General features: G+C 31.6%; 6 protein-coding genes, 1 long non-coding RNA gene and 2 other non-coding genes across 19 annotated transcripts in view; 4 read left to right on the top strand and 5 right to left on the bottom strand.

The window, feature by feature from the left end:
• The first annotated feature begins 6,069 nt into the window (after positions 1-6,069).
• LOC107921287 (soluble inorganic pyrophosphatase 6, chloroplastic) lies at positions 6,070-8,222 on the top strand. Its single transcript, XM_016851161.2, has 6 exons — positions 6,070-6,443; positions 6,533-6,693; positions 7,206-7,306; positions 7,418-7,599; positions 7,845-7,943; positions 8,035-8,222. The coding sequence occupies exons 1-6, from the start codon at positions 6,219-6,221 to the stop codon at positions 8,125-8,127; spliced, it is 861 nt and encodes a 286-aa protein (XP_016706650.2). The 5' UTR covers positions 6,070-6,218; the 3' UTR covers positions 8,128-8,222.
• Positions 8,223-9,050: 828 nt separating this feature from the next.
• Positions 9,051-16,557, bottom strand: LOC107922506 (probable sphingolipid transporter spinster homolog 2). Of its 5 annotated transcripts, XM_041087492.1 has the most exons (17): positions 16,295-16,492; positions 15,720-15,790; positions 15,459-15,590; positions 13,607-13,708; positions 13,108-13,212; positions 12,921-12,996; positions 12,120-12,194; positions 11,857-11,959; positions 11,710-11,775; positions 11,180-11,243; positions 10,891-10,988; positions 10,691-10,767; positions 10,392-10,505; positions 10,162-10,281; positions 9,736-9,864; positions 9,442-9,520; positions 9,051-9,346 (listed from the first exon to the last, which is right to left on the bottom strand). In XM_041087492.1, the coding sequence occupies exons 3-17, from the start codon at positions 15,560-15,562 to the stop codon at positions 9,222-9,224; spliced, it is 1,437 nt and encodes a 478-aa protein (XP_040943426.1). In that variant the 5' UTR covers positions 15,563-15,590; positions 15,720-15,790; positions 16,295-16,492; the 3' UTR covers positions 9,051-9,221. The 5 variants fall into 5 exon arrangements, with proteins under 5 accessions (XP_040943426.1, XP_040943425.1, XP_016708068.2 ...); XM_041087491.1 differs by lacking the exons at positions 10,691-10,767; positions 15,720-15,790 and adding an exon at positions 10,768-10,778 and having other exon boundaries at positions 16,295-16,557; XM_016852579.2 differs by lacking the exon at positions 15,720-15,790 and having other exon boundaries at positions 16,295-16,557.
• A 68-nt stretch (positions 16,558-16,625) lies between these two features.
• TRNAI-UAU (transfer RNA isoleucine (anticodon UAU)) lies at positions 16,626-16,699 on the top strand. The gene has a single exon. It is a non-coding gene; the product is annotated as a tRNA-Ile (tRNA).
• A 625-nt stretch (positions 16,700-17,324) lies between these two features.
• On the bottom strand, positions 17,325-20,233 carry LOC107922655 (protein trichome birefringence-like 12). Of its 2 annotated transcripts, XR_001691397.2 has the most exons (5): positions 19,581-20,233; positions 18,643-18,780; positions 18,264-18,513; positions 17,637-18,036; positions 17,325-17,519 (listed from the first exon to the last, which is right to left on the bottom strand). XR_001691397.2 is itself a non-coding variant. In XM_016852782.2 (4 exons), exons 1-4 carry the CDS (start codon positions 20,123-20,125, stop codon positions 17,755-17,757), a joined length of 1,215 nt encoding a protein of 404 aa, XP_016708271.1. In that variant the 5' UTR covers positions 20,126-20,233; the 3' UTR covers positions 17,325-17,754. The 2 variants fall into 2 exon arrangements, 1 of the variants encoding a protein (XP_016708271.1); XM_016852782.2 differs by having other exon boundaries at positions 17,325-18,036.
• Positions 20,234-24,706: 4,473 nt separating this feature from the next.
• On the top strand, positions 24,707-25,422 carry LOC107921384 (organ-specific protein P4). The gene is made up of 2 exons (XM_016851244.2): positions 24,707-24,868; positions 25,026-25,422. Exons 1-2 carry the CDS (start codon positions 24,824-24,826, stop codon positions 25,305-25,307), a joined length of 327 nt encoding a protein of 108 aa, XP_016706733.1. The 5' UTR covers positions 24,707-24,823; the 3' UTR covers positions 25,308-25,422.
• A 10,982-nt stretch (positions 25,423-36,404) lies between these two features.
• LOC121214291 (small nucleolar RNA R71) lies at positions 36,405-36,510 on the bottom strand. Its single transcript, XR_005909875.1, has one exon. It is a non-coding gene; the product is annotated as a small nucleolar RNA R71 (small nucleolar RNA).
• An 8,941-nt stretch (positions 36,511-45,451) lies between these two features.
• On the bottom strand, positions 45,452-47,753 carry LOC107921199 (F-box protein At1g10780). Its single transcript, XM_016851081.2, has 4 exons — positions 47,513-47,753; positions 46,295-47,039; positions 45,911-46,191; positions 45,452-45,806 (listed from the first exon to the last, which is right to left on the bottom strand). The coding sequence occupies exons 2-4, from the start codon at positions 47,034-47,036 to the stop codon at positions 45,570-45,572; spliced, it is 1,260 nt and encodes a 419-aa protein (XP_016706570.2). The 5' UTR covers positions 47,037-47,039; positions 47,513-47,753; the 3' UTR covers positions 45,452-45,569.
• An 11,055-nt stretch (positions 47,754-58,808) lies between these two features.
• On the top strand, positions 58,809-60,535 carry LOC107921851 (YDG domain-containing protein At5g47160). The gene is made up of 2 exons (XM_016851686.2): positions 58,809-58,978; positions 59,338-60,535. The coding sequence occupies exon 2, from the start codon at positions 59,347-59,349 to the stop codon at positions 60,217-60,219; it is 873 nt and encodes a 290-aa protein (XP_016707175.1). The 5' UTR covers positions 58,809-58,978; positions 59,338-59,346; the 3' UTR covers positions 60,220-60,535.
• A 2,476-nt stretch (positions 60,536-63,011) lies between these two features.
• LOC107920966 (uncharacterized) overlaps positions 63,012-63,676 on the bottom strand; it is a 3,826-nt gene continuing 3,161 nt past the window's right edge. For all 6 annotated transcript variants that reach the window (XR_005909556.1, XR_005909551.1, XR_005909552.1 and 3 more), the window contains one exon: positions 63,012-63,676. This exon is cut by the window's right edge and continues 10 nt beyond it. This is a non-coding gene — a long non-coding RNA (uncharacterized lncRNA).

Here is a 63,676-nt window from a genome sequence, read left to right as displayed (position 1 = left end):
CTGTAGCAAAAGCGCGTTCACGTGGGCGCGATTTCACAAATTCTTCTCATAAAGCATCCTGCTTGAAGCGTTTTTTTAAACTATTTGCTCAGAAACATCAACTCGAAATTATTTCTTTCAGGACCAACTCTAGCAAAAGCGCGTCCACGAGGGCGCGATTTCACAAATTCTTTTCATAAAGCATCCTGCTTGAAGTGTTTTTTAAACTATTTGTTCAGAAACGTCAACTCGAAATTATTTTTCCAGGACCTACTGTAGCAAAAGCGCGTACATGTGGGCGAGACTTTAAAAAATTCTTCTTATAAATCATCCTGCTTTGCTTTTATCTTAAAAACCCATAAACACGAAACGTAATCCAATTTTGAATAAATTTTAATTAATTTAATTACGAAACCCTAAACCTTAATCCCTTATTTATTTACTTTTTTCTCCAAAAACCCTAAAAATTCTAAAAACCTTAAAAATCCTAACCTGGGAAACACGGTGAAATCGCGTCCCTAGTGGCGCGCTACGTGACAGCAAATCGCGTCCACGTTAGCGCGCTTTGCTGACGTGGACACAAACCGCGCTTACGTGGACGAGATTTGCTGCCATGTCAGCAAACCACGCTGACGTGGACGCGATTTATTGACACGTCCTCGAACATCGCGCTGACGTGGATGCAATTTAGGGGAAAAGGGCCCATTCCGGTAAATAATAAAATACCGGGTCCATTTCGGTAAATTTAAAAAAAATTAGCTTTTTTTGATATTTTGCCCATAGATTGATGCAAATTTTCAATTCATATTTATTGTCATCAAGAATCAACAATCAAGATTTTAATGCATATGAATTGAAATTTTGCATCAATCTATATCATTATCATTCATTAATATGAAACATAAACAGGAATTATCATGTCTTTTAACCATATATAATATAACTGCATTATTATTTTTAAATGGTATGGTTTAAAATTTTCTAAATACAATTTTTTTTTTGAATTTAAAAATCTTATAATTAAATTTTTTTAAGAGGAAAAAATTATATATAAAGATTAAAAATTAATTAATGCACTTTAAAAAAAGCGATAATGGAGAGGGGGGAATTTGTTTTAGGCCGCCCGGCCCGACGGCCAGCCCGGAATATGGGAGGGTTCGGGTAAAAATATTGGCCCGAAATATGGGCTTGGGCAAAAAAATGAGGCCCGTTTAAAAACGGGCCGAGCCTCGAGCACCACTTTTTTGGCCCGGGCCCGGCCCGGCCCGGCCCGAATATAATAAATATATATTTTTATTTTTATTTTTTAATTTTTAATTTTAAAATACTTTTAAAATATTTTTATTTTTATTTTTAAAATAATTTTTTAATGTTTATTCGGGCTTATAATATTTTTCCGGGCCGGGCCTGAGCAAAATTTCAGGCCCATATTTCGGGCCGGGCCCGGGCCAAAATTTTTTTTCAAGGCCCGGCCCATGGACAAGTCTAATTTGTTTCCATATACAACTCTTTTTCCTATTGGAACTATAAAATTGCATTAAACTTTTTCTTCCCTTAAAACCATAAAAAAACCATTAACTAAATTTATTAATGCAATTCCATATACAATTTTTTTCTCTATTGAAACCATAAATGTCCAACTCGCCATTTTTTTTCTTCTTCTCTTGTTTCCTTCATTGTTGAATTTTTTTTCATCATCTTTTTTTTTCTTTATCTACTAAGTACTGTAATAAGGAAACTAAATTCAAAAGTATTTTACCTGATATGGGTGCCGGTCACCACAGTGCCAGCACTAAAAAATATTGAATTTTTTTTTGCAGTGCCGACTATATGGATGCCAACACCTAATAAAAAAATTATTCTTTTTTGGATCAGGGAATATCTGTATATTACAAAATGCACATGAAAAAATACATACAGGTGCCCACCATTGCCGTGTCAGCACCAAAATTTTTTTTAAACCCTCATACAATCAGTAGCTAATGATTGGGGGGTGATTGAGTTGGGTGTCGACACCGCCTGACACTGTTCATTTCAAGTCATTCCCATAATTGCTTTTGAAGTTAAGTCATTCTTATAAATATTTAAATATTTATTTTTCATGGTGTGACCCTACCAAATTAATAACGAGTGTTGAGGCGAATTATAAGCATCAGGAGAGTTGATTCAACTTGTTAATGACGACGTTAGCAAAATAGTATTTAGCATTTAACATTCAATCTATTAATTAAAAAACTTAAAGAAAATTTTGAAAGGTAAATTCATTCATTTATCCAATTAACGGAACCATACAATTCAGAGAAAAAAATAGCAAATACTTGTCGTAAATGATAAAGGACAAGCTCTGTAACACCCGTATTCGACATTGGAACAGGGTAAGAGGCATTACTAGAACACATACACTTGTAAATGTATTTAACCAAGTTATAAAACTTCATCTAAATTAAAACTTTCAAATTATTAACATGCTTTTATAATTCTTCATAATATATCCTCAAAATATTATATTCATAATAAATAAAACCTACGAGACCCGATACATATTCATGTAATTCACAAGTCTTAATAATTCAATGTTTCATAAATTTCAATAGAAATTGATTTGTAGGACCTAATTGTAAAAAAGTTAGGAATCAAAGTCTAGTGCTAAAATTATGATTTCCAAAGGTTATAAAGTAGTTTAAATTGATGGAATAAAGTGTTAATTGAGAAAAATCAGCTCAATTGAGAGGTTAATTGAGCAGTGATGAAATTATCATTTATTGAAAGCTTAGGGGAAAAATGGTAATTAACATTATGCACTAAAACAGTTTTGGACAGTAGCAGTAGTCTAACTTTGAAAAATCACCATAAATCGTGGAAATTTAATTAGAGGATGAAAAAAATATGGAATTAAAGCTTATTGAATCTAGTTTCTCATAGAAGAAACGGTGTAAGTAATGGAATTGTAAATCATGAGATATAATAAATTTTATTAGATAAGGTCAAAATGAATTCGGGTTCCCCTATTCTGACTTTGGAAAATCATCAAAAATTAGAGAAAAATAAATTTATATGTTTAAAATTCTTAATGAGTCTATTTTAAAAGGAAATAAATGAGAACATCATCCGAATTCTGTACAATGAGATAATTAATTTTTAGTGAAGAGGGGTCGAAATCGTCGAACAGTGAAACAGTGGAAACTTTAAAGAATAAACTGTACTTATTGGCTGACCTAAAAATTCTAAAAATTTTATGGTAAGAAGATATGTGAGTCTAGTTTTGGGGAAAATTAGCGGATCTTAATTTGGAGTTCCGTAGCTCAAGATATAAATAATTTAGTGACTATGACTCAATGAGACAGCTTTGAATGCACTATAAATAATAATGGAATTATAGAGAATGTTACATATGAACATGAAATGTATTAGATTAATGATTAAATTTATTTATTTAGATCCAGAAAATTCAAATATGAAGCTAGATCGAGGAAAAGAAAAAGTTCGGGATTAATAGATTTTTGTTTACGAACAAGTATCGAGGTAAGTTCGTGTAACTTGAATTATATTCTTAAATGCATGAAATGTTTGCTATTGATGTGAAAATGATTTGAATGTTCATTGTATGAAAATTGATGAAACATTGATATATTTGATAAAAAAGGGGAAGAAATCCCGGTTGAATGGAAGGAAAATTGGGAAATATATGAATGATTTGTGTATAATTGGTCATATGCTTGATTATAATTGATAAACAATGAAATAGAAATGATGCTTATATTTGTGCATTATTGGTCATGGTCTAAGCTCATGTGTAAAAATAAAGTTTCATAGTATAAGTGTATGGTATATTCGGTATATGATTTGGCATGAAGTAATGTCACGAATGGTTTATGAATTAACACATGTTGGTAAGTGTGATACATGAATAAATGTTGTGCTCATCCATGCTTATAATGTTTATGCTATATGTGTATTTGGCTAACATATTTGGCATACATGCTTAGGCTTTGGCCAAGTAGTGGTTGGATTATGCCACATTAAATTTGTAAGTTATGCATTGAAATGATAAGTGCCTAATTGAAAATATGCTTGTGATCATGAAAAGGGTGGTAAGGTTTAAATTATGTAATCTCTAGTGAAATGGTTTATCATGTGGTTAGTTTCAAAAAGAATTATGTTTAAATACACTAGCTTGCGACTATGGTTGAATGATATGTTTATATCTTGTGTAATGTGCATAGGAAACGAGTGTGGAAAGGTAATGAAATAGTAAGTTCATATGGCTGAAATTTAATGATTAAATGTTAATTTCATGAATTATATAATGTATGATGAGATATATTTGTTGATGATTTGAGAATAAAATAACAATGCGAAAACTGAATAAATGATCAAATTGAGCGGAACGTCGGATTTGAGAACTTCTGATCAGTGACAAGTGATAAGTGGTAGCTTTAGCTACACTTATCTGATCAATGACAAGTGATGAGTGGTAGCTTTAGCTACACTTATCTGATCAGTGACAAGTGACAAGTAATGAGAGGTAGCTTTAGCTTCACTTATCTGATCAGGGACAAGTGACAAGTGATAAATGTGATCCGTGTAAGACCATGACAGGGCTATGGCTTCGGAAAGTGCTAAGTGATCATACGCAAGACCATAGTTATACTATGGCAAAGTGGAAGTGAAGTACTCAATTTTCCATAACCGTTCCCTAATTTGATTAAGGATGGTAAGTGACAAATGGGCCCAAAAGAATTATAGTAAATGGATAAGTGGTAGTGAATTTATATCAGGATGATGAGTTGAGTTGATGTTGTTATTTAAGCTAAAGTGATATTTTCATTGCAAATTTGAGAATTTCATAAATGTGTTAATGAATGGTATAATCGATAAACATTGAGTTAAATGGTAAATACGTATTAGTATTGAGCTTAATGATTTGAATTGTGAACATGAGAAATTTGTGAATTGAATTAAATGGAAATGAAACATTGAATTATTAAGACTTGTGAATTACATGAATATGTATCGGGTCTCGTAGGTCCTATTTATTATGAATATAATATTTTGAGGATATATTATGAAGAATTATAAAAGCATGCTAATAATTTGAAAGTTTTAATTTAGATGAAGTTTTATAACTTGGTTAAATACGTTTACAAGTGTATGTGTTCTAGTAATGCCTCGTACCCTATTTCGGCGATGAATACGGGTAGAGGGTATTACAAGCTCCATCAACACAACAAAGGCTTTAGCCTTAGCATCATTAGAACATTATGATACGTTGATAATTGACTTTGTCACAACTCAAGCACGACATATTTGGACTGATTACAAGCACTTAATACCATAAGAAAATCAACTCTGGATGGTCCAAAACGACGAGTAAAAATTGACAAAAGAATCGAGCATTCACCAAACTAGAGAGGACAACAACAAAATCATCCCTAAAATCACTTGTAAAACTAAAATTACATGCATAAACAAGACTAAAAAATATACTACAAGAGCAAACAAAAACTTCTAAAACTAAAGACTTATTAGAAAATGGAAAAACAAATAAAAAATATAAAACTTAAGACAACACAGATCCAAATCGACACGTGAAATTATTTATTATTCTAAAATACTCTCGAAGCAGATTAAGAAGTTGACGAAGAGCCACCCACTTTCTAAGAAAAATTAATGATGGCCGGTGGAGTTTTAGTGAATGACAGACACCGTCATCTATCCATCACAACTTGTGAAGACAATAAATATATCCACAAAATAGATTTACAAACTAAAAAGAGAAAAAACATGTGTAGTGAATAAAAAAAAAGAAAAAAATGATTCATAAGAGACGAAAAATATGAGCGATAACCAACCTAGAGACTAACACGGCTGCATAGTAAAACAAAACTTTAGATGGACTTCATTAATCTTTTATAATACTTCAACCCAAAAAGAAATATTACAAATGAATACGAAATAGATTAGCAAAATAGAATAAATTAATTAATAATTCAAAACAGTTTTCCCATTTCAATAATGTTTTACATTATCTTTTAATAAATACAATTATTACATTTATATTTTTTAAACTGACACTATCCAATATTATCTAAACTATAGCTGACTAATTACTATTTATAGATTAAGATCAAATTTCTATGGCATCAACTCAGACTGGTAATCATCCATGTACGAAAACTACCAACTCCCAAACATTCCGGTTCACTGATTGAGCGTCCACCACAATACATAAATCAAACATGGCACCGACAACCATAGCCGCCCCTTCTTCTTGCATGCTCCTCAAAACACCCTTCTCTTTGAAACGCGGCAGCAAGACTCTTAGCTTGAACAATGGCAGACGATTGTCCAAAAGATTATTTTCTTGCAATGCCATTTATAACCCCCAGGTGCGGATCAAGCGAGAAGGCCAACCCGAAACTCTTAACTACAGAGTCTTCTTCGAAGATGCTTCGGGCAAGAAGGTAATTTTTTAACATCGTTTTTTTTTTTTTGGTTCCAAAATCTAGTAATATATGTTTTTAACGGTAATTGAGATTGGGTGGTGGCTTAGATTTCTCCTTGGCATGATGTTCCATTGCATTTGGGAAATGGTGTTTTTAACTTCATTGTTGAGATACCCAAAGAATCAAGTGCAAAAATGGAGGTTGCTACTGTTGAGTTATACACACCCATTAAGCAGGACACAAAGAAGGGCAAGCTTCGATATTACCCGTAAGATTATTTTCAGCACTGATTTTTTCTTGGATGCTTAAACTTTTCCAACAATGATGCAATTAGATTTTGCATTTGACCGTGATTTTTGAAAAAAAAAAAATTGGGCAATGCCATATTATAGCCATTGAATTTGAAACTTGTCTTGATTTAGATGACCCAAGTTCTTAGCTCACCGTAAGTTACTGAAAATAACTTTGTTACTTGTCTACTAAACATCAGAGTGGTTAGTTGAGTTAGCTTCTAGTAGCAGCAAGTGAATTTAGGATATGTAAGATCACAGTTGTATTAAAGCACATTTCAAAATCTTCGGGTGATACTCGATTCCTATGCCATGGGAGAGAACCATCTACTTAGTAAATATGAAGTTTCAAAGAGTAAGCACATTTATGTAGGATTTTTGTTATTAGAATCTACTTGGTTTCAGCTTCTTGCTATAGATTGTAAGTTTTCATTGTCTATTGTGTTTCTTAGATACTTCATTTTTTAGTAATTCCATTAATTGTCCTCAGCTATAATATAAACTGGAATTATGGATTGCTTCCACAAACATGGGAAGACCCATCTTTTGCAAACTCTGAAGTTGAAGGAGCATTTGGTGATAATGACCCTGGTAATTCTAATCCACGTTTCAATATTTGAAACTTTTAACAGCATTTTCTTCTGTTTTGTTGTGAAAAGTTGCTTGTGAAATCTTGATGTTTTTGTTTCATTGAATCCGTAGTTGATGTTGTTGAGATTGGTGATAGTCGGGGGAAGATTGGTGAAATTCTGAAGGTTAAGCCTTTGGCTGCTTTAGCCATGATTGATGAAGGGGAACTTGACTGGAAAATAGTTGCCATCTCATTAGATGATCCAAGGGCTTCTCTTGTGAATGATGTCAATGATGTTGAGAAGCATTTCCCGGTATTGTTCTCCATAATTTGTTGGGTTTTGTTATAATTTTAAACTCTTAAGTTCATAATGGATCATGCCAACAACAAGAATAGTGAAGCCAGGATCTGATTTTGCTAGCTTATTTTACAATGGCTACCAGCGTTGAAGATGTCAGTGTAACTTGTTATGAAATCGCATTATTTAAACTAGTCTAAGCAGTCATCTTTCTTACATTTCCCAAATAATTTTGGGCATCCATATGATGATCTTTTCAGGGGACACTGACCGCAATCAGGAATTGGTTTAGAGATTACAAGATCCCTGATGGAAAACCAGCTAACAAGTTTGGTCTTGGCAACAAGGCAGCAAGCAAGGTGTGTATTCGTTTTGTTTCAATTTCCCTACTCGAGTGCCTCTCACCTCCTTCCGGTTTCTGCTCCCTTACATTATGATGTATAATGGCAGGAATATGCTCTTAAGGTCATTAAAGAGACTAACGAGTCTTGGGCTAAACTTGTCAAAAGATCGATTCCCGCCGGAGACCTTTCACTTGTATAACTACTACTAGTTCTTTCAATTTCAAACAATGAACTGAACTTTCTTCCCCTTTTTCAAGCAGGTCTTGCTAATCATATAATACCGTTACCGATGCATTTCTTTCTGCTTATTATTTGAATAAGTTAGACTACCTTTTTTAACCAGGACAGCATTTTACATTCATATGGTTGTTCTGTTAAAGCACTAGGCTTCGACCTGATGGTTAGAGGTTAGAACTAGAGGTGCTCATGGGTCGGGTCAGGTCGGGTTCAACTAAAAATTCAAGCTCATTTACTAGGCCCGGCCAGTCCAAAAAATGGGCCTAAAATTTTGCACAAGTTTGGCCCGGATAAAAATGATAAAATCCGAACCCGACTCGGCCTGCCCATATTAATTTTTATATTATTTTTATATAATTTTTAAATATATATAATACATTAAAAATACTAAAAATATCAAAATAAATATTTTTCAACAAATTGAAAATAAATTTTAAAAAATATGTAGACTTAAATAACACTAAAACAAATACAATTTAACAAGTAAATGCCTCTAAAATAATAACAAAAACAAATGCCTTTAAAATAATAACAAAATTAACAATAAAATAACTTTTATACAATATCCAAACAATAACAAAAAAATAGTAGCAACATAATAAAATTGTAGTAAAATAGTGAAAAAACAACAAGAAAATAACATTAAAAAAAAGAGTAAATTTTTTTTTGTCCTTTAGTGAATTCGGGTCGGGTCGGACCGGGCTGAGCCTAGGCCAAAAATGCCTTACCCAAAGCCCGACCCATTTTTTAAACGAGCCTTATTTGTTTGTCCAAGCCTATTTTTCGGGCCTATATTTTTCTTCAAACCCTCCCACATTTTGAGCAGGCCTTCGGGCCGGGTGGCTCGAGCCATGATCAGATCTAGTTAGAACCAACAAATCCAAATGAAAAAGCGGTTTTCGTAACCTACATAAGCAACATTCAGTTCCATGTTGTCTAGAACAATGATTGGACAATGTAGAGGTTTTGAAGGAATAAAATGTAGTTCTTACAAATTGCATTTATAAAAATGCTATTGTCTCTTGTAAACCTATACAACTCATGGATGATGATCAACTAGCAGAAGAGACTTGTTTCTGCAACTCTGGGTTCAAGCAAAGGTGTTGCATTTGATCTATCAACTTCAGTAACTTGTCCTTCACTATCTTCATTGAATCTATCCACACTATGCAGAAATATTCCTGCCATTGCAACATATGTTGTAATTATTCAACCATGGAATTTTCTTACCCTATGAATTAATGCTTTAAATGACCGACATGACATGTCAGAATACCTGTAAACCATATCCCAGCTGCTGGAAACAAAATTGATGTTAGAATAAGAGAAGTTTCTCTCCAATTGTTGATAGCGTCCTGCAAAAACCATGTCAGAACAATGTTATCTGTATATAAAATAGAGAAACCAAGTTTTTTGTCAACAGTGATTAAATATGCCAGATCTTTCGATTTTAACTTTTTCACTTTCAAACAATTTAGAAACAAATGTTAATCTATGTCAATTGGACTCTTCATTTTTGCTCAAGTATCCGTATCTAACATTGTACCCAAGAAATTGTTGAAAGACAAACCTGGAGGACCCCCACAAGCGGCGAAGAAGGCACATCACCAAATATGTGAATCGAAACAGTAGAGATAGCCATAGATAATGGCCTCAAACTCGGGTTAACACAGTGGAGACATATGTAATTTACAGGACCCTGAAAAAGGAGGAGTTTAGGAACTTCGTATCAAGTAAGTCTTCAGTTCTAGCTTCATAACATGTCATTTTTATAGTAATGACATAACTAAACAAGTGGCAAAACATTTCAACATCACTGCAAACAAGATTTCTAAGTTTAGTTTACAAATGGAACTCGCCATTTAATTCCCATATATCTCAAAACCTTGGTTAACTAGTACTAAAGACGGCAAAACTAAAACAGACAGTTAAGTATATGATCTAAGCTCTGCCACCCTATGATCTAACCTCAATTTTGCATTGGGAAGGAGGTTACCTGAATGGCGAAGACCAGTAGTTCACCAACTGAGAAAAAAGCTAAGAAAGCATACATGTTCTGAAAACAAAAGGCAGTGAAACAAAAGATTGCCCCAAAAAATGTTGTTACAGAGAGAAGCTGCAAAAAAAGAAGAAAAAAGTACAGGGATTTGGTGATGCAGAGCAATCAAGTGAACGGCAACAAGGTGAAAGTGTATAATTTACTAATGTATATGCATAAGTACCTACTTTGAAAGCATTGGGGATTGTGGATTTCATCAAATCCAGAACATAGCCTCCTGCTAGTGTGCCCAATATTCCACAGACAATGGTTATTCCTCCAAATATCAGGTCTGCATCACTCTGCAAGAAGACCCTAACTTGAATTTTATCATATCACCAGGTTATTTTGTTCATTTACTTTTGTATGATTCTTGGTCCCATTCAGAATTTATAGATTTGTCCGAGATGACAAATTTTAAACAATAATGGATATCTTAGACGTTAATTTGTGAAGAGAGACTGTCACATAAGCTCTAAAAGCTTACTATATTATAAATTTTGTAACCAGCCTTAGGTCCCCAATAAGAATAAGCACCTAAAACAAAGTTGTATGCACAATAACCTGAAAAATGGCTGCTTTCAAGTTAGCTTATATCCCAAAAAATGAAGTTCTTTGAAGAGTACGTAACTCTGCATGATATTTTTCAGGGATACAATAGCAGAACTTAAAGTGATCTGGACATACCTAAAACATTGACAACATAAACCTTGTCAACCAAGAGTGCTTTCATGTCTTTGATGAATCTTGAAAACTGATTCAAATCAATGCATGTGCATTTCATCCTGTCCAGATAAAGGTTTTGAAGATGTAGTAGTAGTAGTAGTAGTAGTAGTAGTAGTAGTAATGCGTGCAGTAAAAGATACAATGAAGCATAGATAATAACCCGACCGAAGCTCGTATGTTTGTCGAGTTACTATTATGTAATAAGAAGTTTCTGCGATAGAACAAGTAGCATAAAGAAAATGCCTCTCACTTGGAAAACATATGGCTGAATTTTTCCTTCGTGGGCTTTGCACTATCATTTAAAGCGTCTGTATCTTCACCAGGAATAATAAAAATGTTAAGTACATACAATAAGAGATCTTACACATAAGAAACCCAGTTTGGGGGGCAGATCATGAAATGAGGTTCATTTAATGATTAACTTCTGCTGAAACCTGGAATGCACACTTGACAAGAAATTGTGACTAAAAGTAGAAATGGCAAGTAACTCATCGAATCATATTGATCATAGCATGCAAACACATGAGGGTTAACCGAGCATCAATGCTTCAAACAGATTTTATATACTTCAAGGGTCAAAGCTGGTGGAAGGGGAAACATTACCTCCTAAGCAGATCTTGACAAAAGCACCAAATTTAATAGGTGGTTGGTTCATATTAGATTTTGAAAGTAAGACATTTTAAGGTGATTTATTTATTATAAATCATGATATGTTCTTATATGGTCAATAAAATACAGTTTCAAGAGGGAAGTGCAACAGGAATGTAAATTATGCAGCACCTTGGACTTCCTGTACATCCGTTTCTTCGGAGATCAGTGCTTGTTTAGATTCAGCAGGAGCAAAACCTGTATCACAGAAACATTAGAACCTATCTGGAAAAGGGTCTGCAGGAAGAATCCTAGTCGGTAGGGATCCGAAGTGCACACCTTTCAAATTCAAAGGTTTCATAACAAAACCCAGAACAGCAAATGGAAGCATCAAAATGGCTTCCACCCAGAATGCAAAACGCCAATTCAAATAAGTGCCAACCTGTTTCAAAAGGAAGTTTGGTTTTCGTTCATCATCTCAAATATAACTTAAGGGAAGAGTATAGTTCTCCTAGTTCTAAACTAGGCAGGAGGTAAGGAGATTGCTTCAAATAAGAGAAAAGAAGGCAATAACTATAAAAGAGCTAGTAAAGTAAACTTACTAAGCCACCATAAACATAGCCAAGTGCATATCCAGTAGGTATACACATGTAAAATATTGCCAGCCATGCTGTTTTCTGAAACAAAGGAAGGAGAAGGATAAGATTCAAGGGGATGTTATCAACAAGAAATTTTCTGGTAAAAGATGAAATATAAAGTATAGACACAAATTGCATTTGCATAAAATCCCCAAACTTGATGAATAGCAAGATGAATGTGAAGGACATGCATAATTAAACAATAAGATTGAGCTCTTTAAGGCTACTAAAATTTCATAATGGATCATACCAAAACAATTAACTTGTCTTTTTTCAACATCAAAAGCTGAAAATCCTTCTTGCACCCTTCCCGATCATGACAATTTTCGGAAAGGCCTGAATTCCTCAACATTTGGGATAAACTAAATGTCCCTTTTGGCCACATGATCTTAATTCAAATCAATAAGTAATTCTACCTTAACATACATGCATCAACTTTAGGTTTCACTTAATAAGGGTCCTGTCATAGATCAGTAATCATTAATCAACATTGCAAGTGCAGTAGTCCAAAAGAGAAGAACATATTAAACAACTGCAAGAGGTATTAAACTTACTTTAATATGAAACCTCACAAGAAGTTTAGATGAAACTAAAATAGACAAAACAAATGCAAATACCCATATCAATACCGGTAGAGAGCGGGCAGGTATGTCCCCTATTTGTCTCTATATTTCATACCAGAAACCATAGTAGATCAGGCATTAAATTAAGTACACACAGACCTAACATCCCCACAGTTATTAGAGAGTATAGAAATAAAGAAACCTGAGCAATAGGGGCATTGTCATCAATGAAAGGAGCTGCAAGACTGATAAATGAAGCTTCACCAACACCAACTAGCCTAGAAAGAACTAAGATTAGCACAACGATCCAATTACCTATTATCTCAGTGCTAACGTAATCAAAGAGTAAACAATAAATGAAGAAAAGGAGAAGTAAGAAATCCACTTACATGCGGCAGATTGTGATGGACCAGAAATTGAATGAAAAGCCACAACCAGCTGTAGCCAAAGTCCATACAGACAAGCCAACTCCAATAAGTCTAAATGGATTGACACTGCAAAATTTTTAAAAATACATAAGGACCCAAACAAAACAATTTAGACCTGATTCATAAAACCTGAAACTTTTCTTGTTATAATCTCAAGTAAATTATATGGAAAACTGTGGTCCTCAAACACCATATTCATCTTGATCAGACCATATCAGACTACAACAAATATTAGCACATAACAATTGAACATACCCTGGAAGCAACATTTATCTGACACATGCATGCAAGATTATTTGAAATAGAGTAATGATGCTTCTATTAGAAGATAAACAAGAAAAGTATAGCTAAACCAAATGATTGAAACTTAAAAATATGTGTCCCATATTTATACAACTTATGTGAGTGAGTGTGTGTATATCTATATTTAATGAGTTTCTGGACTACTGAAGCTCCTTACCTCTTTGATAACGATGCAAATATGGGAGAAGCCACAAGAAGTCCAACCATAAATGCAGATGACAGAACTCCATCTTCAAAATTGTTCAAATTGAATTCACCCCTATACAGAACAATGAACCCGGATAAGCCGAAGAGTTTAAAGATCTCAAAGAGAAATTGTCATGGTATTTACATCTCAATCAAGTGTATAGAGGTATAAGTTCTCAAGTGAAAAATGGTTCTTATGTTAAGGTTGAGCATCAGAGAATGGATAATAAACTATCAGACATATATGAGTTGGTATTGTAAGTCTTTTCTGACAATAAATAAATACATTGATCCAAAACTAATTTAGTCTTGCAGTCTAATGCTAAAAAGGAAAAAGAACAAAATCAAACAATATGAATTCCTTAATTTTTGTTTGTGACAAACTAATCTCTCAAGAGACTCCCATGTCTCCCAATCTAGGGGGAAATTAAACAAATTAATGAGTTATTAACCATGATAAGCTGTAAAAGAAACATATTTTAATCTTATTCTTAATGCATTTTTAAATGATTAATTATGTAAATTAGTGAATTTGATGCTCCTAATCTTTTAAATTCATGTTTCTATACTTAGGAGAGCATTTGGGAGCGAAAGGAGAGAAAAACGAGTCAAAATCGGACAAATAGAGTTGTTTCCAGGATCCACACGGCCTGGGCATTTCCACACGAGCTGGCCACAAGCCCGTGTGAGACACACGGGCTGGCCACACGCCCATGTGCCAGCTCGTGTCGATATCGCACTCTACTTCCCAAATACACGGAAAACTCAATTTTTAGGCTTTCTGAGCATTATAAAGTCGATAAATACCAATTAGAAGAAGACCTAAGGGGGCCCTCAGAGAAGATTGAAGAGAACACTCGAAGAACGTCATCGGAATCAACTCGGAAGCGGATCTCCTTCAAGATTAAAGATCTCCATTTAATTTCCTTCGAAGTTTTATTGAGTTTCTTTATGTCTTATTGTTATAGTAATTTTGAGATATCTCTATTCAGGATTATGAACTAAATTCCCTACATACCTAGGGAAGATGAAACATATGATGAATCTTATTATTTGATTTCTGAGTTACGCGATAAATACTTGATTCTTGTTCTTAATTATGAATGTTTATTTCTTATTTTAATATTTCTGAGATATTAATTCAAGTTTAATGTGCCTATTTCAGTGGAGCAAAAGTCTCTGTTTAAGAGTAGATCGAACATAATTGAGTGGGGTTACATGCAATCCTAGAAATAGGACGACATAAATCTACTGGATTAGAGTCAAATCTAATAGGGGAATCCATGGATCGAGTTAATGCGACGATAAGGGTTTTAATTAGAAAGAGACTTCAATTAATCAACCTAGAGTCAATTGTTCTTACTCTCGAAATAGATATTAACATAATTTAGAGATTTCTACGGATCAAGACACATCATAATTTAGAGATTTCTACGGATCAAGACACAAGTGAATAAATCATTTAATTCAAATTCAGAATAATAGGTGAAGTCTAGGTGGATTCTTTCTTAGGTATTGTCCTTCTCATTGGTTGTCTTCGATTATTTTCTTATTTAATTTTTTGTTGCGTTCGTAGTTAAATTAGATTAGTAAATTTAGATTAAAAAAACAATCACTTCAATTTATCGGCTAAATAATAGAAAAACGGTAATTACTAATACTTTTAGTCCTCGTGGATACGATATTCCCTACTCACCATAGTTATGATATTGTTTGATAGCTGCGCTTTCCATTTGTCATAATTATAGTTAATTTAGTGATTATCAAAACACCAAATGAATCAATAAAAAGAAAAAAATGGAATTAGGGTATCCAAGTCTTACTGTATTCCACTACCAGAAGTGCATGTACCACTGGATGTGCAAGTTCCCAGACTCCCATTGACACCATTGCTAGCTATTGTTCCTCGATCCACATAATTTAACATGTTGATAACACAAAAGATGACTAGCAACCTGCCAAAAGAAGAAAAAAACCCATAATGTCCAAAGCACCACTATAATTTTCATGCACCATTTGCAAAATCAGCAAACTTCGTTAATCAATCCTAACATTGGCATTAATAAATTTGATCCACAACTCACAGTCATGATATTCAACTATTGGATTTAAACAGAAGCTCAATATGCCACTCAACTTGTGTGCTCACTCTTACCTGCATAGCATATTAGAGTTATACCAGGGGCGAATCCTTATGGGGGCTTCCCCCTAATTTTGGAAAGTTAAAATTTTTTTCTTGAAACTTCTAGAAAATTTTATTTCTCCCTTAAAGTTTGTAGAAAATTTTAGTTAGAACCCCTCAAATTTTTGAAAAGTCTCATTATACCTTTTATTTTTTTTAAATTTTAATTAAACTGTTTTAAATTTTTTGAAAATTCTTATTAATCTCACAAAAAAATTTAATTAATCTCATTAAACTCCTGATATTTTACTAGGCCCTCAAAACTTAGTCCCCTGTCACTGAGTTCTACAATCCAGTAGTATGTCCCTATGACAACCAAAAAAAGGAACATCCTTTCCCAGTCATAAAACTCCATATTTGCATAAAGTTCTTCTCAAAAAAAAAGTGAAAATCTTAAACATCCCAAATGAATGACAAGAAGGAAAATACCTTTGGGTGTGAAAACAAGGGAAATTAAAAGAGAGAGAGAGAACATACCTTTTGGGGGTGAACCAAGAAGGGTGTGGAGCTGATAATGGCACTAAACTGCTAGCCATGTCTGTGTATGGCGAATCCTTTGGCTCTGTAGAAGAAGCTTGTGATTATCCGGCTCTTCTTCTTGTTTCATTAACTTAATAATGGAGGTTGTCCGTATGTTGATATTCATAGACTTTTGGGTTGGTTTCAAAGTGATTTTCATCAGCTTTGACTTGCTTTGAAGAGTAGTTACTAAAAGAAAACGAAAAGAAACGGTGAAATGCCCAAGTGTAAATTAAAACGCTAGAAGTAAAAATCATTTTAAAAAGTAAAAAGAACCCTTAAACAAGCTGGTCCCGTAGCTCAGTTGGTTAGAGCGTTGGTCTTATGAGCCGAAGGTCGCGGGTTCGAGCCCCGCCGGGACCATCTATTTTCTTTTTTCACCTTCTTTAATTTTCTTCCCTTTTTTCCCATCACTAGTTTCAATTTTTTTTCTTCTTTTTCACTTTTTTTTTTACTTTTTTTTCTCTCTTTTTATTTTTTTAACGGTTTTCATTTTTCCCCTCTCTTCCTTTTTTCACTATTTTTAATTTTTACCCTTTTTTTTTCCTTTGCTGTGCTTTTTCATTTTTTTTAACCATTTTAAAATTTCCCCCCTTCTTTCACTATTTTTAATTTTCCCCTTTTTCCATTATTTTTAATTTCCCCTTTTTTTCACTTTTTTAATTTTAAATTTTAAATTAAAACGTTTCTTTGCTGTGCTTCATTTTTCATTTTTCCCATTTTAATATTTTTCAACTTTTTTTATTGGCAGTGCTTTTTTTAATTTTGCTTTCCTTTTTTTCACTTTGCTGTACTTTTTTTTTCCTTTGCTGTGCTTTTCCCATAGGGCCATTGTATGGTAGGTGTGTGTAGATTGTCACTGAAAATCGTTTTGAACTTCTCTTCAAATTTGATAACTTCTGTTTCTGCTTTGAGAGGATAATTTTGAATGAGTCATAGCAATTAATGGAACAGACTCAGCTTACAACAATTAGCTGCACCACTAACATTTCATTTTCAAACTTCAGAAACGTTGAAGGCATAAACAGAATCAAATGAATGAGTAAAAAAAAAGGGGTATTCCTTCTACATATTTGAATGTTAAACCTATAGACTGTAGATGAATTTCTCAGCTCACCTTCTGGTCATCTTCGCCTGCACTCTCAAGCTTAATCAACATCTAACATGTCACTGAGACACAAACCTCAACCGCAAAACCAAAACAAAAGGAAAAAAAATTCAAAATCACCCATAAAAGGATATGCTACAGGCATCAGGGTTCAAGTTACAAACAGCCAACTCTCATTAATCAGGCATTTACCTGTATCCGGCATTCACGTTCTCACATAACGTTGTATCCAATGCACGCAGAGGAAGTTGTTTGGAAATTATCCAAGGTGAATATTTAAACAACTTGGTAAGATTCTCTTCACATTTCATCATCCTGTCTCGAAGCTATTATGGATTAGTTGCACCAGTATATCAACCCATGTATCGGGAAGACCAGGTAGGCACCAATGCATGCAGTCCTGTCCCCAAATCGACACAGCATCCTTCTTTCCTAACCAAATTGCCGGATGGGCATCTGCTCTAAACTCACTCAAATGAGTCAGATCAAGTAACTGAATATCTGTGCCTTGCACTGCCTCTTTGATTAGATGATTAAGTGTCCTTGCTTCCTTATTCACTCCATTGTTGCTGGGATCAAACCACAAATCAAGCTGTCTAGGGTTTAGTATCAAACCCAATGTAGATACACCAATACACATTCCAAATATAGTTTTAAAATTCAAAAAGATGTTTCTTTAGACTGACGGTAGATTCTTTTCCAAACCAAACTAAATTAGGATTGAATTGGCAACATTATGCGACTAAACTAATTGGAGTATTAAACAAGACCAAACTTAAAGTTGCAATTGAAGAACGGATAAAAAATATCGACTGATACCTGTTCTTCTTCAAGGGGTCTGTCAAACAAGCAGCTACCATTTTGGTTCCAATCGCCGCCATAAAAATGTCTTGGTGATTGCAACCGCCAGAACTTGAGAGTGTTCTTAGGAACCTCCTTTTGAATGTGGTGAACCATATCTTCAAGAACAACTTTAAAGCCATCCAATAATCCCAATGGGGGACTTATTGGTCGTCCATGCCGATAAAAGACAAGAGGTGTCTCTTTTGGGAATTTATCATAGCCCCACCTAACCAAAATCAAATAAAACATTATCCCAAGATGTTCTCAAAGAGAAATGGCCCAAGATAATTGCCATGCATGTATATATGAAGGAAAGTGTGTTATTTATAATTTAGCAAAAAGAAAAGAAGATTACCAATGCCCAGTGTTGAAAACAAGAACATGATAAAAGTCAGCAATGCTGCTCCATTCATCTGCCAGAATATCTACATCCACTCGGTATATTCCTTTTAGTTCATCTTCATCAGAAACCACAGATTGTTTCGGATTCCACCTTTTTCAGTAAAGCACAAGCATGTGAAACATAAAACTAAGACAGACCAATGAAATAACATAAGATTGTGTATTACCTACAATCACTGATGCTAAAAAACAAGAAAATAGTTACAAGTCATAGCACTGAAAAGAAAAAGTTGCGAACATGCAAGTCAGAAGCCAGTCTACTGATCAAAACACCATTTCAAAGAGGTCAGTCATTCGATAAGAACTGCAATATCAACTCTGACACAACATTCCAATTCAGATCTCTTGAGTTCCAAGGTCATGCTACATCTCTTGCTATTAAAATTTAACTCAGGACTGAGCTATCCCAACCAAAAGTTCATCACATTCATAGCAACTACAATGCAAACTGGTATTTCAAAAGACTTCCAGAGAACTCAAAAAATGTAACATCATTAGGATGGTCTACAATAGTACAAGTGTATAACATCATCAGGATGGGAAAACATAATTCCAAGAACCACTAGTTCAAAAGACCGGAAATAATATCATTGACAGTTTTTTTTGTTAAGAAGAGCAAATTAAAACCAAACAATATAAAGAGTTAGCAAAAATTTCATGATCACAATTCACAACATTAGTGAAGACCCTAGAGAAAGCGCCTGCATTTACCAGTTTCCTCTAATAGATTGATACAAATATGGCCTTCTCATTGCTTAACACAGTTTAAGCAACTTCCTTTTTCTTATCTAATTTTGTGTAATTTCAAGCATAACAAGATAACAAATAAGACATAAATTTATAAAATGAAATACTATCAATGAAAGTAAAAAAGATAAAAACAAAAAATACTTGTATTTGGCAAGCAAGACAGCCCTATGATAGGCAACCGTGACATTATACTTGGGAAAATAAGCTCCTCTCCAAGCACCCTTTTTCTTCCACTTTTTAGCACCTTCATCAGCCACTCTAAGAATGCACAAAAAAGACACCAAAAAGTTCTCATTCAAAGAATCCCCTACAAACCCAATATTCCTATTCCTCATCAAACCCAAGAACCTCCAGGGATCAACCCTCTCCAATTTGCAATCTTTGGGTACCCATTTCCAGGAATTGATGATCCCCATGTTGTCCCTCTTGTTCTTAAGACAATTCCAGGCGTTTCGATGAAAGGGGCAAGTGTCATCGTAGAAAGGCTTGCCTTTGGTGGAGTTTAAAACCCAATGGCCCTTGAAAAGGTTACAAGGAGGAGAGGATGAAGGAAGGAACTTATTAGTGGGCAATGAAGAGGAGTCGTTATTGGTATAAAGAGGAAGGAAAGTGGAGTAAAGGAAGAGGAAAATGAGGGAAAGAAAGAAGATAGATGGGAAGATTGAAGAATAGAGCTTTGTAGGCATTTCTGAAGAATCAACATACAATAGATTTTTCCACTTCGCAATCCAAGTAATGTTCTTCAATTCTGTTCATCTGTCCTGTTTGTGCCTTAGAGGTTGTACTGTCTTTTTGGATCTACAACTATTGAGTCTATATATTTTAGGCAAAATTATATCAAGGTCACTGATTTATTAGTAATTTTATATTTTGGTCACTCAACTTTAAAAAGTTATAGAATAGTCATTAAACTATTCGAAAGTTTCCATTTAAGTCATTCGGCTGTTAAATCGTTGTTGTATGGCATTCTTTGTTTGCACCACCTACATCAATCGAAAGATCTGCTTCCCCTTCTCTTCTATAGTTCAGTTTTTTTTCATGAAATAACTTTAAATGTCACAAATTTACAAATGAAAATCCAAACAACTCTCTCCTCCAATCTTTGGCACTGATTGTTAGATTAAATTGGATCCAAGATATGTTCTTCTGCTCATTGATAGGTATTGATCCACCATACCAATCATTGAATTGTCGTTTGGAGCTCGTTAGCAGGACTTTTTTAAAAAAATTTAAATAGTTTAATGACTTAGATGAAAATTTTCAAATAATTCAGTAACCATTTTATAAATTTTTAAAGTTAAGTAACTAAAACATAAATTTACTAATAGTTAAATGATCTTGGGTGCAGTTTACCCTATATTTTATTGATAGCAGCAAAGGGCATTCAGCAACAAAATGAACCCTCCATGGATCAATTTGAGGTCTTGCTTATTATTAGCCCAATTCATTTCATATTGGGTCTTCTTCAACTGGCCTGAGTAACCATTTGTTTATCTAAGATCAGACCAGCTTGGGGATCAAAAATTTGGACTGATAAGGAAACAAAAATCATGGACCACGCCAATTTTGATGTATCTTCCCTACAAATGAAATGTCAGTAAAGCCAACCATAATACATAAAAGAAAAATGGGGTAAACTATACCATTATCATCTAAATTTTTGTTTTGATCATTTAACTATTCGAAAAATTTTATTTAAGTCACGAAATTATTCAAAAAATTTTATTTAAGTTATCGGATTGTTAAGTTCTTTTTTAAAATTTCTCCAACGAGTTTCAAGCAACGATTCAATAATAGGTATTGTGGATCAATACCCGTCAATGAGTAGAATAATATACTTTAAATCCACATCGATCTGATGGTTAGTGTCGGAGATTAGAGAAAAAAATTATCTTTATTTTGGTTAGTAGATTCATTACGTCCAAAATTATTTCATGAAGAAAATGAACTGTAGGAAAAAAGAAAAAAGAGAGCTTCCTATTGATACGGGCAACACCAATAAAGAAAGTCATATAACATTAATTTTAACAGCTCAGTAACTTAGATGAAATTTTTAAATAATTTAATGATCAAATTATAATTATTTTTAGTTAAATAATAAAACGAAAATTTACTTGCTAATGAGGTAACTTATATGTGAAGTTTTTTCAATTGTTTTGGGTTCTTATCTCCTTTCATCTGGTATGGATCTTATTTTATGTTTTAATGGTTTGATAGTGGCTCACTTTGAACCATCACGTGGTAGATGGCCAGAGGCTGAATCACTTCCTATCAAGCCCTTTTGTCTTTATTTTTTAATTGATTAAGTTATTACCAAATAATATAATTTATGTGTATTTTTGAAAAAAAATATTTTTGGGTAGAAGCTAAAAATCTTTAACTTTTGAAAAAAAAACATTTTGAGGCCAATTTTTTATTTAGAAGTATTTTTTCTTTCAAAAAGTAGTTTGTTTAAGAATATTTTTATCCTAAAAATACTTTTGAGAAGTATTCTTAAACTAAATCTTAGTTCATGTATCTCATATACGATAGTATCAGTCCTCTACATGATTTTCAATTGAATTTTGTTGATTATTTATTCCTTAATTTATATGCCCCTAATTTTTATTTTTTACTTTTTGACTACCTCTCTTTATCAATATTCTCATTGTGAATACTAATAACACAAATAATCACACTATGCTGATACAATTTAACCCCATCTCTCAGCTCTCATAAAGTTAACAAGGAATGTTAATTTCTCGTAATGGAAAGCGTAATTTTCGATGCTAATGCATTGGCACGATCTCTATATTTACTCTATCCCAAAAAGAAAAAAGAAAAGAAAGGTAGAAGTTTGTGATGGTGAATGAGGGTAGTGAGATAGAAATTCAGCAGAAGAGTTGACTTATGACACTGGTGTCCTAGTGCATAACGTACCCTGTTAGTAACATATACCACTAAAATCTTACTCATTTCTTCCCACAAATGATTAAAGTAACATCAAATGCCATTGTGTTTCGATGGTGGCCTATGTCTTGTCATCAAACATCCAACAAGGCTGTTGTTGTTGATTGACATCATAGCAAATTTACTCTCTTTGCAATAGCAATAACTTCTAGAAATCATTTTGACTAATTGTCAACAAAGGTGAAACATGTATATTCATAAAGATCACATTACCAGGGGCACCTAACTTCTTCCAAATATTCATTGAATCTTATACAGCACACAGTTTTTTGGACTTTGCACAATATATCATCATCAACATAACGTGGATAGAAATAGACCTTTTTTTCTTTTTCTTTTAAATTGCCTATAGTTTCACAATGTGAGTGCCTGACCCAAACCATTCCTACATTACACCACCGACAAGGTCATATATACACTTTCAAGCTTTACTTCATTCTTTGCTTCACAGCAAAATCATGGCCGGGTTGAGATTAAGTCGATGCAAAATTTTAAGTTTATTTTTTAGATTAAGTCAAATTAAGAGTTCTATTTGGTTCGCTCGTATTAAAATTTTTAAATTATTTTTTATATAAAAATAAATTTAAAAAATTATAATGCATCAAATACATTAAAATAAATATTTCTCAACAAATTTAAAAAAGTAAGATAGTTGCAACTTAACAAGCAAATGCATCTAAAATAATAGCAAAATTACTAATAAAATAAGAGTTATACAATATCTAAACAATAACAACAAAATAGTAACAATATAATAACTAAATGGCAGTAAAACAACAGCAAAAAAAAAAGTTTAGGTTTATTTAGGTCGGGCCAAATCCGAGCCAAAAAATTCTATCCGAGGCTCAGTCTATTTAAGAAACAAACATTATTTTTTGTTCAAACTCATTTTTCAGGCCTATATTTTTATCCAAATCCTTTAATTTTTCAGACGGACCTTTAAACCTAAGTGAGTAATCAGATCCATGATCATGTTTACAACAAAATAACCTAAATAAGGAATCCAACCCATTAAACTGTTTAGAACTACTTGCAAATTAAAGTACAATATTTAAAGTTTAGACACTAAATTAAATTTAAGGAAGAAGTTATTTTTCCCTCAATTAAGCAAAACAAATAGATGAAATTTAAAAGCTACAACTAGGGTTACATATATGTGTTGATATGCAAATGAAGTTTGACTTTGGCACATCAGGCCAAGGGAGTGTGATCACTACATAAGAAGTTAATAACCATATTAAAAATGTAAGATTAAAGAGAAAGATTCTGAGCATGGAAACCAAAAACAAATAAACAAAAAGGTGCAACTAGACAAATTCACTTTCATAAGCACAAAATGGAAAACAGTGTATCAAGTTTGACTTTAAGCCTGGATGCTATCTAATCTCTTTGAAAAATTTTCTCCCATTTTTCTTTTTTCAATCTTTGTTCACAGTGTCAGCCAATTCCCAATTCCCACTGCACTTTGTTGTTTAGTCTTTTGTAGCTGGTCAGTTGAGAATCAACAATAGGATCATGCAAAAGTTGCGAACAAAGAAACCCACCTTCAATATTAATAAAATAATTACCTGTACAGGATATATATCTTTGAAGGGAAATTATTTGATATATGATTAGTGAAATTTTTAGACTTTATAAGGAGAGTCACGGGTTGACATGTATCTTATAGTAAATTATTTATAAAATAATTATTTTAGAAAAAATATACATGCCAATTTTTTAAGACTACTTGTGGAACAAAAAAAGTACATTGTTAGTGTATCAAATACTCACGTATACTTAAATTTCAACATTTCTATATTGTATCTTACCTAATAATTAATTTATTAAGGTATAAAGCAACATCTAGTCTTTAAACTTTTTTTGTCCACGTTAATCTTAGAACTTAGTAACTTTTCTCACGTTAGTTTTGGAACTTGACAATTTTTTTAAAATTTTGGTCATGTATAACGTGTCACATAAAAAACTTAGATGATGATGTTTCAAGAATCTTAGAATGTCATGTTATCACAAGAACCAAAATTGAAATAAATCTTATTTAAGCGAATGAGAATTATTAAGTCAATAAAACAATAAAAAAAAAGATTTTCTGGTCCTTAACAACCTCCCTTAATTAGTGTTTGGTACATCATCAGTCTCTAAATGGAAGCGCCATTTAAAAATGAGACCACAAATTGCTTAATTTAATCAAAAGGCATGAAAACATAAGTACAATTAGTTGACACATAACCCTTAGCAACGAAGGCTTAGCTTAATTAACTTACACATGCTATTTGTTTTACTTGTTTCTTTCTATAAAACGGTGAAGTAGAATAAAAGAAATCACTTTTTTGTCCTCTGCAAATGGCCTATAAAATGGGGTTAGGGAGTTTTTAGCAGCTACAACACACAACAGCAAAAACAATCTAACTCAGCTTCAACAGGCTACCAATGACATGAAGACTCTCTTTTTTTTCTTCATTTTCTGCTCTTTTCTCCTGGTAAGCAGTATTTCATGTGTAATCTTAGTGGTCAGCAGCAACTGATCTAGTGAAAAAAATTACCCAGTTTCTTTATTATGTTCCCATGAAGTTTTCATTTAGTTTGTATTTATCAATCTTTTCATGTGTGTTTGATCTTTTTTTATTGAATATATAGTACGGAAACCTCAACCATGCAAGAAAGGAACCAAGGGATTATTGGAAAAGTGTAATGAAGGAGCAGCCCATACCAGAAGCAATCCAGGGCCTTTTACATCAAGATGAAGCTTCGGCTATGGATTCTGAGAACTTTGTCAAGGATTTCGATAGCCGGCATAGCTTTATAATATACCACAGTAATCTGAAACACAAAGAAGAAGAAGATAAGACTTATGTGAAGGACTTGAAGAATCAGAAACAACATAAATCTGAAAAAAAGAACCAGACAGAAAAACCTTGAATTAATGGAGTGGTGGGTTTCATATATATATAAATATATGTATATGTAACTGGATGTGATTTGAGCTCTGTTGTTGGGATTGTTAAACTTGAAGTTTCCTTTGTTATTATTTGAATCTTGGTCTTGATCAACTATATATATAGTTAAGAGAAAATGCAGAAGAAGATAGGCTAATTCAAGCAAATTGATTTACTGTTAAACAAAGTGTTATATATAATTATAATATAAATAATCTAATTTAAGTACTAAAAAAGGAACCTATCTTCGTTACCTCGAAACTAGAAAGGATTTATCTTTATTATCTTCTTCCGCTCTTCTACTAGACTAGGGGATTTTTCCCTACTTTTGTCACCACCGTTAGTACCGTGTATCAACACAAAACCAAATACATGGACATTCAAATCAAACTATACAAACTAACATGTAATTTGAGGTTCACAATTAGAGTTAGACGGTTGAAAGTAATAGAATATGATTTATTTATTTATTTATTTAAAGAAAATATAGATTTTTTTCAAAAATAAAAAATTTCACAACCTAATTATTCATCATAATATAAATATTAATTATAAATCAAATAGCATAATAATAAATTTATCATCTAATATTTACCTTTTTATCTTTTTAATCCCTATCTTTTTTTATACATCACTTTAAAACATATTCAAATTGTTATATTTTTAGACAAAAACATTGATTAGATCCAAGGGCGAAACTAGAAAAGTTTGTTAAGAAGAGTCGAAAATAAATTGTAATTTTTATGATAGAAAAATGTAATTTCATCATTTTAATAGACCTTATCTTTATAATTTTTAAAAGATTAAATCAAATTTTTATATTTTTAGTGGGGCCAAAATGTAATTTTACTTTTATTGATTTAAAATTTTAAAAATCTTAAATGAACCATATGAAAAAAATTTGTTTTACGGGGACCGGAGCCCTGTCAGTCCCCTGAATTTTGCCACCGACTAGATCACTAAAATTTTAACAGAGCCGTGGTTGTTGTGTGATAAGTGTACTTCATAAAATTTTAAAAATCAACGCAGCCATAATAATAATTTGATAACATTTTTTATTAAAAAAATAAGTTGATTAAATTTTAAATATAAAAAATTAAAGTGATAAAAAAATTATCACAAATGTAAAAAGAATAAAAAAATTAAACTCATCACTTTTTCAATAAAAAACCTAAAAAAATCCTAAAAATACCAGAACTTTGTGGGTCACCTGCACATTCTATAGAGATAAAACCCAACATTGTTTAAAAATTAGTCCAATAACATTTCAAAACCTATTAGAGCCCAACCGCACTTATATTATTTATACTATACTATTTAATAAGTATTTTATTCATCAACTCGATTAACTCAAAATTTTTTTTATTTGATTCGATTGAACACTCACCCCTACTATTTAAGGGTATTTTAGTCTTTCTATTTCAACAAAAATTAATTAAAATATGCATATTGTGGAATTTGAACCTATGCCAATTAATATAGTACAATTTCATGTACTTTTATAATTAATTAATTAATTTTAACCATACCTTTTATTATTTATTGTGTATTACTACTCATATACATATGATAAGATTTCTAATAAATTGTTTAAAGACGTCACTACCTTCTCCTCTACCTTCTTATACATGTTCTTTATTTTCTTTTCCATTCGAACCCTAATTCTTGGTTACCAAATGAAAATGAGTATTAATCATTTAAAAAAAACAGTTAAATTAAATATTATAGGCTTATTCTTCGAATATAACCTAAAATATTACGAGTTTATTTTAACATAATAAGAATATAAAAATTTACCTAAATAAAAAATAAAGTTAAAAGTTTTTATTAATTATTTTACTCTTTGAACCGCATGCATTTCAATAATTTTGATGCATTTGCATATATATATATATATATATGTTTATTTCAATTATAATATTTCATTCTCTACTTACCTAAATCAAAATCACAAATGTATAAGCTCTTGTTGAATGTGAACAATGCCATTTAAGTTTTAGTTTTAGTTGAATTTGAATAGTTATTTTTGTTAATGTAAAAGGACACGTACGGATTTAAGTCTTATAAAACATATTATCCTCCTATTTATGGATTGAAGAGAAACTATGGATAATTTTAAGTATTGTGTCAAAAAAATCATATAAACAAATAATTATGAATTATGATGGGTCAACGCAAAAATAAGTCAACGGCATCTTCTCATTTGTTTGTTAGAACAAGTTTAGACAAGTGAAAAAGTCGGTTAAAAGGATTGGCATGCATGATAAACCCCATAGAAGAAAGAAAAAACAAAGTGATTTGTTCTGCCTAAAAAAATTACCTCTCAAACCGGCCAAGATCCATCTCATGAGTCGGACACGATCAGATGAGACGAGGGGAAGTGTTTGGTTGATGGGAATGAAGCCTGGTCCGACATCATATAGGGCTATGTATGTATGCACATGTAGATATTAGCCGAACCCTAAATGACCTCGAGCCAAACAACATTCCCATCAACCCTTTCGCTTCATCATTTTATCAAGGAAATTATATAGAGGCGTATAATGAAAATGTAGTTTTGGCTGAATGACTGCAGGTTCGATACCTTTCACTTTCATCGACCCACCCAGCAAACGTTCCTCTGAAAAACAACCCCGTTCTTCATCCCTATCGACTTCAACCCAACCCTGTGACACTTGACAGAAAATGAAGAAAAAAGAAAGTAAAGTAAAAGCCCAAATTTTGTTTTTGTTTTTAGCCTTGGGAAAACCCTACCCTACGGGTATTTATAGAGAGAAAAGGAAGGTTACCGTAAGCTTCCCTGACATCTCTCATTCAATTACTTCTACAAAAGGGTCTTATTCTGAATTTCACCCTTTTAGTTTTCAAAAATTGAGATTTTAGTCCCTTTCATTTAATTTGTTAAAATTGGATCTACGTAGTTTACAAAAATCGAAAAGTTAGCCTACTAGGTAACATTGCTAAACTTTATCATTAAATGGCAACCTGAAAATTAGTAGTTTAACAATTTACACAATTTATATGCATAGAATTAAAAAAAATGCAACAAATTAATAAAAATCCACAATTGATTTCATATATGAAATATCTCCACACACTTATCTAGGGGTCAAAAAGACAAACTGATTTTTCTTTTCCAATTTTTTTGGTATTATTTTTATTACAATTAATGGTATGAACGTTTTGTCTTTGGAAATTGAGAATTTGAGAGTTGAGAGTGGGGAGGGTGGCGAGGCCGAGGGCCTGAGGCTGGTCAAACGCTTGATCCATCCTGTGACTTGTACTAAATACTACATGACTTTATATTGGTATTAGGTCAAAGCATGACAAGATGAAGCAGTAAAAGTAAAAATCCAAAGAAAGAAACAAAAAAACATGTTGGATAATTTAATTTTATGTTTGGTCTGTCACAGGCTGTTTAGATTCTTAAAACGTAGCATGCACTGCTCTTTCCAATGTATAAAACTATCACATGATTAGTTCAAATTTTTGTACCAATATCCTCCCACCTTTCAACTACGTTCTACTACCATTTTCAACCTTTTACTCTTACCTTACCCCTTTTTTCACTATCTTTTATTCATTTAAGTCCATCTCATAACACAAGTTCCAACAAAGGTTAACCTTCTTAACCAAGGAAAGCATCAATATACTTTTATCGAATATGTGATCACTTTTTTTTTTCATTTAAATTATTTGTAAGATATAAAAAATTAATGATTAATCGATTAAATCTTAATTCGATTAACATGAATATTATTATTGATGCATGAAAATGTATAACTTCGAAACTTTGGAACTCAAAAGTTGTTAAGCTATTATGGCATAGTGGTAGAGGGTAAGTTTTCAAAAGAGAAGCCCATTAAAGTTTTATTTCATCTGTTTCATCATTGCCTTATAATTGGACTTGGAAAACACAAACAGACAAACGTCTACAACCTTTTATCATTCCAATGAGTTATATTCTTTTATCGGTAAAATATTATGGAGGTAGTTTTATTAAAGATTGCTCTATTAAAAAAAATTTTATTTTCAACTTTATTTACGGAAATAGGTCACTTAAAATATTATTTATTGGAATTGGCTTAAAAACATAAAATGCTTCCACGTAGGCGCATTTTAAAGAGAAATTATAGAAAAAAGCTCCCTCGAGGAAGCACTTTTGCTGAAATGGCAAAAATGCTTCCTCAAGGGAATTTTTTGCCCGTATGTTTTCTTGGGTTTTTTAGATATTTGTATGTTAGGATTTAGGGGTTTTTTGTTTTTGAAAGAAATAAATTAGGATTTTTGAAAAAATAAACCCTAATTTATTTATTTTTCCAAAAACATAAACCCTAAAACTTTAAAACCCTAAACCCTAACATACAAATATCCCAAATTCTAGAAAAAAACATGGGCAAAAAAGGTCCCTCGAGGAAGTGCTTTTGCCATGTCAGCAAATATGCTTCCACGTCAGCGCACTTTTGCTGACATGGCAAAAGCGCTTCATCAAGGGAGCTTTTTTTTGCAATATTTCTCCTTAAAACGTGCCTACGTGGAAGCGTTTTGTGTTTTTTGGCCCATTCCGGTAGGTAATGTTTTAAGTGGCTCATTTCCATAAATAATGTTAGAAATGAGTTTTTTTTTAGTAAAATACTCTTTATTAAAGGTTAAATTGTATTTTGTCATTTTTATTTAAAAACAAATAAAGTAATTTATGTGCGTTATATTAAAGAATAAATTGTCTTTCTATTAAAAATCTTATCTATTTCTATCGTTTAAATGTTGGCATGACTGACAAAGCAACTAAATAAATATGTATGGTATGTCATGTGTATCTCATGCTGACGTCGATAAATATTTAAAAGGTACAATGACTTATTTGACCCTCTAATTTTACAAAGAAAATGTCATTTTAGCCCTCATTTAATTTTTGTCTCTTTTAGCCCTTAAACTTATGATATTTGTCAAATCACCTCAAAATGAATAGAAAAGTTCATATTTGTTAACTTTGCTGACGTGGCATTCACGTAGATATCACGTCGGTAATTAATTAATTTTTTAATTTTAAAAATTCAGAAAAAATATTTTTAAAATTATAAATTATAAAAAATTATTTTCAATATTTTTATTTTAAAAAAATTAATTAATTGCTAACGTGGACTGTAATGTGGATGTCACATCAGTAAAGTTAACAAATGTTAACTTTTACATCCATTTTTAGGTAATTTGACAAAAAATGTAAGTTTAAGGGCCAAAAGAGATAAAAAATTAAATGCATGCAGGCTAAAATGATTTTTTTTGGTAAAGTTGAAGAGCCAAATAAATCATTGTGCCTATTTAACAATTAAAAATATTTTTTTAAAAAAAATTAATAATTATTTAAAAAACCATGTCTATAATAAACATGGATAAATGATGGTCTAAATTCATTTTAGATGTGTTTTTTTAAAGTAATTGTAAAAGATTATAGAAAATTATTTAAAACAACATTGTCGAAGTTAATTCTGGCCTAGTTTCTTAAATAATTATTAAATATTTTTAATTTATCATTTCTTATAGTTCTTAATAATTTTTTTAATTTGTACCAAAAATTAAATTTTAAATGGCTTTCTATATTTTATAATTATTCGAAAAACCATGTCCAAGATATACCTAACAAATAGTTGTCCAGTTCAAATGAATATGGACAAATGTTCATGTTCATCATAGATATGGTTATTGTAAATAATGATATAAAAAATTTTAAGATTTTTTAAAATTTTAAAATATAGTCACGTCATCATAAGGTACATGTGACATTTTATGTATCACTGTCTGGTTGCTCCATTAACCACGTCAACACTAAATGATAGAAATTGATAAATATTTTTAACAAAATGATGAATCTCTTTGATCTAATGTATAAAAAATTAATTTGTCCATTTTAAAATAGAGTGAGTAAAATGCAATCCAACTTCTAATACAAAGGGCCTCCATGGTACTCGTACATTTTTTTCCCTTTAACATAAGTTTTTTAATGTTTTTTTTTCTTTTGAAAAATATTGTACTACATATATTTATACTTATACTTAAGGTTTTGTTTGAGTTAGTATCACGAATTAATTAAACACCAATTCAATTAAAAAATTATTAAAACGATATTTTTTTTACAAAATAATAAATAACTATGAGAATATATGTGTGTGTTTTTTATTAAATAAATCTAAAAAATAAATACACATGATAAGCTTTCATCAAGATTTTTTTTAGAATTTATTTTCTCTTTTTGAAAAGTATAAAACGATGAGTAACATGATGTTTAGATAAAAATCAAATTGAAGAACCAAATATCGTTATACTAATAAGAAATTTTTATTTTATTTTTAAAAATATTAAAATATTGATCTTAAATATTATAATTTTCAATACTATTTTTTTATATGAAGCTTAAAATTACATATAACCCTTCCTTAACCCTTAAATAATAGGGTAAACGCGTTCAAACACGCCTGAACTTGAGCCTTTCTGCATTGGTAACAATACCAATGCCAACTAAACTAACACTCAATCAAGATAATTTTTAATATTATTAAACATACATATTTATATTTAACAATATATAATAAATTTTTAATATGGGGAGGGATCCTCTTTCATGGTGTAAAAACTAAAGTAATTGTACACACTTCCGTAATTATTTATATGATTAATATTTTAATAATTCAACCATTGATTTTATCAATATAATTGTACTTGTCATCCATGTAAAATTTCAAACCCGTCCAATATCTCCACCATATTGATATAAAATATTCTATATATTAATAAATATTAAACGGTTTGTTTATTTTTTTTTACATAGAACAAATTATTAGAAATTTTAAATTTACATCAAATTTGACATGCATGATCTACATAAATAGACCATGAAATATAATGGTTGGATCATTAAAATATTAATCATATAAATAGCTACGAAAGTGTGTAAAACTACTTTAGTTTTTACACTAAGTGGATCCCTCCTCTTCTAATATAATTAATTATTTTAACAAAATTATCTCTACTATTATTAAAGTCATGACTGAGTTTAGTGTTGCCATGAGCCAAATGGCAACAACTAAGTTAAGAAAATTACGAAAATAACCTTACACATTTTAAATGATTTATATTATTATGAGAGTATTTGACTTTTTTATTTTAAAAAATTAATAAAAAATTACAAATATTGAAATTTAAACACATGCCATTAAAAACAAGAAAACCTCAACTCTATCATTACAACCGAAGTTTTGTTTTATACATTTTAATATCAAGGCATATAGATAAATTTAGCTCCTAACATTTACTCATTTGGTCATTTTGACTCTCAATGTAATGACCTGAAATTTAGTGGTGTCAGAAATTACGGTTTTAGGATCTCATTTCCATAAATATTAATATTTAATATTTACGTGTATAATATATTGTTATATTAAAGTTTGGTCCAATAATTTCTTCCAAATTAATAGTTAATTAAGGCTTAGGGACTAAATCATAAAGTCCAATCGCTATAAATTTTTAAATGGCCAAAGGTTTAGGGACCTAATTAGTAAATAGCCAAAAGTCCAAAAATAGATTATTGGTGATGGTGGATGATGGTGGCATGGTTATTGGACATTTTAATGATTAATTAATCTAAATTAAACATTATTACTAAAGTTAATTAAGACTTAATTACACTATAGATAACAAAAACAAGTAGAAAGAAATAGATTGTGTTATCTTCTTCATCTTTCTTAACCGATTCCTTAGGGAGAAAATAAGAGAAACATTCTTAAAGCTAAATTATTTGGCCATTGATTTAGCTAAAGATGACGTCGGGCTATCGAGAGGAAAAGGAAATATGAGAGTCGATGGCAAGTGACACAGCTTTCTGTTTGTATTTTTATGATCCGAGATCAATCTAATTATTGCATATTCATGTTAAATCGCACGATTTAGTAATGAGATGAGTATATAATACTTTTATGAATTAAATTATGGTGATAGATATGGAATATCGAGATACAAGACTAAATTAGATAAAATAGAAAGTAGTATGATTTAATTGATATATGACACCTAATAGGAAATTGAGTTGAAACATGTCATATATTGTATTGAAATGGTGAATTGATGATGAATTGAGAATGACAGGATTGTGATTTGAACTATACGATGAAATTGGAAATTGGTTACCCAATTAACTATACGAGTTTATGTTGGGAAATGTGCTCATATTTTAGTAAACATGTAAGTGTTTTCTATATATTTGAATGAAGAATAAATAAATTTCACATTTCACTATTAATTATTAAGAAAAACACAATGGTGACAATGAGATAAAATAGGATTGTATTGAGTGAAAGGAATTAACTTAAAAGAATCAAGGATATCATATGAGGGTAACACATACATGACGAGGTCATTGGACAAAGCAGTTGGATGAATTGCTTTCGTAAAGAGTATACAATAAGGAGTTTTCAACCATGGTACTTCTTGTAGACTAACTCCATGATTAAGTAAATTGTAAATTATCGGAATGATGCTTCTGGATATGATTACAATTATTAAAGCCTAATTGTATATGTTTGATTGGTCCCTCCGCTAGCTCAACAAAAGCTCGATCGGAGTACATTTGAATCAAAACAAAATTCTATGACTTTGGAAATAATTTAATTAAGTCAATTTATTCGATGTAGAATTAAATTAGGCGATCATGAGAATTGTTCAACTAGAGAATTTGATTAAAGAATTTCCTTGAAAAAGTAATTTGGAAAATCTTAATATTTTTTGAAAAATTAATTTTAATCAAGTAAAATTAAATTAATCAAATTAATTAAAATTAATATGATATTTGTGGAAATTAATTTTCAAGTCAGGCAATTGGTTCAATGGGTAATTGAACTTGAAAATTGGACTTAAAAATTGGACTTGAAATCGAAAATTAGAACCGAGAACCAAAAATCAAAATTGGGACTCAAAACTGATCGAACTGGGCCTGATATATGAAACTAGGCCAATGGTTCAACTGATGGTTGGACTGGACCAAACCAGTAGCAGTCGAACAGACTTAGGGTGTCATGAGGGTGTCGCGCCAGCACCACCCAGTAGTGCTTGCGGATGCGACAATGACATTCCAATGGCCGACTAATGGTTGAGTAGTGGTTGAGTAGTGGAAAAATTACGCTCCTACTGGGACTCTACCGGATAACTTGATTTCAGATTAATTATTCCAAAAATAATATTATTTTAATAATTTTAATATTAAATTTAATTTAATACTTATATTAATAGTATTTTATTAATTTAATATTAAAGTGGTTATCTTAATATTAAATTTAATTTAATATTTAACTTGTAGATAAATATTTTATTAATTTAATAGATTTAATATTAAATTTAATCTATATAATAAAATATAATAAATATTTTTTTTTATTTTTTTATTTTAAGATATTTTTAAAATAAATTTTTGGGGTTTATTAAAAAAATGGGCCGAGCCGGGCCGAGCTTAGGAATTTTTTCCTGGGCCAGGCCTAGACAAAATTTTAGGCCCATATCTCGGGCCGGGCTGGGCCAGGGCTAGGATGCGGGCCAAAAAAAATTTTGGGCCTAGCCCGAACCAAGCCCAACTCGACCTATGAACACCTCTAGTTTGCAGGGGTTTTATGTAAAAATAAGCAGAAATACTATCGAAATTTTTCAAAAAAATTTTACGAAAAATTTTTCGGAATACTCGAACAAATTCCGTTCTACTTTTAATACATGTTTTGGGCTTCGGGAGTCCATTATAGGGATTTAATTATTAAATTATACTATGAATGTTATTTTAATTGTGAATTATTCGTAAGTTGTCTGATAGGTCTGGTAATGCCTCGTAACCCTGTTCCGGCGACGATTTGGGATTAGGGGGTGTTACAAGTCCAGCCACCGGTTAGACCATTAGCTCGTTTTCACATACTAGGCCCGGTTCGACCAATTAATTTCTAAAAATGTCATATTAATTTTAACTATTTTGATTAATTTAATTTTTCCAAAAAACCACTAAGATTTTCCAAATTAATTTTTCAAGAAAATTCTTTAATCAAATTCTCTATTTGAACAATTGTAACACCCCATACCCGGTCTAGTTGCCAGACCCGAGCTATAGGATGTTACTACATTAAACTGGAACATTTATAACAATTTAATCATTATCATTCAATAAATCAAAATATTCAAGTTAAGTTCATGTTAAACATACATTACAAACAAAACCGAGTCTCAAACCTGACTCGTATACTTGCGAATACTATTTGTTCACATCTTTTGCACAGGATTTCTCCTTTAGATATTAGTATGTCTGAAGACGATCAAGTTGTTGGCGTCGTTGCTTGGGAGGCATGTCACTATATTAGTTTTAATTTTTTTCATTTTAATAGACTAATTAGGAAGTTTTTAGGTTATAGTTACGAATTTAAATTTCTTTTCTACTAATTTTATCTTTTTGGGTTAGTGTATTACTCATAGTAGGGGACACCTATAAAGTCAACCACAGATCCAAAAAGAATTATCTGAAGGAATCGTTGACAACAACAGTAATAATAGCAGCAACAGACACAGAACACACCACCTACTATGGGAAACTTATCTCGCGAAAATTCGCTATTCGACGAAGCCAACGCTAACCCACCAAACTTACCACCACCATTACAGTTACCCACAAATTTAAACATGGCATGTAATAAGAGCACTCTAAGAGAATATGCGCTACCAAATATGGATATGATTCGAGGGAGCATAACGAGGCCAATTATCACGGCCAATAATTTCTATATTAAGCCAACCATGATCCAGACGATCCAGAATAATGTGCAGTTTCACGAAACAATGATAGAGGATCCGAGTCAGCATTTAAAACAGTTCCTCAAGCTTTGTGGTACCTTCAAATTCAATGGGGTCACTGATGATGCTATTCATCTTTGGTTGTTCCCATTTTTATTAATCGGTAACGCCTTTTCTTGGCTAGATTCGCAGGCACCAAGATCAATCACGACATGGGACAAACTCGCAAGAAATAAATTCCTACAAAAGTTTTTTCCCATCAACAAAACAATTTAGTTAAGAAAGGAAATTTTGATGTTTAAGCAGTTAAAAAGAGAAAGTCGTCACGAAGCATGAGAGGGTTTCAAAACATTAATTCAGAAGTGCCTACATCACAGATTGCCTGAATGGTTATGACTGTAACTTTTTACAACGGGTTAGATGTACATTCGAGGTCAGGATTAGATGAGCAACAAGAGGAGCTTTGATAAGCAGAACGTACGAGGATGCGTACAACTTAATAGAAAGTATGGCAATGAATTACTGCCAATGGCCAACTGAACGTTATACATATGGCAAAAGACCATCAACGATGAAGGCTATCTAGGAAGATGACTAATACCAACAATTACTGGATAGAATTAATCGAATAGAAGTTGAAAAGGCTGTATCGGATATTTATGGAAGAGACAAACCACTCTTCCACTATATTAATAATCTTACTAATGATGTGAACTATATCGAAAATAGGGGTGAAAATTCCTATTCAAATACATACAATCCCAAATGGAGAGATCATCTGAACTTAAGATAGGGAGGAAACCAATGAGGAGGTAATAACTCAAATCAAGTTAAAAACATTAATTATCAACCTCCTTATTTGTAGAACCCTCAAGACAAGGCCAACGCGAATGACCATATTGTATGTGGCCAACGTCTGGATAAAATAGAGAAGGAAATGCAGTCAATGAGAACAGATGTGAAACAGGTGTAGTCTAAGTGCACCAACTCAAGAAGAACATTGACTAAACTTGAAGATCAAATGAGCCAATTGATGAGTATGATGGGTGACATAATGTTAAACATGCATTAAAATCAAAATCGAGTCTCAAACTAACTTACAAAAGCCCTTAAACAAGTTTGGAACTAAATCAGGCCAATTTGAAACATTTACAAAATATTAGATAAAAAGTTAAAATATGGGTCACACAATCGTGTGGCCAGGCTGTGTGAGAAGGTTGAAGTCATCACATGATCGTGTCTCTAAACAGTATAACAAACTGTATCCGTGTGAATTGCCCTACACCCGTGTATGGCACATGGCGGTGTAGCAGACCGTGTGTACCTAAAAATGCCTTCCATAAGAAAAATGACCTAAATTCTCTTAAGCCTCAAGTCACTGTTGTGGGCTCTTAACATTCAACCTAAGTGCCTAACCAATATGTCACATTGGCACCACAATTCAATCATGAAACAACAACCATTCATCACCATTCCTGTTAAACTATCCATACCTAAACATAGATATGCAACTATTATAACGCCCCAAAATTTCTAATTTCATTATTGTGAAACTATGACACAAATATCTATCAACTTTAGTGGTTATATGTTCTGGGAGTGTTTGGGAGGTCCCAAGTTCAAGCTTTCGCTTGGGTAAATTTTGGTATTTTGAATAAATTAGGCCTTACTCTTGTTTAGTAGGCTTTTATTTGATTGTTGGGTAAATTATATCAGAATGGGCCTGCTGGTCTGGTGGTTAAATTATGTATTATTATAGTAGAGGTCTTGTGTTCGAATCCTTATGCAGGCAAGGGTATTATTTTTTCCTCAAATTTCAAGATAGAATTGTATAATAGGGGGATTCTAAGTAGTGGATGTGTAGTGGGAATTAGGGGAGAAGATTAAGGGATTTTGGGGGTTATCGAGATTTTATTTTATTTTTTTTCTATAACCGAATTTTGACTCTCTTTTCCAAAAAAAATTATGTCGTCTATTATTCTCCCTCTCCTCTTGTCGAAATTCTTTGAGTTTTTCCATCTTTCTCTTATTTTTCTTCTTATTAATTTTTTCCTAATCCATTTATTTTCCTTCGTTTTCGCACGTGGTTAGTGCTCGCTTAGTTTCGGCAAGTGTTTCTTTTTTTCTGTCATGAATCTCTTAACGACTGAAGTGGTAATATTTTTTCTCCACGATTTGAGCGTAGGGGGAGGCTCAGACTGGTGAATTCAGTGTTATCGTCTTAACAATAGTTAAACGAAGGGTTATCGTTGGTGGTAAGTTGGATTTCTGTTTGTTCTTGGTTGTCAATTCACATGTAAATTCGTTAAATTAATTTTGAGTGTCTTAATTATAGGCTTTGAAGTGCTCGGGGACTATTTTAGCATCAAACAAAACCAAGTGTGTACCCGAAACGTAAAAAAAAAAAGGATTCGACGAAAAGCCGAAATTGCTTGTTGTTTGGACAATAGTAGTACGCTAAATTTGAAAATCATCATAAATTGTGGAAATTTAATTAGAGGATGAACAAAATAAGGAATTAAAGCTTATTGAGTCTAGTTTCTCATAGAAGAAATTGTGTAAGTAATGGAATTGTAAATCGTGAGGTATGATAAACTTTGTTAGATAAGGTCAGATTGAATTTGGGTTCCCCTGTTTTGACTTTGGAAAATCATAAAAAATTGGAGAAAAATAATTAGGGGTTAAAATTTACATGTTTAAATTATTAATTAGTCTATTTTCAATAGAAACAAATGGAAACATCATCAAATTTTGTACTAAGAGGTAATTAATTTTTAGCAAAGAAGTAACAAAGCTGTCAGACAGTAGAACAGGGGTAAGTTTGAAGATTTTACTGTACTTATTGGCTAAACCAAAAATTCTAAAAATTTTATGGTAGAAATTTATTTGAGTCTAGTTTCAAAAAAATCAAGTGAATCTTAATTCAGAATTCTGTAGCTCAAGATATAAATAATTTAGTAACAGTGACTCAAGTAGATAACTTTGAAGGAACACATAAGTAAATAGTGAAAACATATATGAATAATTAACTAGCACGAGTTACATTAAAAATGGATCATGTGGCCAAGGTCAATTTGGGCTGACTGGGCTACATGGGTGTGTGAGCCCATTTTTTTAAAAAGTTTTGTAATATTACACGGGTCGCCCAAGTCGACTGTGGACCTATTGTAGGGTCGGTAAGCTTTACTTAGACCCCTATATGTGTGATCTATCTGTCTGATTTCTATACCGAGCATGACTTATGATATATGAATGTATGTACTATTAATCGCATAATGGCATGACATATTTTGTATGTTGCATTGCATTGGGGTGGGTTGATGATATTTGGAGGAAGTGTCTGAAAGGCTATTAAGACTATTATCTGGCAACTTAGCTGCAACATTCTGATTATGTGCCGCATTTCGGTACAGCATGGTGTGTAGGGATGGGTGGGTTGATTTAATCCCCACATTGTTTGTAGGGTTGGACAGAGATGGTGTGTAGAGGCTGGTAGGTAGGATTCAGATTTACTGTATCTGCATTTGATATGGGCCAAGGCCCTAATGTATTTCTAAGACTTAAGGCCCAAACTGATTCTGTGATGGGAACGGGCCCCAGACTGTATTTAACTGAATTCTGTTGTTTATCTGTATTCATGTTTTCTATGGGGATTACACACTGAGTTTGAGAAAACTCACCCTTTCTCTGTTTAATCTGTACAGGTAATCTCCGGACTTGACGGGTCAGTGCAGCGAAGGACTCGACGGCGGCCACACGTAAATTTTAGATTGTTTTCCTTTAATGCCTAGAATTTATTACTTATTTGGGGTTTTTGATGTATCTTCTGGACTATGGACTGGTTGACTTTAAATTTGGGACTTTATACTGCTTTTATAGATTTTTTTTAAAACTGCAACTCCACAAAACACAGTTTTTTTCTAAAAACTAAGGTTTTTCGTAAATAGAAACGATTTTTCCTAAATTAATTGGTTACAAAAGCTTCTGCTAAGAGACAAGTTTTAAAGCAAATCAACTAGTACTTATTTTTTTTTGAATTAAATAAAAGCTAACTAGCTGTAACGGTTTTAACTCGACAATCTTGTCTTCAAATCTCTTTCCATGTGATATCGCCAGATTCGACCATAACGTCTAGGCCAGGTTTGGGGTGTTACAACTATCATTCTTATAGCTAAAATACCTATATGTAAATTCGCCAAATAGCTTAAAGCATATGCACCTATTTCTTCAAACAAAACATACCATATATTGTAAATGTCTTAAATCATCTCAAAATCCAACTTAATCACACCAAATATAAATATTTGCCTAATACAATTAAAAATCCATAATCATTTCATGCCATTGCCTAAGCATAAACAAAATGTCACTCAAAACTTTACCTACATCATCAACCTACTAAGTATCGAATTGGTATCAACCACATAACACAACAAGATTACGTATATAAGCTTATACACAACCAAAGACCAACACGTGGTCATTAGTTTGCAAAGTAAACATTCTATATACATCCTTCAAGTAACCAATTTCAAAACATCCAAAAATCTACTGAATTAAGAAACGGTACGTGTGAGCTTCCTACTGATCTGATAGGCACGTTCCAAGCGTCCAAAAATCTACAGAAAAGTAGTAACACGAGTAAGTGTATAAATACTTTGTAAGCTCATACAATGTATCAATTTGTGATAAGCCATTTTCTTATAATTTTCATAGATTTGTGATAATGGGAGCTTGATTTAACTAGTCCACGTATCAATTTTTTTGAAATTTTAGCAAGTTACCATTATGGAGAAATTGATGAATTAGGTTTGAAATTGATAGAAAATAAGCTTAGATTATAATAAGGACTAAATTTTAAAGCTTAATAAGCTTGATAGTTAACTTTGTAATATTAGGGACCAAATTGAATAAATTGAAAACTTATTATGAAATTATGCTAGGAATAGAAAGTATAGGGTCTTTAATGAATGAATGTGAAATCAGATTTTAATTCGATGCTAAATATCGAAAGATATGCATATCTCGAGTATAGGAACTAAATTGAATAAAATGAAAAACATGTTTTGCTTTGTATTTGGATGTGAATTAGATAAAATCTGATAATATTTATCTATTGTATTATCGTATGCATCTAAAGATGATGTCTGGCCATCGAGAAGGAAATGAAAGGCGAAAATTGCTAACGAGTAATCACAATTTTGGTTTGTACTTTTATGATTCGAGATCAATCTTTTTATTTATATATTTATGTTAAATTGCACTTTGTGTGCTATAGGATTAGACTGTGTACGGCTTTATGCACTTTGTGTACCAGAATGTGCTTTATGTGTCAGGATGCACTTCGTGTGCCAGTATGCACTTCGTGTGCCAGTATGCACTTCGTGTGCCAGTATGCACTTCATGTGCAAGTTTCCCTTACTTCAGTTTATATGATGATGCACTTTGGTCCCAAATTGGTGTGTTGGTTAGACGATCCGTGTATTCGTCTGAGTCTGAGTTAGGTTAATATGGGTTATAAAACATAAGCTTAATAAATGATATTGAATTAATATGATATAATGATTTGGAACTCTTGATATAGGCAGCAGATTAGGATCGAAAAGCTTTCAAGTTACAGATTTGACTTAAGGTGCTAGACCGACTTGAATGGAAATTTGTAGCCTTAATACCAAATGTATTTTCGGATTCTTGAACCTAAAAAAATAAGAACTTAAAGTGACTAGATTCATAAAAACAAATAAATAAAATAAACAAGAAGTAAAACTAAAGAAGAGTTGAAAAATATGATGGGTGAATGAAATTGAATATGGATGATGGAGTATGGATGATTGAATAAATGTCCTAAGAAGCCTTTGGAATAAGTGATCCAACAACCCCCTTCAATTGGTTCTAATCTCCCTTAAGAAAGAACTCTTGGCAAGTCGAAGCTTGAAGGCGATCCCCAACAATCTAAGAAGAATGTGTTGAACAACTTTTAAAATAGACAAGAAACAAATCTTGCAAAAAGAAACTCAAAAAGTATTTTTTTTATTAATCAGAAACTCACAATATGTCCTAAAGATGGTGGATAACTCTTATTTTTATACTACAAGGAGGTTGAATAAAAGAGAAACAAATCCCTAAAATTGTGGAAGACAAATACCTACAATTTAGCCAAACAAATCCTTAAAATTGTGGAAGACAAAAATACCTACAATTTAGCCAAACAAATCCCTAAAAATTATGAAAGACAACTTGACTTGACTAAGCTTATTAATTGGGTCATTAACAGATTGGGCCAAACTAAAACTGAAAAATAAACTAAGGCCTAAAGTGATCCAAATAAACTCTAGTTGAAATTTCAAGATGAGTTTATGGACGTCCCCATGGGTTGATTTTGCATGCTAGATTCGCTCGTTGCAAGATTGGGCTCGTTTAAACTTGTCACTGTGATCCATTTCGTTCCAACTCCAAAGGTGGTTTCTTGGACCAAGATTCAAAATCTTGTTTTCTTTGAACTATTGAATCTTTATATATGATGGAATTAGGCCAAGAAAATGAATCTTGTTCTCCTTTTTCCTTTGAGCAAGCTTGTAGGGTCTTCGTCACAAACTCTTAGATTACTACATTCAATCTGGACTTGATTTGCTTAGATTTTAATCTTGTAATAGGGCATTGAGGTAGAGTTAGCCGATCATGTCCATGCTCCCTTGATTGGGCCTTGATGCTCACATCAACTATACATGTATATATGTAATTTATGATAGTGAAAGCATATAATAGGTTATGCGAATCATATTGAAATGAGCCTTGGGGGGCAAATCAAATATGAATGAGTTAATAGACTCCAAAAAAGAATCAAATCGTAAGTTTAATGGTTAAATAACATTGATTGAACATGAAAACTGGATGACTTATTGTTAAAAGTATATATGTTTGAAACTTAAATGGTATTGAATGTTTCAAATGGTTTATCGATTAACATTTGATGAATGGTATGATATGGTGGATTCTATTGTAAATGTTAAATGAATTGATATACAATTTTCTATATGCATATGCATATATATATGATAATGGAAATTCTTGGCATGATAGAAAGTGAATTGGATAGACATTTAGTTTGAATTCATTGTGTTCATTTGCTAATGTTATTGTTGCATTAACTTGAATCATGAAAGTACCATTGAGCTTTATCGCTCAACGTATGATTTGTTTATTCTATGCGCAGGTTTAAGTGGATCTCGAAGTTCTAAGAATTGATTCAGCATCCAATTAGTAGTTCTTGACTCAGAAATGTTTGTATAGTCCCTTTCATTTTGATATACGGCATGTACCTAGGTTTGAGTCGATTTTGCATAATATGAGATTCTGTTGATATGTAAAGCTAGAAATGGTAAATTTGATATTGCCAAATGGTATATAGCTATGAATTGGATTAATAGAGGTAACAGTTGTGGCATGTATGTGAATTATTAGCAAGTGACGAAATAGTTAATATCATAAAATTGGACTTATGTGTTTGAATTGAAATGATGGAATTGATGTAACTTATACTATATAAAGTCCTAATGTTTAGAAATAAACTTATTTGAGATGCATCTTTAGCTAGAAAAGTGAATGAAAATGTTGAATTGGTTTGTTTAGGTATTACAACTAGTATCTTTTGCACCATTTGGAAATAGGCGACCACGTCACGACGTCGAGCCCTTAGCATTGCGACATGATCAAGTCAGTGAGTTGCATTGCGATGAGGAACTCTTGAAATAACGACGTCAACTCAATATTTTATAAACTTTACAATTTAGTTCTAATTCAACCTGAGGTTAGCAAAAGAGCTTTCGTAAGCTTGTATAAGACTTGGAAATGATTATGTAATATATTATGAACGTATAATATACTTATCTACATGTATAAATGGTTGCATTGTGTATATAATTGATCGTAGTTGCTCCGGCAACGGATGTGGCATCTTGTAGCTCGGACTCGGCGACCAAGTCAGGTATGGGTTGTTACATTTATTTTGTGAGTATTTTTTTTGTCTTCATAAGTTGTAATAGACAAATGACGGTGCCTTCTGTTGTTGAAACTCTACTAGCCACCAACAGTTTCTCTTGGAAAGTGGGTCACTCTTTGTCGGCTTCTTAGTCTATTTTTGTTTTGAGAGTATTTCATAATAATAAATGATTTCACAAGCCGATTTGGACCCGTGTTGTCTTAGACTTTATATGTTTTTTTTTGTTTGCTTTCCATTATTTAACAAGTCTTTACTTTTAGAAGTTTTTGGTTGCTCTTGTAACACGTTTTTAGTCTTGTTTTTGTCCTCCCATTTCTCTTGTTCTTTTAACTCTTTTTATTTATTTTTATTTTATAACCGTTCTTAATATTTTATTGAAATATTAAAATATTTTAATAATAAATATATAGATTATAAATTATAAATATTTAATAATAAATGTTTTTAATATAAATGCAAATATTTTATTATTATAAATATGAATAATAGTTATTATAAGATAAATTTTGATTTCTAAAGGGCAATGCATTTGATAATATTTTGAAACAAATATAATTTGTGCTATATTCATTCCATTAAAAACAATTTCCAAAAAAAATGAGAATTGACATTTTATGTAGAAAATTTGCCAGACAACAATTATTTTATACAATATCATCCAAACATAAAAAAGAACTCAATTCTTTATAGAAAATCAATCTATTTTTAAATATTTTCTAATAATTGTTTTCAGCAAAACAAGTTACATACAGGGTGTAGAGTTTAAGCTGGAGGACACTTGGGAGGAGCAGTGCAGACCATTGATAATATTTCTGTTAGGTATCGTTCGAAGATGGAGCTCTCCATAAGGTCTCCAACAGTGCTACTTGAAGCAATCCTTCCAAAACATGCTTATCTAAATGTTGATTAGTAGATGAGGAAATTCAAACACCTGTTTTCTTTTCATATATGTTGCACAAGGAGACTCTTCATACCAACAAACACAGCATCAAGACATAAAAAGAAAACAAAATATACCAAAACAAACAAGACAAAAGAGCCCCGGAACCAAATCTCGAACCCCCTAGCTCACGAGCATACTATTGCAGGATAAGAGGACCACTCTCCTTGTCCTCCTTTTTGCACAGTACTAATTCATACGCTACCTTGTTTTTCTAGACTTGGTTTCATCTGATTTGTTGTGCATTCCAACGACAAATTATATATATAAATCACCATGTTAGGTTGCATTGGTGTTTTTAGGAACTTCCCCTTACTTTCAGAGGGTCTTGTAGGTTAATTCAGTTGATTGATAAAGAGGTCAAGATGCATAACATTCGAGATTAAATAAGAAACTTGTTAAGTATCTTCATGAGAATCATCATGAAGCAATCAGCAGTCAAAACTCTTAAGTTCCAAAGCAGAAAAAAAAAATCACAGAGGTGGTGTCCCTTGTTAGCTTTATTCTATTCGAACTATTTTGCGGTTCATAAACCTAAGCCTGCATATCTCATCAAAGAAATCGTCTGAGCTGCTATGGTTGCTCTTCATTTGAAGAATCCTTATTACCATCGTCTTCAAGTTCTTCCCATACTTCAAAAGGGACTCCAAAGTGCTCATTTTCTGTTCAGCGTTTAATGGTGATCTTACTTGAACCACAACTTCCTCTAGGCATGGAATCACAAACCCTTGTTCTACCTGTAAACACGATTTTTCTTTCTTGATTAACACATTCAATCTTGAAGATCAAATTAGGCCAAAAAGCCAACAATAATACTGCTGTGCCTACGTTTATAGCTTACATTTTTCAGGCTGTTTTTCTGGCAAAGAGCAGCAAACATGGCCCCATGAATATCAAACTTTTGCAGCTTGGGATGGCTGTTAAAAAACTCAACGAAATCGACTTCTGGAAAGGGTAAAAGGGACTCCAAATCTCCAGTGAATTCAACCTTCATGTAGAGATGTTTCACCTCACTAGACCACTCTAGCATTTTGCTTATTGCATCCCAACACCATTGGACCCCCCTCATTGATAAGGATTCAAGGGCTGAAAGCTTCCCAAAGTCTACCATGTATACTCTGCCTAAATGCATCACAAAAGCAAAATGGTAATTAAAATTCCAATTCAAGTTTTTCCTAGTTCCTACACAGAAATGGAAAAGCATACCATAAAGTAAAATAGTTACCTGAATTGTTTGCAATCAAAAGCTTCCTTAGGCATGTAGTCTCGCGAACTCGAAGCCAACTACAACCTTGCACCTCAAGGAGTTCAATTTTTGGACAAGTGAGAGAAAGGGAACAGTTGCCCAAGCCATAGAAGTCCAGCTTACACTGCTCTAAATATGGCAACTCAACTGAAACTGATCTAACCCCTTCACAACCAAGCAGAACTAAGTTAGTCAACTTAGGGCATGCCCTTAGTGCAGCAGATAATGCAGAATCCTCCAATCTTGCTCCGACAATTTCAAGGCTTTTTAGGTTTTTAAACACATCCCACTTGGGTGGATTAGCCATTAGCACACCCCAAAGCTTCAAAGACTCCAAATTCTTAGCTGCACTAACGCAGTCCAATTTGGATGGACTATCAACACAAGCCTTATAATCAGTAATATTATCCATTCTGAGCTCAAGATGCTTGAGCGATGAATGCACCAGCAATAGCCATGAAGCAAGGCCTGAACTGGTGAATGGACTGTAAACAACAAGCTCCTCTAAACATGTGATTGACGAAAGCATTTTCCAGATAACAATGTCCGGGCTATCACTGCCGGTGTAACCATCAAACGAGTTACGAGGAAAGTAGAGACTCTTAAGGTAAGGCAATGACTCCTTCCATCGCTTGGATACACAATTACAAACTGCAACATCCCTAGCATTGTTCAAGTGTGACAAAATGTACTGAACTATGGCATCAGGAAGAGATTCCATTCACTGAGAAATATCATCAAACACGTAACTGTCAATAATTAATTAATTATCGGAGAAGCCTACACGATATATCAATACAAGTATACTCCGTGAACTAAATACTAATTAAAAGGAATTCGCAAACATTATATAATTCATAATTGAAACAGTTATTTGCTGGCTGCTAACATAAACATTCAGCTCAAAAAAAACTATTTTACAAGTTATGGAACGTTAACCACTGCGATAAATTAAAATTCGCAAGGAAAATTTTTAAAGATTTGGTAACAGCTAATCAAGCTGCGAACATTTAAAACTAATATACTCAAAACATTAGCATTGCACACAAATATACTTAAAAGCGTAATTTACGAAGAACCCAGATAAGATACGAACATTTCAAAATAAACCCAAATGAAATTCAAGTAAACGAGATGACACATTCATGAACATTTCAGAGATGGGAAGTGAATAAAGAGATGAAAAAGGAGACTTACAGATATAATTTGAAAGAGGAAGATGAAGAAACAGATCTGAGAGAATATCTATTTTGAAATTTGAAGAGAGATGAAAAAGTGAATGAGAAAGAATATATATATATATAAAAGAGTGCAGAGAGAAAGAGTGGCGCGCCTGAATGGAGGCTTAAGTGTGTTTTCAATTTTTAAAAAACTTTGAGGGAGAGGGATTTTCTTGTTTCGCTTTTTTTTTTCTTTTTTTTTTTTGCTTTTAAAATTTATTGCTAGTCAGTATACTTCTGCATGGGTTTTCAAAATTTTGAATTCTTTTGACCGTTTAACAACGGCCAACTTATTAAAATGTTTTGGTTTAAATATATTAAAGGTACTTGTATTTTTTAAAAAATTTAAAATTTAACCTATATACTTTAATTTTAAAATATTAATCCTCTTTCAAAATTTGCCTTGAGAAATGTTGATATGGCAGTTGTAAAAAGGATAGAAATAACCTTTTTTTAGTTCTCAATATTCACTATTTTTTTTATCATTTTAATCATTACTCTTTAAAAATACATAAATAATTATATAAATTATTTTAAGAATTATATTTTTTTAGTTTTAAGTTTCAATAAAGTTAAAAAAATATAAAAATGTGAAAATTAAAACAAGTAAAAAGGCCAAGCTGACTGAGTTAGGCGATCATGAATGTCTCTTATTACTATTCAATGAGTAAATAATATTTTTTTAATTTTATATTTGTTTAAAATTTTAATAATTTTAAAATGATATTTTTAAAAACTTTAAGGATTTTTATTTTTTTGACATAAATATTAAAAATTAAATATTTAAAAATATTTATGTCAATTTTTTGAAGTTGTTTATGGAATAAAAAAAAAGTACACGGTTAGTGTACCAAATACTCGGCCTTTAATTTTTTATATTTTCTTAAATTATTTGGTACAGTGAAGTTTTTAGACTTCATAAGCAATAGTCAAGGGGATGAAAAGTGTCTTGTAAGGGTTAGTTAAGTATTAAAAAAGAACACATAACAATTTTTTAAAATTACTTGTGAAATGAAAAAATACAATGTTAGTATACCAAATAGAAAACCTTAATTTAAAATGTGAAAAAAATTAAAGATTTTTAAAATTTTTACATAGTTTTAAAGAATAAGGATCAACTTAACAAAAACTGTAAACATTAAAGGCTAAAAAAAATTATTTTTTCTTTTTTCTTTTAACTACCACAACAATAACTTCAAGTATAAATTAGATAGAGGAAGCAATTTTTTAAATAAAATAGTATAGAATCTAACGTCTCAAAATTAAAGTATATGAATTAAATTTAAATTTTAAATGAGTATAAAAATAACCAAATGTTTTTTCCTCAAAACTTATTAAAATACTTTGATCTATGGTAAAATGTCACATGAATTTTTTTATATAAATTTTATTTAAATTTAATCATCAATAGTTAGGGATGTAGTGTTAAAAAAAACTTATATATAGGTTGCGTTTGTTTAATAAAATATTGTTTTATAGAAAATAGCTAGATAAACGGAAAATAATTTTTTTTATATAAAATGACTTACTTTTTTAGAAGCACAAATTATTTTCCAAGAACTCTTTCATGAATAATTTTATTTTTATATAAAATGTAACTTGAATCAACTCTAACATTATTATATTAATAATCATTTATAATTTTAATTTTAAAAATGTCTAAAATATTATAATTTTCAATATTATTAAACATATATATTTAATTATTTATATTTAATAATGTGATAATTTATTATTTAGTCCCTATAATTTTATTTTCAAAAATATAGTCTATTTATTTTTTGGATTTTAAATTTCAGATCTAATTGTTAACTTTGATTTTTTTGGTCAATTTTTTTAATTTAACATTTTTAAATAAAACTACACACTTGATAGTCATATAACTAAAAAATGGCATTGTAATGAACAAGAATTTAACAAAGTAATTAATAGTGTTAACAGTAAAATCTGAATTTTAAAATAAAAAAATAGAATGATTAAATTCCCAAAAATAAAAATATGGGGACTAAATGCCAAAATACCGAAGAGTGCAATGACATATGACATATTTTAACCTAGTATAAAATATAATTTCTATATACATAAAATATAAATATTTTAATTATACAAATGTGAGTATTTGTTTGAATAATGTTTAGCTTCTGCCTTCTTGTATCTCTTTCTCTTCCAACTCTAATATGTTAATATACACTCTCACATACGCAATATATGTAATCTAAATTAAGTTCTAATTAATCATTATTTATTATTAAGTTTATAGATAATATTAATTATTACAAACAACTCAACCAAAGCTTCATTTTGATGTACTTTATACATTTTTATTTGAATATGCTCAATTTATTATCTCCATCTATTGTATGTATTAATAATGTTGTTAATTGAGTTTGTGTTACAAGTCAATTTGATACTAACACACAATTGATAACAATGCCATGATAAATAATTGCAGTGCATTTAGTATAATTAATCTGATGTATTTATATTATTAATTTCATATGTTATTATAATTAATTAGCTTCAAACCATACATTTTATTGTTTATTGTATGTTGTTTTTAAACACATATTTATGTTTTAAATATGTGGTTTACATTAGAGGTGTCTATGGCCTGGTTCGGGTTGGGCTCAACCAAAATCTTAGGCCCGTTTGCTAGGCTTGGACCCGACCCGAAAAATGAGTTTAAAATTTTATTCAAGCCTGACCAGGATAAAAATACTAAAACCCGAGCTCAGCCCGACAATATTAATTTTTTTATATTGTTTTAAAATATATATATAATACATAAAAAAATACTAAAAATATTAAAACAAATGTTTTCGAATAAATTGAAAATAAATTAAAAAATATGTATAATTAAATAACACTAAAACATGTGCAACTTAACAAGTAAATGCCTTCAAAATAGTAACAAAATTAACAATAAAACAAGAGTTATATAATATTCAAACAATAACAACAAAATAGCAGCAACATGATAGTAAAATGATAGCAAAACAGTGAAAAAAACAACAAGAAAATAGCAACAAAACAATAAAAAAACAACAATTTTTTTTCAAATTCGGGCTGGGTCAGGCTCTAAAAAAAAAAACCTTACTTGAGACTCGACCCATTTTTTAAAGGGTCTTATTTTTCTACCCCAAATCTATTTTTCAGACCTATATTTTTACCCAAACCTTCTTACTTTTCGGGCAAGTCTTGAGACAGGCCAAGTGGCTCGGCCCATTAATAGGTCTAGTTCACACGCATACGCGTGTGATAGGATTTCTAGTGTTATTATAAAAAACAAATTTTAATTGTCAAAAGTAAATCGTACTATAATATTTTGTAACAAATATATTTATGTCGTGTTCGTTTAACTAATAACAACTTTTAAAAATGATTGTAGGAAAAATTGTCAAACAATGAAAAATATTTTGTGCATAGTCATTCAAACATAAAAAAAATATATAAGATTTTCTAAAAAAATTCAACCCACTTTTCAAAAATAAAATTTCAAAAATTATTTTCAGTTAAACAAATACAACCTAAACTTCATTCAGTACATATTTAAATATTGGATATGTGGTTTTTAATTATTTTATTTAAAAATTATATAAAAATATGAAAAAAATTTATCATAAATTATTAATTATCATTAAAAAAAAGGTATATTAATTATTTTCAATTAAGTTGGAACTCATAATAAGTGTGTACATATAGAGAACACAGTGTGAGTGAAAGACAAATTTTATATAAAAAATCATACAGCGAGTTCTTAATTGAAATGATAAATTAAAAATTTAGATTGCTTGTGATTTTGGTTAAAATCTCATAATTTATAATTTTTTCCATAATAATTTTTTTATAAATTTTATATAAAGGTTGATTTTTAGTATTTTTTTTAATTGAGTTGGTGTCGAGTATAAATAAAAAAATGTTTATTTTTTTATATATGTATTTATTAGATTTAATTAAATAAAAAAGTTGCTTCTTCTCGGAAAAGGGAAAAAAAGCTTTTAGAATAATTCTGTATTAAATTGGACAAAATACCAAAAAAAGCCAATTTTTTTTTAATTTACCGAAATAGGCCCTGTAATAGCCCGATTTTAGGCTTAGTCGGAACAGTGGTTTCGGGACCACAAATCCGACGAAAAAAAAATGTAATGGCTTGAATTTTTAGAGGTGTCGGAACGGTGATTCGAGATCACTAAATTCGACAAATGGGTAGAAAATATTATTAATTTAGCAAGTATAAGTTAAATATGAAGTTAGGAAAATTTTTGAAATAGTGAATAGTGCACTAGAAATAAATATTAAAATAATTAGAATCGAAATGAGGTATCAAGACCTCGGGGATTTTAAACTGAGCCATAAATATTTTTATAAATATTTATGGAGTGTTAAAAAGTTAGTATTAAAGTTTCGTTAAGAAATTTTAAAGTTCCGATAATTAATTGAACAAAAAGGACTAAATTGTAACAAATGCAAAATTTTGGGAAATGATTAAATAGCTTAAATGATAAAAGGAAGAGGGCTTAAAAGAAAATAGACCCAAGGTCTATTTGGGCTGGACGGCAGAGGCATGAAATCAGCAAGAAAGTAAGGAGAATTAAGGGCAAAATTGGAAAATTGCAAAATTTGCTTAATAAAGTTAGGACCCAAGTGGAATTATCTAGATTTCTCTTCATTTTTCTGAATTCTCATCAGCTAAAACACCATGGAAGGGCTTCTTCAAGCTGGTTCTTCATATTTTTATTACAAGTAAGTTCAATTCTTGACTATTTCTTGAAATTTTTGTATTTTTATGACTTTTACAACTAGGCCCACTTGTTAAATTCATTAGTTTTTGATTTTATGAAAGAAGTTGAAAGTTGATATGAATATGTGCTGGAAGTATATGATGATTTAGCATGAAATTAGAGCTTTAAATTGTTCATATGCTGATTTTATTGAAAGAATTGAATAGAAAGTGAATGTTTGGGACCTAATAGTAAAAGAGTTTGAAGATAGAGTTATATGTGGCAATTCTGAATTTCAATAGTTGTGTAACAACTTATAATGTCTAGTAAAGTACTAATTGAGAAAATTAGATTAATTGAGGGGTTAATTGAGAAAGGACCGAATTGTATAAACTGTGAAATTTGGGGCAAAATGGAAATCAACATTTTGCACTAAAGCAGTTTTGGACAGCAGCAGTAGTGTAACTTTGAAAAATCACCAAAAATTGTATAGATTGAATTAGAGGATGAATAAAATATGAAATTAAAGCTTATTGAGTCTAGTTTCTTATAAAAGAAATGATGTGAGCAATGGAATTGTAAATCATGAGATATAATAGATTTTGTGAGACAAGGTCAGAATGAATTCGGGTTCCCCTGTTCTGACTTTGGAAAATCATTAAAAATTGTACAGAAATGATTATGAGTTATAGTTTATATGGTTAGAATCCTTAATGAGTCTATTTTTAGAAGAAACAAGCTAAAACATCATCCGAATTCTGTATAATGAGATAATTAATTTTTAGTGAAGAGTGGTCGGAACTGTCAGACAGCGAAACAGGGGAAACTTTAAAGAATAAACTGTACTATTTGGCTGAACAAAAAATTATGAAAATTTTATGGTATGAAGATATGTAAGTCTAGTTTCAGGGAAAATTAACGGATCTTAATTTGGAGCTCTGTAGCTCCGGATAAAAATAATTTAGTGACTCTGACTCGGATAAACAGCTTTGAATATACATGTTAGTGAATATTGAAATTATGGTTAATGTTGTTTAAGTGTGTTATACACATTAAGGATGTGGAATGGAGAGGAGGAGGAGGAAAATTGGGAAATATATGAATGATTCGTGTATAAATGGTCATATGTTTGATTATAACTCATAAACGATGAAATATGAATGATGCTTATTTTTGTGCATTATTGGTCATGGTTTAAGCTCATGTGTGAAAATAAAGTTTCATAGTATGTGTGTATGGTATATTCAGTATATGATTTGGCATGAAATAATACCATGAATGGTTTATGAATTAACACATGTTGGTAAGCATGATATATGAATAAATGATCAAATTGAGCGGAACGCCGGATTTGAGTACTTCTGATCAAGTGATAAAGTGATAAGTGGTAGCTTTAGCTACACTTATCTGATCAAGTGACAAGTGGAAAGTGATAAGTAATAGCTTCGGCTATACTTATCTGATCAAGTGATAAAGTGATAAGTTATAGCTTCGGCTATACTTATCTGATCAAGTGACAAAGTGATAAGTGATAGCTTCAGCTACACTTATCTGATCAAGTGACAAGTGGAAAGTGATAAGTGATAGCTTCGGCTACACTTATCTGATCAAGTGACAAGTGAAAAGTGATAAGTGATAGCTTCGGCTATACTTATCTGATCAAGAGACAAAGTGATAAGTGATAGCTTTAGCTACACTTATCTGATCAAGAGACAAAGTGATAAGTGGCTACACTTATCTGATCAAGAAACAAAGTGATAAGTGGCTACACTTATCTGATCAAGGGACAAGTGATAAGTGATCATACGTAAGACCATAGTTATACTATGGCAAAGTGAAAGTGAAGTACTCAATTTTCCGTGACCGTTCCCTAATTTGATTAAGGATGGTAAGTGACAAATGGGCCCAAAAGAATTAAAGTAAATGGATAAGTGGTAGTGTATTTATATCAGGACGATGTTGTTATTCAAACTAAAGTGATATTTTCATTGCTAAATTGAGAATTTCATAAATGTGTTATTGAATGGTATAATCAATAAACATTGAGTTAAATGGTAAATACGTATTAGTTTTGAATTTGATGTCATTGAATTGTACGTGAATTAAATGGAAATTTCTAGTGATATGATTTAAATTATGAGCATGAGAAATTGCGAATTGAATGAAATGGAAATGAAGCATTAAATTGCATGAGTATGTATCGGGTCTCGCAGGCCCTAATTATTATGATTATAATATTTTGAGGATATATTGTGAAAAGTTATAGAAACATGTTAATTATTTTTGAAAGTTTTAATTTTGATGAAATTTTATAACTCGGTTAAATACGTTTACAAGTGTATGTGTTTTGGTAATGCCTCGTACCCTATTCCGGTGTTGGATACGGGTAAGGGGTGTTACAGGCCCGGTATTTTATTATTTACCGGAATGGGCCATTTTCCCCTAAATTGCGTCTACGTCAGCACGATGTCAGGGGACGTGCCAAGAAATCGCGTCCACGTCAGCGCGCTTTGCTGACATGGCAACAAATTGCGTCCTCTGAAGCGCGATTTGTTTCCACGTCAGCGAAGTGCGCTGACGTGGACGCGATTTCCTGGCACGTAGCGCGCCCTTGGGGACGCGATTTCGCCGTGTTTCCCACATTATGGTTTTTAGGGTTTTTAGAGAAAAAAGTAAACAAATAAGGGATTAGGGTTTAGGGTTTCGTAATTAAATTAATTAAAATTTATTCAAAATTGAATTACGTTTCGTGTTTATGGGTTTTTAAGATAAAATCAAAGCAGGATGATTTATCAGAAGGATTTTTGAAGTCGCGCCCACGTGTACGCGCTTTTGCTACAGTAGGTTCTAAAAAAATAATTTCGACTTGACGTTTCTGAGTAAATAGTTTAAAAAAACGCTTCAAGCAGGATGCTTTATGAGAAGAATTTGTGAAATCGCGCCCTCGTGGATGCGTTTTTGCTACAGTTGGTCTTGGAAAAAATAATTTCGAGTTGACGTTTTTGAGCAAATAGTTTAAAAAAACGCTTAAAGTAAGGGTGGGGGTATTTATAGTTTTTTTTTGGACCGTTAGGGGGGCAACGATCAAAAAATTGACCGTTGCACTGTTCACGCTCGGGGCAAATCACGTCCACGTCAGCGGCTTTACTGACATGGCAACAAATCGCGTCCTCTGAAGCGCGATTTGTGTCCACGTCAGCAAAGCGCGCTGACGTGGATGCGATTTGCTGGCATGTCCCTTGACATCGCGCTGACGTGGACGCGATTTAGGGAAAAATGGTCCATTCCGGTAAATAATAAAATACTGGGCCCATTTCGGTAAATTTTAAAAAAAATTAGGTTTTTAAGAGTAAATTGCCCTATTAAATTTGATAGTAATAAAATGATATCTTAATTTTTTTCCATATATTTTATATTGATATTTTTAATTAATAAAAGTCTTAAATATTCTTTCTTCGATGATTTCAAAAATTAATATTAGTACATGTTAATTTATTTAAGTTTAAAATTTTGATTAAATTTAAATCAAATTATATTAAAAAAGATTAAATGTCTCTTAATTGATTTAATTTGATATGATTATTATGAAATAAATTAACTTTTTTGGGTCCCTAGATAAAATTAGTTTTAGTAACTTAAATCTCTCTCAATTAATTTACCTTTCCTTGAAGGTTTCTCAATTAATCATGGTAAAGTTGAACGATATAAATATGAGTTGATTATATCATATTTAATAGCTTAAATCCCTCTCAATTAATTATTATTATTATTATCAAATAAATTCAATTATGAGCTTAAATCTCTCTCAATTAAATTCAACTTTTTTTTATGCTAGAGTTCAACAATGTTATTTTTTTTGGGTAAATTATAAAAATAGTTACTTTTGTTTGTTTCAGATATATTTTAGTCATTTATGTTTGAAATGTTATATTTTAGTCACTTATGTTATCGTTTTGTTACGAAGTGGTCACTTTACCGTTAAACTCTGTCACCTCCTTAACGATAGTCCTACTTGGCAGTCCAAATGAGTTTTAAATGCCAACTAGGATGTCCAGTTACTGGGATGAAAATAGGTTTTTTTAATTAAATAAATTTAATTTAGACTGTCACGTAGGACATCCAAGTTGGTATTTAAAACCCATTTGGACTGCCACATAGGATCGCTGTTAGGGAGGTAACGGAGCTTAATGGTAGAGTGACCACTTCGTAATAAAACGATAACTTAAGTGACTAAACGTAACATTTAAAATATAAGTGACTAAAATATAATCTAAAAGAAACAATAATAGCTATTTTTATAGTTTATCCTGTTTTTTGTTGACCATTTCTCCTTACTCAAGACAATAATCAAACCCTCAATACTGAATAAGAAAATCTTTACAGAAAAAAAAAATGTTGTGCTCTGTGACTTCTCTTAGGTGAGTCCTTCGTTCTCTTATAATAGTTTTACTCGATTTTTAGTGTAAATCTATATTAGTTGTTTTTAATTTATGCAAATTAAACATAGATTTTAATATCTATTTGATAATTAATTTTTATGCATTTTATTTATTTTTAACAACTTATTTGTTTTTATGTGATGCAGAAGGTTAATATAGGTATATATTTTTATTAGGGATGAATATTATAATTATATATGAATTTTGATTTAATGTAATGTGATATGTGAATTTAAATTTTATGTAATTGTACATTTAAAATTTTGATTTGATTCAATTTACACAACTTTATTGGCATTGAAATAACATTTTACGTTTACATATTTTATATGTAAATATATAATATAAAATAGATACCAATAAATGTTGAGTGCAATGATGCAGCACATTACACTTTTAAAGCTCAAACAAGGTTCGGACTTTAGAGAACACATTGTCGAGATGGAAGCCATGAATTTTGAACATGAACTATAAAAATGACATGAAATTCAATTTCAATGATTGAAAAAAATATATATATATATAGCTTTTCTTTTAATTGACAATTAATATACTTACATTCTTTTCTTTTTCACACATTTATATAATTTTTAAATAAAACAATTAAAAACTACATATTCAATGATAAAACACGTGTTTAGTAAAATTTATATACAATTTATTTTACCACTTCATCTAAAATCTTTGTTGAATAAATTTGAAAAGACTGTTTTTTACATCAAATGTATTCTTTCGGACTCAATAGGGGCGAGTAAAATTTGATTTAATTCTAAAAAAATATTTTTTTTAAATTTTGAATTAATCGAATTAAGTTATTTGATTTTTTCGATTCAACTCGAATAAGTAATTTGAGTTTTGAGCTCGAGTCGAATTGAATTTTACAATTTGAATAATAGATTGGTATAAATATCTTTTTGGTCCTTGTCAATTTAAAAAATGAACAAATCGGTCTCTCTTTAAAAAACAATTACAATTTTCTTTTCAAAATTTCAAAATGATTTTTAAAATTCAAAATATTTATAAAAAATCCAAAGTTTATATTTTAAAAAATCTAAAAAATATACAAAGAAAGTTAAAATTTTAAAATTTTCTAAAATAATAATTTTGGGACCTAAATAAATAAATTAATGGTTCAAGTTTATCAGTATCTTTATTTTTATTTTGTTTTAAAAAAAAATTAAAAATATATATGATTTCAAATTTATGTGCTTTAACATGAAATTAGTTGTGTTGTAACAATTTTAATTTGATATGTTTAATTTTTTTAATTTAACTCAATTCAACTCGACTCCATTAGAAAAAATTCAAATCGAGTTAATATGATAAAATAAGATTTGTCAACTCGAATTTATTTTATTCGATTTGACTTGATTGGATCGAACTCTCACTCCTATGACACAATGTTGTTTGAACCAGATCGGGCCAGTTAGATTTGTTGGATTGGAAACCGGTCAAGGTATGGGTCTAGAGAAGGACTTTGAATCAGTTGACTTTGGAATCGATATGGACCGATTAAATTGGGTGATTGAACATAATTTTTAAATTTTTAATCAAATTAGTTGGATTATCAAACTGATGGTCTGATCGAATCAATCACCAGTTTAGTGTAAAAAGTATTGGTGTGACCTTATTTAATTTGGTTTGTTTGTTTAGAATTTTAAAATAATGGTATAAACTCAATATTTTTGGTATCCTCTATGTTAAATTTACAATTTGTGTTAAATGTTTTTGGCTGCTCTTCCTATCAATGGTGTCTTAGAGGTTTGAACATGTAATATTCATTACGATTGCACTTAAATCAACATATTAAACGACATTTAAATCATTTCTATAGTAAACAAAATTTATATTAATATTTACTATATTATAATTATACTTAGAAAATAATTAATAATGTCATTAAAAATAATTAAAAATCAAAGCAAATAAATTAATATTTGATCTCAAAGAGTTAAAGCAGTAAAAACCATTTTACCCTGACCGCATCCGTCCTTTCCCCTATCCCCTCTCTGAAATAAAATTGATAGCGTATGCTGTAAGAAACATCGGACAAATTTTTACTGCCGTAAAACTGTAGACATTACAGCCTGTCCACGTCTTTTCAACTGCATCCCTCTCTGTAGAAGAAAAAAACCACCACGTTCACCATCGTCTCCATCCCATTTCAAAAGTTTCATCGCTTCTCATTCTCTTTACTCTAAAAGGTTTCGCTTCTAGTATTTCTTTGTTAAGAGTGAAGATTTCAAAGTTTTCAACTTTACTCTTTGCAAATAACTTTTCCAGGTATATATATATATATTTCTTTTTCATTTTGTTTTCTTCTGCTCCTTTTTATTGCATCCTGCCATTGGAGCTTCTGTTTTTAGCCTGGGGTTTTTCGACTTGTTTTTTGGTTTTAATTGTTCAGGGTGTCACATTCACTTCCTATACGTTTATTTTTGTCTTACAGTCTTCTTTTATCTTCTCTTTCACTACGTTTAAGGTTTGCTTGCTTTTTTTGAACTATTCCCTTGTTTTCCATGTTTATTTTTGTGGGTTTCGCCTTGTTTTTCTATTCACTTTTTTAGCGTTGCAATGGATTTTTTTTAATGTGTTTTGCCTGGATTTTTAACGTTCATTTGGGTGGCTAATGGTGCAACCAGGGTTTAATCATGGTGTCATCGCGTCCAAAACCAGTGAAAGAGGGACCTTTATCTAAGTCTAAGCAAGCAAGACATGTTGGCAAAGTTGTGCGGCATGTTAAGGTTCATCCCCGAGGAATTTGTTCTAACCAACAGACTGCTTTTACTCCAGAATGGTATGAATGTCGCAGTGCTATCAAGGAAGCTCTGAGATGTTACAGACGGTTACTTTCAGACAAGGATTACCGCGAGAGTATTTCAAAGGATCATGGGATGGGCTTGGAACGAGGGAAACCTTCCGGCATAGGGCAACATATGAGACTAGCGAAGCTGGTTAGGTGTTTGGGAAAATGGGTCAACACAGCCAAGCAAATAGGATGCGTTGCAGGGATTGAAGTTGGTGATGGTTTCCATTGGAGGGGTGAGTTGTGCATTGTCGGACTTCACAGTGAATTTCGAAAAGGGATAGATTGTATCACTTCTCTCAATGGTAGCAAAATTTGGGCTACGAGCATTGTCGATTCCGGTCGATACGATAGTTGTACAAGAAAGGTTTCGTCCGATGAGTTTACTTACTGCGGGGAAGGTGAAAATCCTAGCTTTTGTGGGTTTAAGAAACTTAAAGATCAAAAGCTTGTTGGTGGGAACCGTGCATTGATGAACAATATGATTGACAGGAAGCCAGTCAGGGTGATACGTAGGTTCGACAACATCGGCAACACAAACGAGAGCGGCTACAAGTTTGTTTACGAAGGCTTGTACCAAGTGAACCATTGTTGGAAAGAAATTAGAATGGACTCTGGTAAATATGTTTACAAGTTCAACCTGGTGAAATTGGAGGATCATCTACAATATGAGCCACAATGGAAGGTGAACAACGTTCGTACTCGGAGGTATCATTGACAATGAACTTGCATCATAAAATTGCCTTCTTTATGTGCTAGACTGTTTTGGTCTATAAATGGTAGTATAAACATGAAAGTAATTGCAGTATGCATTGACAATGCTTACTCGTAGAATGCTAGTTGCTTTCATGTTTCTTTTAACTGTTTTGATCTGTAAATAAATATTAGTTTAAGCTAGGAAGTTTGTAGGGTCTAGCATTGAAGCATTTACTCAAGTGCTTATGTAGGTGAATTTTGTGGTTATACCTATACTAGTTTCCCTTTTTTACCATCTCTCAACTTTGGAAAATCTCTAGAAATGAAAGATTTAGACAGATTTGTTTGTGAAATTCAAGAGTAATGTTTGTATCTAATTTTAATAACTAAAATATGATTTATATATTAAAATCAAATATCATTTACTTTCAAATAAATTAAATATCATTTTAATTTTATGTTATATATGACCATAATATTAGTAATTTGACTATCAACATAATATCAATAATTTGAGTATTATTTTTAATTTATTTTTCAACTTTTGTGCTTATTTAAAATAATTATTTTTACATTCATAATGTTCGAAAGTACTGAACCATAAAAATATAGACTTTGACCGGCTAAAGATTTGGTTTCATCCTAAGGAAAAAAATATAATAATAAAAAAGAAATTATAAATATTCCCAAAGTAAACTTTGGTTTTCATGTGATTCCCCAAAATAATCACAAACCTTTAAATTTATAGCCATCACACGATGTCGTTGCAACCGCTCATCGCTTGTGCAAGCTTGTTGACGATCCCATCACACTTCTTGCTTACATGAAGGCATTGGCGTTTGATGCCACTCAATCGGGCTATGTTGTTGTGTAGTCGTGTGCCTTGAGGGGACAGCCCCCTTCATGCGTTGCGCACCTAGCACGCTTGGCTTAGGGCATAATGCCCTTGCTGCCTCGGTTGTGGGTTCCATTGGGGTTCTGATGGCCTCGGCTTCATTTCCCTTCCGTGCACTTGTCTTGCAACTAGGATTGCAATGACCTTGGTTACCCTACATGCTGGTGTTGCGATAGCCTCGGCTTATGCGGTTGGTGCACATTGTGCTTGGGTGCAACGCCCTGATGCTCCAATGTGTTGGGCTTCGCACTAGGGTGCTGATGCCTTCGCACTTTGATATTGTCGTGTGTTTGGTTGGGGCATGATGCTTCGTCCTTCCACTCAGTTGTGTTTGTTCTCTTTGTTTATAAATTTACGTGTCCACCATGCTTTCCCAAGTTTCATCAAAAGTCGTCCAATTACAAAGAACATAATCCATTTTCGGCTCATATTCTTCAATCTTCGTGGTGTTGGGCGAAATCTATTAATTATACTCTTCTGCCCTATGTTGGTAATTTTACGAGACTAACACATTGTCGTCAATGGAAACCTCCATCATTGGGCTACATTAAGTTAAACACGGATGGGGCGAGATCCCCGAGTTTGGGGTTTGCTTTGGCTACAGTGGTGGCTAGAGATGATGTGGGTAGATGGCTTGGAGGCATGGTGAGGAACATTTGAAGGTGTAGCGTTGAGCATGCAGAACTTTGGGCAAATTATTATGCTCTTATGTTGGCTTAGGATGTGAAATGGGATAATATTTTTGTTAAAACGGATTGTGCTCAAGCTCTTATGACAATTTAAGATAAGTCTCGTGGTCAATTGAATAGGGATTTGTTATAAAAATGCAAGAATTTTTTAGAAGAGAGTGGTAGGTGATCATACAGAAGATTCTAACAAAAGCCAATGCTACAACTTATACTTTAGCCAATGAAATGCAAAAATTCCGGTATGGTTCTATAAGGTTCAAGGAGATCCCGATAGAAATCATTGAGCAATTTCAGATTGATGGACAGCTTGTTTGCAGTGTAACTGATTTATCTTTGTGAGTGATTTTTATATTTTCTTACCAAAAAATAAAATAAAATAAAACCTATGGGATAATGATAATCTACATTACAAACTTGAAAAATAACTTAAGTACAATCGATCTAAACGTAGGAATCAAAAATTTTGACAAAATTACTTTATATCAATATAAAATAATTACACTTACCGAAACATTCATACATATAATACATAAAATGTGTTTATGCAAAAATATCACATCTTATCAAAATTTAATCACAGAAGAGAGTATTAGGGAATTCGATTATTTGATTTACACCATAAACATTGTACAATATTTTTTCTGAATTGTTTTTATGTTATGTAGGAAGTAGATTGAATCATTCTTGGCTTTTGATCACCGTATTTTCTGTTATTATTGATCTCAATTTGCAACAGTGGACATTTTCACAAATCGATGAAAATTTAAAAATTTGGGCTAAAAACGGAAAGAAGAATCCTTGTAATCTTTCTAAATTGATGTGGAGAAGTGTGTATTTTGACTTAGCCCTCAACTTCGTATTTATAGAAAAAACAAGACGAGTCTCAATAAGATAGTCTCAATAATAGTATTTTAAAAAGAAAAATACAACCCCCAAAATGGGTGTACTATAGGGGGCCGCATCAAGCCCTCTCTAGTATTAGAAAATGCCCAACTCCTCTCTATTCAACCGGGCTTAATTGGGCTTCAAGTTAATTATATGTGTAATTTAATTATTAAATTAACTCATAAAATTTTTTGTCGAATAAATATTATTTACTTTTCTCATTAATTAAATTATTTTTTCAATTGAATAGGGGTCTACTACAAGCAGACGTGTAATAGTTAAAACTTATGTCTCCCCTATTATCAATGCCTCTAGACATTAGCCCAATAACCTGCATGATCAACATTCATGCAAAAGCATTTGATGCGTTAAGAAAAGTCCACTTGAGGACGGTAGAGACTACACCTTTTTTCAGGGTACTCATTGTATCACACCAGTAACATAACAGAAACTTGAATAAATCTAGACTTACTAAGGCATCAACTCTAGGGACTGCATTTGGTATATATGAGATGGGTTTATTGACATGTCTTTATATGGTTCCTCCGAATCTCAAACATTGAATTGCGAAAGCTTTGAATCATACAGTGTTTGGGATTTCTGATCATACCTCTGTCTCAAGACAAACACAGCAACAAAACAAACTTAAACAGCCAAGAGATTGTCAAATGAGAAAAAGACCGGCGATAAAAGCAAACAATCAATTTCCCAAGCAAAAAAGAAAAAAAAAGAAAGAAAAGAAAACCTAGATTTTAAAAGCGGACAATCATTAGTTGGAACAGGTCCTTATCAACATTAATCTTATTTTGTGAATAAGTTCAAGATGACTTACTAATCCAAAGATTACACCTAATGCACCAACAGCAGGTATTTTGCACAACCAGCAATTTATAAGGTACCGTAATGAGTTTAAGAGTTGTTACTTGAAAGAGCAGAGGGGAAGTAAACTACAAGGAATCTCCTTGGACCGCTTAAATTCTCCATCGTAGGTCCATCAGAATTCAAAGAAT

Source organism: Gossypium hirsutum, chromosome D01 (genome assembly GCF_007990345.1).
Source record: "Gossypium hirsutum isolate 1008001.06 chromosome D01, Gossypium_hirsutum_v2.1, whole genome shotgun sequence".
Taxonomy (NCBI): Eukaryota; Viridiplantae; Streptophyta; class Magnoliopsida; order Malvales; family Malvaceae; genus Gossypium; species Gossypium hirsutum.
This window is presented reverse-complemented; position numbering and strand designations above follow the sequence as displayed.

What these genes read in the sequence shown, in the direction of transcription:
- LOC107922655 (XM_016852782.2), bottom strand. Translation starts at nt 20,125, where the DNA reads ATGCCTACAAAGCTCTATTCTTCAATCTTCCCATCTATCTTCTTTCTT. An exon ending in GTCTTGCTTGCCAAATACAA is followed by an intron (nt 18,781 to 19,580) that starts GTATTTTTTGTT and finishes TTACTGAAAAAG; the next exon opens with GTGGAATCCGAAACAATCTG. An exon ending in GACCCCTTGAAGAAGAACAG is followed by an intron (nt 18,037 to 18,263) that starts GTATCAGTCGAT and finishes AACCCTAGACAG; the next exon opens with CTTGATTTGTGGTTTGATCC.
- LOC107921287 (XM_016851161.2), top strand. Translation starts at nt 6,219, where the DNA reads ATGGCACCGACAACCATAGCCGCCCCTTCTTCTTGCATGCTCCTCAAA. An exon ending in ATTTGGTGATAATGACCCTG is followed by an intron (nt 7,307 to 7,417) that starts GTAATTCTAATC and finishes TTGAATCCGTAG; the next exon opens with TTGATGTTGTTGAGATTGGT. An exon ending in GCAACAAGGCAGCAAGCAAG is followed by an intron (nt 7,944 to 8,034) that starts GTGTGTATTCGT and finishes GTATAATGGCAG; the next exon opens with GAATATGCTCTTAAGGTCAT.
- LOC107921384 (XM_016851244.2), top strand. Translation starts at nt 24,824, where the DNA reads ATGAAGACTCTCTTTTTTTTCTTCATTTTCTGCTCTTTTCTCCTG. An exon ending in TTTTCTGCTCTTTTCTCCTG is followed by an intron (nt 24,869 to 25,025) that starts GTAAGCAGTATT and finishes TTGAATATATAG; the next exon opens with TACGGAAACCTCAACCATGC.
- LOC107921851 (XM_016851686.2), top strand. Translation starts at nt 59,347, where the DNA reads ATGGTGTCATCGCGTCCAAAACCAGTGAAAGAGGGACCTTTATCTAAG.
- LOC107922506 (XM_016852579.2), bottom strand. Translation starts at nt 16,353, where the DNA reads ATGGCTAGCAGTTTAGTGCCATTATCAGCTCCACACCCTTCTTGGTTC. An exon ending in GAAACCTTTGAATTTGAAAG is followed by an intron (nt 11,776 to 11,856) that starts GTGTGCACTTCG and finishes TCTGTGATACAG; the next exon opens with GTTTTGCTCCTGCTGAATCT. An exon ending in CAATCCCCAATGCTTTCAAA is followed by an intron (nt 10,282 to 10,391) that starts GTAGGTACTTAT and finishes CTTTTTTTGCAG; the next exon opens with CTTCTCTCTGTAACAACATT.
- LOC107921199 (XM_016851081.2), bottom strand. Translation starts at nt 47,036, where the DNA reads ATGGAATCTCTTCCTGATGCCATAGTTCAGTACATTTTGTCACACTTG. An exon ending in TTTGATTGCAAACAATTCAG is followed by an intron (nt 46,192 to 46,294) that starts GTAACTATTTTA and finishes TGATGCATTTAG; the next exon opens with GCAGAGTATACATGGTAGAC. An exon ending in AGAAAAACAGCCTGAAAAAT is followed by an intron (nt 45,807 to 45,910) that starts GTAAGCTATAAA and finishes TCGTGTTTACAG; the next exon opens with GTAGAACAAGGGTTTGTGAT.